This window comes from Hylobates moloch, unplaced genomic scaffold (assembly GCF_009828535.3).
Source record: "Hylobates moloch isolate HMO894 unplaced genomic scaffold, HMol_V3 SCAFFOLD_21, whole genome shotgun sequence".
NCBI classification, from domain to species: Eukaryota; Metazoa; Chordata; class Mammalia; order Primates; family Hylobatidae; genus Hylobates; species Hylobates moloch.
In genome coordinates, this window is record NW_026652296.1 from 48,888,403 (window position 1) to 48,960,491 (window position 72,089).

Genomic DNA, 72,089 nt, shown 5'->3' on the forward strand with positions numbered 1-72,089 from the left:
TGTATGTTTTACGATGCTGCATTAGGAAAATCACCACAAACTTTGCACCTCAAACACCGCAGTTTATTATCTCCTAGTTTCTGTGGTTCGGGAGTCAGGACACAGCTTACTTAGCTGGGTCTCTACTCAGGGTCTCACAAGGCTGAAATAAATATATTAGCTGAGTCAGGGTTCTCATCTGGAGCTTAGGGTCCGCTTTCAAGTTTGTTCAGGATGTCTGCAGAATTTAGTTCCTTGTGACTGCAGTAGAACTGAGACTATAAGCCCCTAGAGGCTGCACACAAAATCTCTCTACATGAGGCCAGAGGAGCTGGCTTCTTTCTAACTTCTTCTATTTTTGGCCTCTAAATCCTCTTATAAGAGCTCAGCTTATTAGATCAGCCCTCTCAACATAATTTTTTATTATTAACTAACATCAGCTGATTAGGCCCTTAATTGCCTCTGTGAAATGTCTTTACGCTTGCCATACAACAGAATCAACAGTCTAATCATGAGAGAGATACCCCACCTGAGTCACTGTCTCTGAAGTGGTGGGGATTATGCAAGGCGTGTGCGCCAGGAGTGGACACCTTGGGAGACGTCTTAGCATTCTGCCTCCTGTATCAACTCTCTTATTAGAGGTGAGGACACAGAAGCCCAGAAGTGTTCATATCAGGGCTGGAGGCAGAGTAGGCTCTGCCCCAGGCCTCCCTTGCCAGTTTACCTTCATCCTAACAAAGGTTCTAATTCTAAACCAGCTCTAGAGAAATGACTGTTCTCCCCTGATACCTGATGACAGATTCCCCCTAGATGTCAGCGTCTGGTATTCAGCCTCTGGTGATGCATTTGCTTATGTTGTTTCAGGCATTCTTTCAACAAATGTAAATTGAGCTTCCCTGAGGAAGTGATACTAGAGCTACAATGTGCAGCAAATGTTGCAGTTACCTAGAAGATGGAGAGAAGGTGCTGGATTTGCAGAGGCTTGAGGCAGAAGTGAGCAAATTTACTAAGTGAGAGTAGGTGGTAGAGGCAGAGAAAGCCAGGGAAGGGTGGCTGGAATAAAGCTGGAGTTCTGCTACCCCAAGACAAATCAACCACCTCCATGAGATGGGATCTGGCCTTCATTTTGAAAAGAATATTTAGGAAACAACATGAGAGGGGATAGAGAAGAGAGGGCAAAAGACTAGTTGTCTGGTGAGCTGTGAGGAAACCATCACAGTACTTGCACAGCACTGTGCAATAGAACATTCTGGGATGATGACAACATTCTACACCTGTATTTTTCAATATAGGAGACAATAATCATATGTAGCCAGGGACCTTATGCTAGTATTAATGAACAATTGAATTTTACATTGTATTTAACTATATATATATATATATATTTTTTTTTGAGATGGAGTCTCCCTCTCTTGCCCAGGCTGGAGTGCAGTGGCATGATCTTAGCTCACTGCCACCTCTGCCTCCCGGGTTCAAGCGATTCTCCTGCCTCAGCCTCCTGAGTTTCTGGGATTACAGGTGTGTGTCACCATGCCTGGCTAATTTTTTGTATTGTTAGTAGAGATGGGGTTTCATCATGTTGGTCAGGCTGGTCAGGAACTCCTGACCTCAGGTGATCTGCTTTCCTCGGCCTCCCGAAGTGCTGAGACTACAGGCGTGAGCCACTGTGCCCAGCCAACTGTAATTTATTTAAATGAAAATAGCGACATGTGGCTAGGTACTACATCTTGGACAATGCTGAGCTAGAAGCAATGCAGTGGCAGCTTGGGTGAGTTAGGAGGTGTTAGGAAGGAGATGGTGGGGCTTTGAAGAAAGTTTAGTGGGTGAAGTGGGCAGGGCTTGGTCTGTGAGAGGTGATGGGAGTGAGGGAGGGGAGGCTGGCCAGGAGAGCGCCAAGGTTTTACCTAGCAGCTCAACTTAAGAATTTAACTCATTATGACACATGCTTTTTATTAGCTGGTATCAGCTGACAGATATCCCCTCTGAAGGGCACACTGACTTTAAGCTCATTGTGAACAGCCATATCAGTCACTGGGGAGGGTTGCAGCAGCCTGCAGACACAGAATGCTGGAGGAAGAGGGAGGCTGAAGGTTTAGAGACCTTCACAAGCAGAGTGGGATTTATACCTGCAGAGGCTGCCTATTTAACGGTTGAGGCTTTTACTTGGCTCTGGTCTGACTCCCAAAATATGCTGGGTAAATATTCAAGGGCGCCGAGGGTGATTTTCAGTGGATTTGGTTTCTTGGCACTATGATGACTCAGCAACTGAGACAGCTGGTTTCAGACAACAGCGGCAGAGCCGCAGAACTGGATAAGGATCTGACAGCTGGTGGGCTTGAGTGTGGTGACAGTATCCACACTCTCACAGCAGGGAAACCTCCCTTCCTCCAAACTACTTGGGCATCCCCGAAAATAGTTTCAATGTTTCCTCCTCAGCAAATCTTCGACTAAAATTTGACTGTCATTGCTGCAGTAAAAACAAAACAAAACAGAAACAAACCAAAAAAAACAAAACCAAAACCAAAATACACCTCAATTCAGACTGGAAAAACTAACAGTACGATAACATTGAATATCCACTAATGAACTGAGTCAGTGCATCCAACACTCCCATGTGTTAAATATTCTCTTGAAGTAGGGCAAGCCTCCTCCAAACTCTGCAACGTGCCCGATTCTCCCCAGCCTCAGCATTGCACCGGCAAGAACCAAACATGGTAAGTTGAGAATGATACCAATTTCTCTTTCATCGGTGGATGACACATCATTTAAAGCAGCTTCTGTCCTGATGGAATTGGAAAGGTGGTTCTAAATTTAGAATCTTTCCAAAAGATTTCAGATTTATAAGAGCCCAAATCGAGGACTGCCTTTTTTAGCAGCCTTCGTGGTGTGATCAGATTGATTACCCATATTTTTAAAAGCTCACGCTCATTCTAAAATATAATGACTCTTTTTCAGAGCATCAAGCCATGGCTAAGCTCCCTGCTCATTAGAAATAGTTTGCTGAGTTTCAGCTATCCTGGGGCATATGGGGAAAGGAGCCGTTCAGCAGATAACTGACATCCTTAGCAGGGTCCCACTGAGGAGAAAGAGATGAGAAGACTTGAGCAGTGGTTAAACAAGAGATGAAAAAAAAAGTTCTGTATTGACAAGTATTAGGTGAATTTCAAGTTCTCAGCCTTTCCTGTCCCTTGGGCCCTAATGGCCGTTTGACAAGATGATAGATACTCCCTCAGGCTAATGTCTTTAAATTCACAAAGGGAAATGCACAGAAGTACAAAGTAGAAACTAAATTATAGTGAAATTTACTAATCCAAATACCAAAAACATAAATTTATGATGCAGTAATGTTTCTGCTTCTTTATTAATACAATAAATAATAAGAATTAGTGGAAAGTCTAATAATAACATTTTAAAGACAGGTTTAGGGGAAGGACATTTTAAAATATTTGAAACAATTGTAATGTGTTATTAAAATAATTGTGATTTCGATGATGTCAAAGACCTAGATACGGCCCATACTATTGCAGTTGTTTGCCTACATACATTATCAAAGGGAATGCTAAATTCCAATAAAATGAAGGTATTGTAACATTTTTTCTTACAAGTTCATGGTTCCTCCTGTCAACTACCCTATTTAAGTATCTGGACATTAGGTCCAGAACAATGAAAATTATCTGGTCACTGTCGATTCAATAATTCTAGTCAAGATAACCCATTCTTCAGTTACGTTGACTATATTAAACTGACAATGGCCCAACACCATTATCTTTTCCATAATTTCAAAGACTTTGAGAACAATGAAGGAGAACGGAATTTTCTGTAGAATTTTAAGGCCATACTAGTGAAAGTGTAGAGAACTCTAATTTTAATTCTGCCTCTATGGAGTCAAGAATATGCAGAAAATGCAAATATATTCAACTAGCTTTTGAATTAGCATATTGACCCAGGAGCATTGGCACTGGAAACATAATAAAAATAAAAGCATAGCTTTTAAGCATCAGGAGTAAAGAGAATGTTGGCTTGCTGCCTAGAGCTCACAGTACACCTTCTACAATTTTGTCTATGACACAAGAACAGATTTGTTCCCCCTGACCCACTGTTGCCTGCCAAGCAAAGTCTCTTTTCTCCAAAGAGAAATCTGTAGCCAACTGCCTTATAAAGGTTTAGTTTATAGTTACCTCTTAGTGATTAAGTCCATTTCATCTTGTTATACTTAAGAAACTCCCCAAATTCAAAAACACAAATTGATAATTGCATTGAAAACAGAGCTTATCGTCCTCATTGAAGAAGATACTTTGCTTTGGGAAATAATTTTCTGCAGCATTTTTAATTCCGTCAACTCAATTAGTGGCCACCTTGTGCCATGTACTCTACCAGGTGGTGCAGATGTAAGCATGAATATGAAAGATGTCTTGTCCTAGAGGGGCTGACTGACTCTTTACTGGAGACTCCTTGAAACGAGTTCACCTGTGTTCATTATTTTTTTAAAGTGCTTCAAGCTTGGTAGAGAGGCTGCACTTGTGGGAAAAACAAAAACAAAAAAACTTGAAGCTTTAGATGCCATTGTTAACTGAAGAAAGTGATCAGACATGAAGATAGAGCCCAGAAAGGAAAGCAAGGCTATTTTCTTCTAAGGCAGCAGCAGTGATAGCAGACAGCAAAACCATGCCTCTAAGGTCATCTTTTGGGGACTGGGGTTTAGGAAAGGGACACAAAGGCTGCAAGGAAACGCTAAACAAAAAAGTGGAACAAGAATGAAGTTAAGAGGATGCTGGGCCTGCCTGCCTTCCTCATGGGACGGTGAGAGTCTACACTCTCAATGCATTTTGTCTGATTGGATTTCTTTTAGAATCTGGAGAAAGAATCACATTTTGCATCCAAACAAGGAAGGGCCAAACTGGCTTGCATAAAAAAAAATCACAGAACGAAATACACAGGGGATCGTGCCAGTGTGAGAAATGCACAGAACCATGGCATGGGGCTTTAGAACTCATTTTCTAACTTTGTGGAGGGCAGAGAGGTTTCAGAGAATGCCACAGTCTTAAGAAAGGCCAACGCATAAGCACTTTTTCAGGAACACCACTCTTGTGTAACGTGAAGTGCACCTTGAAAGAAGATATTAAATATGTGATCCCGGAGATAGACTCTGAACAAAAGTACTGAAACCATAGGATTAACAGTTGTGCAACAAGCCATGAAAGACTGAAAATAATGTGTGAATGTGTATCTTCTATCATCACACTGTCAGGGTGTTTGGCTCATCATGGGTTGGGAGTTCGCAACTTTCAGTAACACAAATTACCACCCTCTCAAGTTCTAGCCACAGTGAAATGGCTTGGTTAGGAGCACCTTCCAAGGGAAAAACCACCTGTGGGTTTCGTGCCCACAGCAATCTGGGGTAGAAGCTAGGCTCTCGGTCTGTGGTAAGAGTCCCAGGTCTCTAGAACCTTAAAGAATATTGCAGTGATTGAGAAAAGGTGCTCATGGACTCAGAGAATCTCAAAATCATAGACAGGGGCACATTGGCCACCAACGTACCTGAATAACTCATAAGGTGGAAGGCGCTGGGGACTGTGGCTGGAGGGAGACAGGAAGCCTGACCATATTGCAGGTTTTGTCTGCCAGATGCTCTGAGTTCCAAGTGCCAAAAAGACAAGGGATCTTCTATATAATGTTACGATGCACATACACTCACACACATAAACACATACGTACACACGCATACACACTAGCTTCTGACTTTTCTTTAAATATAGGAAATTCCAGTTAGACAGAGGAAACTGAAAACGTGTGAGAGAAGAAAATGATGAAGTGTTACGTGCCTTGCAAAGAAGAGAAAAAAGCCATTTTAAGACCTTGAATTAGCATAAACAGAAGGCAAAGCAGGAGGGAATGTAAGAGCAGCAGCAGAGAAGAGAGTTGTGGAGAGCTGCTTCCCATCCCCTGCTGATCTCCCCTCTAGACCTCTCCCATTCTTGTGGGGTATGTCTGAATGGAAGGAGACTAGGTAGCAGTGGCCTGGAAATGGGGCTGTAGAATTTGCTTGAAATTGTATGTTCCTAGCACAAACATCTTATTTAGATTTTATGTCTCAGATTGTCTTCATTCACATCTTCAAGAAACAGAGTCAGGGAGGTGGGCTCAGAGAGTCTTCTGGTGACTGCAATTGAGATATATACCTGCAAAAGAGTGAGAAAGGTGGGACTGGGCAGACAGCAAAGCTGACCCCCCACTGGACTAACAGCAAAGGCCTCAGACAACCCTGCCAGGAGCTCTGAGTCTACATTGGCTTTCTCAGTTGTCTGTTTGAGGCAAGGAGGCCAGGCCCTTGTGTTCTTGCATTAGTCAGCATTGCCCAGCTGCCCTAGAAGGAGACATAACTATGATGAGAGAGTCCCTTGAGGCCAAGGGTAATTTCAGGGTAGAGTCCCTGATATGAGCAATCGACAACTGAAATTCCTGACAGTAGAGGGTAGAGGTATTTTCCTGAAGAGGGGATCTTGGGCAGTGCCCCATCATATCCATTATGGAGATGAATAAAAATGGCAACATGCTGGTGGAGATTATAGAGGCCTAAATGCCCCTGTCTTTGTCAGTTTAGGCTGCTATAACAGTATACCCTAGGCTGGGTGGCTTAAACAACAGAGATTTATTCCTCACAATTCTGGAGTCTGGGGAGTTTGAGATCAGGGTACTAGCATGGTCAGGTTTCAGAAGAGCCCTCTTCCAGGTTTACAAATTGTGCCTTCTTGCTGTATCCTCACATGGCAGAGAGAGGTAGAGAGAGAGGTGAAAACCTCCCTTCTCCCTCTCTCTCTTTTTTTTTTTTTTTAAATATCAAACCTCACATGGTGGAAGGGGCAAGGCAGCTCCCTGGGGCCTCTCTTATAAGGGCACTAATCACATTCATGGGGGTGTCCACCCTCTGACCTAATCACCTCCCAAGGTCCCATTTCCAAACACCATCACATTGAGGGTTTGGATTTCAACATATGAATTTTGAGAATAAATAAATAAGCCCCATTCCCACCCTCCCCTCCTCAGGTTCTTAGACAGGGTCCTTAGGTGAGCCAGGCTGAAAACATCAGTGCCTGGTTTACCCTGAGCACATCTGTAAATGATCCACCACTTGGTCCACCACCACTGCTCCCTTTGGAGACCATCACTGATTGCTTCTCTCCACTCTTAGACCCCCCAGCTCTTAACAGAATGGCTAGGTTCTTTCCCTTGTTCCAACTGAGCCTCTTTATCTTTTGGAATCAGAGAATGTCCATATCAGAAGGGCCTCAGAGATCTGCAACATAACCCAAGTTTTTACAGACAGCTGAAGGGAATCAGCAAATATTAATGTGCAGCTTCACACCACTGTGGAAAATGAATACAGAAGAGAAAGCAGGAAGGAGCATCAGGTGGGGAGGAAAACATGGACTCTTCAGAGGCTCTGAATATTTTGAAGGGTTGGGGAAGGATGCAGTTATGACTCATGAAGTTTCCAAATTCTATATTCTGTTTCTCTTCCCCTTTAACACAGCTTTGTGACATGTTCCCTAGCAAGGAAACATTTAAAATATTTTTATTATCCACGTGGTGTGAATCAGCCATTTCTTGACTGCCTATGAGTCAGCTATAGCTGGGATGACTCCACATCCTGTTTACCTGGAACAGTCCCATTTTACCTCTGGGTACTTGCTTAATTATTAAAATTCCACCCTTTTGCTCTGAAAAACAGGCTTTGTTTAGTCAACATAGTTGCCTGAGCAGTGGGCAAGGGGTGTTCTTCTGCAAAGGAGTTTTTTAATTACTGCAGCTTCACAGCTCTGCTTCCTCACACCATATCTTTTATATGTAGACCCTGAGGCCTCCCCTAGGGTCTTCTCCCCTGATTGAGCACACAGCTACACAACATATACCAGTCTCCCTTGCACATATGTCTGAATTCTGCTTAATGGAATGCAGGTGGAAGTAAGGTTGCCACTTCCAGGACTTCCCTCTAAATTTGGCCCTAGTGCAAGCCTCACTGTCTTTCCCCTGAGGAGAGAGGATGCTAGAGAAGCTAGAGCCACAAGATGGAAGGAGCCTGGGTCTTTGAATGACTGACTTCCTGGTGCCTACAAAGGTACATTGAACTATAGTAAGCAAGAAATAATCTTTTAGTGTTTTAAGCCACTGACATTTGGAGTCCATTGCTACTGTAATTAGACTCTACATTTAATATATTATCCTTCATATCCAAACCTGTAGTCCTGGGCTGAGTTTCCCAGAAGAAAAGCCTGAGTAGAGTGTCAGGTGTACATGGTTCATTGAGGAAGGGCTATAAGAAAAGGAATGAGAGAAACAAGATGGCAGGAGGAGTTGAGCAAGGATATGGTCTCCACTGGAGTCTAGCCTTGGCCTGATCCCTGAGGGCTCTGACACAGTATTGATTTGTTCTCTCTGAGGCATAGGAGTGGCCTTTCCACCCTCATATGAACTAGTTATTGGCTATGAGTTGCCTCCATGGGGGCTGGTAGAAAAGGGAGGCATAAGTGGCTCTGAGTACCAAGGTTAATTCTTTAGTTGAGGGTTCAACTGGCTCTCAGACTTCCTTTGATCAATAGAATGTGACAGAAGTAATAGCATGCCTGTTCTGAGTCTTGGTTTTAAAGGGATTTGCATGCTTCTGCTCTTTCTTAGAACCCTGCTTTGTCTAATCTAACTGGATGGTAAGAGGCATTTGGAGCAAAAAATAGCAATCTTAATGGAGGTAATTTTGAAATAGCCAGCCCTCAGCCAACCTGGCACCCAACCCCAGACAAATAAGTGATCCTAGTCAAGACTAGAAGAACCACCCAGCTGAGCCCAGTCCAGATTGCTAACCTACCTGCAGAATCATGGACTCACAAAACAGTTGTTGTTTTAAAACACTGAGTAAAAGGGTGCTTTGTGAACCACAAAATCTAACTGCTAAAGAGTGAATTTAGCTCTTGGCAGATGGGCTGGACAGAAAACGAAGGTATGCAAAGCCTGACTGTCACACTTACATGTGTCATCCCAGAGACTTCCTCCCCTGCTTAATATTCCTTATATACCAAGGCTGTGGGGAAGCATGTCAGCCTCAGCCATTTGGCAAGCATTAATTATTTGACCATGTATCATTACCATTTCCAGGAGAACTTGATAATACCTAACGGCTGCTCACTTCTAATCTCCAGAGAGAAAGAGAAAAAAGAAAAAAAAAGCCTCAACACATTTGTCGTACTCACTAGCTACATAATTAAAATAGAAATCTGTCATCTACAGCCAGAGGTGAGGAAGGTAAAATTAAACATAAACTGCTATAAAAATAATTTTAAAACAGACTTTTAAATTAAAAAATATCTTTTCATAATTAGTTAACATATGCTATTGTTTTAAACAGGCTTGCTGTTAACCTTTGGCACTTTGCATATGCATTCCTTTCTTAGCCAAAATTTAATTATGTCTGGGGAAAGTGAAAAAGTTACCTATTCATTAATTTTTTCAATGCCTATTCTATATATGATAGGCCTTCAAGAGATGCCAAAAATAAGAGGACAGTCCCTGCTCTCAAAGATAAGATGATACAGAAGGGGTGAACGTGCTCCAAAATATCATTTGATTGTTGATTTTAAATTAATTAGCATAAGGAAAAGCCTCTCTCAAAAAGTTGGCAAAGGTATGCAAAACCTGAGTATCTCAATTACTTGAAGGTGAGTGTATCTTAATACCAAGAGGGGAAGAGGTTCGATATAGAATACATGAAGGCCATGCAAGGCAGCTGATGAGGATCTCTCAAAGCATATCCTCAACAATGGATTGGGTTCTGCGACTCTCCGGAAGCGGATTGTCAACACCTTGGCTTGTGAAGCAACCCCTGTTCTCCCCAGAAAGATCCAACAGTGTTTCCTCAAGCAAACAAACTTTCCTTTTAGAGTCACAGACTTGAGCATCAGAGGAACGCAAATCTAAACACCAACTGACTCTAATACAAAAGACCTTCTGCAGGAAGACCAAGTATTTTTGTGCTTTTTCACAATCCCACTTGTTCCAAGTCACAAAAGCATCTGCAGTTTGTTGCTATAAATGTCTTTGCTGTGGGTGTGTTTGATTACTTCTGTAGGCCCTTATTTTCTCCCTATGTTGAGTATTTCAAATACATTGTGTTTGTTTGGCATGGCAGCACCAGTCTGGCTTTAAGAAGGTACTTGACTGGGGCTACGTCAGTTGAAAGTAAGACACCTAACTTTGGACAGTGGACAAATGTTTCCTTCCTCAGTGGGAGAATAGAAGTTCCAGAAGAGACTTGCACTAATGTCTACCAGCACATCTCACCTACCTGCCTTCCTTCTTGATAGTATGGGTAAACCAAAAATAAAATGCTAAGCACCCCCAACCAACTGATGCACCCTCCTCTCAGCCAAGGGCATTCCAAAGTTAACCTGAAAAATTAGTTCAGACCATAATGGGAAATGGGGGTCAGACACGCTCCCTTATACACTCCTCCCTTTGGAATTCAGGCATAGTTGACCAGCATTAACATTGAAGCAGAGATATTAAGACTAATCAAATAAAATTTCCTTAGCAATAAGACACCAAATTCCAGCCTGATTCTGGTATAGCATCACATGACAGATAGCAGGCCCTGAAAGAAATAGAAGAAGATTTTACCCCCAAAATACATTTCTTTGACATACTTTGAAATGGCCCTGCAAAGCTATTTTTTGTGTGGAAAATCTACATTCTGTAGAAAATCCCCATTGCTTTTCTGGTCTTTTCCTTGATCCAAGAGAGAATTAACTAAGGGTCTGGAACCTTTTCAGATCTGATAAGAGCTCTGGAGCCTGCAGTAGCTTGCTACCTGGAGGCTTCACCTGCATGATAAAATCTTGGTCTCAACAACTTTTTATCTTAACCCAGACATTCCTTTCTATTGATTCTAGGTCTTCAGATAACAACTCTTTCAACCAATTGACAATCAGAAAATCTTTGAAACCACCTATGGCCTGGAAGCCCCTGCTTCCAGTTGTCCTTTCTTTCCAGGTGAAACTGATGTACATGTTACATATATTGATTAATGTCTGATGTCTCCCTAAGAAGTATAGAACCAAGGTGTAGCCCAACCACTTTGGGCACATGTTCTCAGGATCTCCTGGGGCTGTGGCACAGGACATTGGTCACTAATATGTGGCTCAGAATAAATCTATTCAAATATTTTACAGAGTTTGACTCTTTTCATCAAGATATGGATGAAAGATCTGTGTTTATAGACAAAGCACACCCCTCTCCTCTTGCACAGAAACTTCTCACCTCAAGGCCATCCGTCCAATAACTTTTTCCTCTCAGCTGTATCACTGTTTTTTCTTGCTCTAGTGGGTCTTATGATGATATTTTTCCCAATTATAAAGAAAATTATTCTCCCTTAATACCCCGTCAGTCTCCAGAAAACAAAAAACTTTTACACTCCCCTTTTATAAAACTCCTTGAAAGAGTGATCTTTTTTCACTGTCATCAATTTCTCTTATCTCATTCTCCCATTCTGACAAACCTTTTGCTCATCATTTCAATTGATCTGTTCTCACAAAATCATCAATGATTTCCACATTGCTCAACCTAACAGTTATGTGTTCTTATCTTACTTGACACGTCAGCAGCTTTGGGCGTAGTTGAAACCTTCCTCCTCCTCTAGAAAGTTTTTTCACTTGATTTCTATCACATTACACTCTCATCATTTCTCTTTTATACTCTAGCCATCTATTCTAAATCTCTGTTGCTGGTTCTTAGATATGGAAATTAGAAGTGCCCCATGGTTCAGGACCTGGCTTTCATCACTATTTCATCTAAACTCACTTTCTTGGTGATCTCATCTACTTTCATGACCTTGTACAGCTTCAGACGTACATGCAGGCATACAAATATGTGAAGGCTTCTAAACTGATCTCCCCAGCCTGAACCTATCCTCTACTCATCTCACTTATTTGACAACCTACTTAACCTTTCCACTTGAGCAACTAACAGGCACCTTAAGCATTACGTTTCCCAAACCAAATTCCAGATCTTCCCTTTTCATGTGCTCCTCACAAAGCTTTCCCCCTCTTAGGGAATGACAAGCCTGTTGCCAGGCTGGAGTGCAGTGGCGCAATCCCGGCTCACTGCAACCTCTGACTCCCTGGTTCAAGTGATTCTCCTGCCTCAGCCTCCCAAGTAGCTAGGATTATAGGCATACGCCACCACGTCCAGCTAATTTTTGTATTTTTAGTAAAGCCAGGGTTTCACCACGTTGGCCAGGATGGTCTCAATCTCCTGACCTCGTGATCCACCCGCCTCAGCCTCCCAAAGTGCTGGGATTACAGGCGTGAGCCACAGCGCCCAGCCAGCAATGCTTTTTTTATGCAGTTGATCAGACCAAAATCCTCGCCATTATTCCTAACACCATATTGCAAATATGATCTGTCAGCAAACCTGATTGTCTCAACTTCAAAGCATTTCCAGAATTCAACCGATTCAATGCTTTATCACCACATCCACTGCTATGATACTTCCCTAAGCCACCATTATCTTTCCCCTATAATATTGTGGCAATCTTTTAGCTAGTCTCTATTTCTTCCCCACCAATATTCCATTCCCCAGAGGCTAGCCAGATTGGTCTAATAAAAGGTATAAGTAGAAGGTATCATTCTTTTTCTAGAAATATCCCAGTGGACTTTCACCTCATTCAGAGTTACAAGACAAAATGTTTTACTGATCCTAAACAATATGAGCTTATCCCTCATTTGCTGTTCCTCACTCACTTTGACTCACCCTCTTTCTGCTCTTCAAGCATGCCATATAGACCCCCAACATCGATCAGCCTTTGCAGTTGCTTCTTCCTACTTTTCCTCAGATATCTACATTATGCCTCTTTCACTTCCATTAAAATGTACTGGATTGTCATTTTATTTTACAAGTTCTTCTTTCCTGGTCTAAAATTTCAACCACTATTTCCATGATTGTTCTTCTTAACCTCCTTCCTTGCTTAATTTTTTTTTTAATTTTTATTTATTGGCCGGGTGTGGTGACTCACGCCTGTAATCCCAGCACTTTGGGAGGCTGAGGCAGGCAGATCACAAGGTCAGGAGATCGAGACCATCCTGGCTAACACAGTGAAACCCCGTGTCTACTAAAAAAAATACAAAAAATTAGCTCGGTGTGGTGGCAGGCACCTGTAGTCCCAGCTACTCGGGAGGCTGAGGCAGGAGAATGACATGAACCCAGGAGGCGGAGCTTGCAGTGAGCTGAGATCACGCCACTGCACTCCAGCCTGGGCAACAGAGCAAGACTCCATCTCAAAAAAAAGAAAATTATTTCTTTTTAAGACAGGGTCTCCCTATGTTGACCAGACTGATTTTGAACTCCTGAACTCAAGGGATTCTCTTGCCTCAGCCTCCCAAAGTGTCAGGATTACAGGTGGGAGCTGCCACACCCAGTCCCTTGCTTTATTTTCTTTTCTTTAACAGTCATATTCACCTAAAATTTTACATATTTTCCTTATCGATAATTTTTGTACAGAATATAAGCTACACAAAGTTAAGAATTTCAGTCTGATTTATGCTTGTATTGATTGAAATATTGCCCTGTTTTGATTCTCTGTATTTTGTCACAGTCTTTGCAGTTTGTCCCGAGAGAGATGGATTACACTTCTCTGCCCACCCTTGCTGTTGGGCGTGGCCATAGGCTTGCTTTGATCAATGGAATGTAGACAGGTGTGACAGCATGGAAGCTCCAAGCCTTAGGTTTAAGGGAGCATTACATGTCTGCACTACGCTTCTTATACTGCTGCTATTGCCATGAGAATCACATGCCTCATGCAACCACTGGTATGAGGAGAATATGGGCTGTACGTCATAGAACCATACAATCTAAACAGTTTATAGCTTGCAGTCTTGCTTAGCTGAGCACAAGCTAGATCAGACAGACCCAAGGCACTGAACACCTGAACAGAAGAAAAATAATGCTTATTGTTGTATGTCAGTGAGATTCTGTGATAATTATGCATCAATAGTGGACAAATATACTATTATATTCACATGACAAGTGCCCAGTAAATAATTGGTGGATAAATGACAGGATAAAAGAAGTCTAAATCCTGGCATCTGTGGGAGTCATTAGTTTCTGCCAAACACTCTGTCTTTGCATCTTCCAGCAGAAACAATAGGGCTTTATGACTAGTTCTAATCAATAAGTTATGAGCTGAAGCAGCACTGTGTCACTTCCAGGCTGGAGAATTTAATTGGAAGACATTCTAAAGCTTTATATTTCCCTTTGGTATGATGAGAGGCAATGTTTGCAATGGTGACTGCTCCATGTGTAGCAGCAATGAGCAGAACCTCCCATTGACCTGCAGTAGACATAAAACATGCATTAGAAGCAAATTATTGGTGCTTTAAACCGCTGACATTTGAGGTTTGTTTGTTACTGTAACATAACCCAACATATACATTTTCTCTGCAAATCTATACACAAATTAGACATATGTTTAGCATCACATTCAGTAATTTCAAGCGTTAGGGCAGTGCTGTTCTTATACCTTTGTTTATGAGACGGGATGTTTCTAACATGTTCTGGGGCTAAAGAAACTTGGGTCAAGGTCTAGATATAGCCACAGATTAGATGTGTAACATTAGATAAATCATGAAATCATTCTGACCCTCTTTTCTTATTTGAAAAGAAATAAGAAAGCAACACTCTGGGCCAGAGAAAATAGTAAATGGAATCTTACTTTCCAGGCAAACTTTGCTTTTAATATTTAGCTCACTAGACCATCAAGCTGCTGCTTTTCTCCTTTCTGCAAAGGTTTCTACTTCTTGTTCAGAAGCATTTGATCCTTTAAATATGAGCTTGCTGTCTTGGTTATCCCCATGGCCCTAGCAAAGTTAACTTTTGGTGACTTTCACATTCTTAAAGAATCTTTTCAGATCATTGTAACTCCTTGCAACTCTCCTTCATTGAGGTCACTGCAATCTCTAGATATTAATTCTGTGATTATTTACATATTAATCACTTCACTAAATAAACTACATGTCCCATGAGGAAAAAGTCTATATAATATACTCAGTAGTATAGCACAGTGTGTAACACATAGAAAGAGTTCAGTGAACAACGGGCAAATTAATGAATGAATGAGTGACAGGCCTCCTTTCTTTACTGTGTCACTCCACCAAGACCAACACTAAAAGTTAGGTTCAAAAATGTTTGTTGAATCTGAATGCTTAGAAAGGAAAATGATCTAAATAAAGTGATTTTACCTCAAGCATACCTGAAACTTTCCTATTTAGAGGTGTTTACATCTTAAAAAGGGATCTATAGGCTAGATGTAGCAGTTCATGCCTGTAATCTCAACACTTTGGGAGGCTGAAGTGGGAGAATGGCTTGAGGCCAGGAGTTAAAGACCAGTCTGGGAAACATAGTGAGACCTCATCTCTACCCAGGCCCTCCCCACCTCACACACAAAAAAAAATTACTGGGCATGGTGGTGCATGCTTGTAACCCTGGCTACTCAGGAAGCTTAGGCAGGAGAATCACTTGAGCCCAAGAGTTCCAGAATACAGTGAGCTATGATTGCGCCACTATGTTTCAGCCTGGGTGAACAGAGCAAGACCCTCTGTCTCTAAGAAGAAATAGGGTTTATGTAGAAAAGGCTATCTAAACCAAATAAAAGACAATCTAATAGTAGAAATTCATGACTAAAGAGGTATTTAACAGAAAAAGGACAGGAATGCATTGTGAAGCTCTTTCATATGCATTATGATGTTGCTCTTCAAATTGTACCATCTGCGTAATTGTTTACTCATAAGGCCAATGAGGATTAAGAGATGAGAGAGGCAAAGAAGTGTTTGAAAAAAACACACATTTTTTTTCTAAATCAGTATAATTTTTATTCATTTCACCCTCATTAAAACTGAGTAACTAATTGAATTAGTTATTAGTGTGTCCTAGAAATTATAATAACCATCCTTTGAAATGTAAATGTTTAGATGTATGAAGAACAATTAAAGAAGCAGCCCAAAAGAAGATTATTTAACGCATTGTGAAGTAGCCAAAACATTTTAGGTTGTGCTTTTCACATCAATTTATTTGGCAATGCTTCACCATAATGTGAAATACCAAAATAACTTAGGCACTTAGGCAAGAATATGTTTTTTTTTTTTTCTTTAGCAAGAATGAACTGTAAAACATTCTGTGCTTGGATATAAAACTGGAATCATAGGACTCAAGAAGTAATTCCTCATCATAAATGCTAACTCTATAAAGAGTAAAAGAGTAACAAGTCTGTAAAGAGTGTGGGTTTCCATCTGAATGTAGGGATGCTGAACCAAATTATATAAATACTTGGTTTGGATTGGAAACCAACTCATTTAGCACTGTGTCAATAGCCCTAAAAACTGCATGTTTCCTATTTTATACATATCATCTGCTCAATTTGCCTTTAATTTACTGTATAAGTAGTGTGACCTCATTTCACGGAAATGAAGAAAACCTCAGATTCATTCAGAAGCAATAATTATGGATTGCAGAAGGATAACATAATGAGAAGATCCCGTTTGCATAAAATTGCTATTTGAGTGTTGGATGCCAGTGTTGGCTTTATCAGGGTTTGACACATCTGCCAGACTCAGCTATAGCTCCAATGGGAAGCAAAAATTTAATGTGAGTGCTGAAAATGTTAAAGCCTATAAGATTTATAGGAATGGGTGTCTCAGCTGATGTAACAAGTTATCTTTCTATGTAATATCATTATCATGTGCCTGCCAACTTCCTAAGCCTTTATGAGGATTATTTTATTTCAGACTTAAATTGACCCTCTGAGGCCAGCATTATCATTATCATTCCCATTTGACAGATGAAGAAAGGAACTTGCTGAAAGCCATGCAGTTAGATGGTGACAGAACCCAAACCACCAGATCTGAATATAGAGCCCAGACTCATGATCTTCTTATTACACTACCTCTTCTCTCTCTCTAATTATCTTGTATCCGTATATCCACCCATCTATCCATTACTGTCATTTCTTTCACTCATCATCTCTCTGTCTGTCCATCCAATCATATTCTTTCTTTGCCTTTCTCTGTATCTCCATGTGTCTCTCTGTCTTCCTGTTTGCTCTTTCTATCTCTGTGTCTTTCTCTCACTCTGTCTCAGACCCTGTGGATTACTATCTGTCTCCATGTTTTTCCCTGTGTCTTAGTCTTTCATTCTCTTTCTCTCACTCATTCAATCTCTCTATTCACATAATCAATCTATCTATCATGCATTTATATACCCATCCATGGATACATTAATCTTTATTTTTCCATCTGCCCATCCGTCCATCCACCCACCCAAGCTTTCTATATCTCCATCTCCTCTTCTGAATATGTCATATACTTTCTCTCTGAGTCTCTCTCCTTATTTCTTTATTTTCCCACCCCACCATCCTACTATCCTCCTCTCTCTCTCTCTCCATTCAAAATTGCTGCAAATGCAAGTATTTAGGCCTGTCCTTTCATCCTCTGTCCCTCCAAAGTCAGGAAATGTGCCATGCGTCACCAAGGCAGTAAAAAAATCTATGTACTGGTCAACCAGGGTCGATTCTGTTGCTACTAGACTACAAATAAAGTATTAAAGGAAATTATTTATGGGTCTTTTGCATTTCTGCACATCTTGTGAGTGAGGCATAATCTGCTTTTTGTTCCAGGTTATCTTTTCAATGATATTTATATACTTAGCAGCCTTGGAAGACAAAGATAGTGTCTCCCTCTGATGTCAAGGGGAGGTTTGCTTATATCCTTGGAAGATAGGTATAGTATCTCCTTCTAGAGGAAAAGGCAGGCATTTTTACTACCCAGGATAATAAAATAATGTCTCCCTCCGAGCAAAGGGAGAGCTTGCCTGCCAATATACTAGCTTCAGATTCCTTAAGCTCAAGGTCTCTCCTCCCTTCTCTAATGCAACCTGCTACATGTATAGGCATCCATTTGGGCCCATCTGCATCGCCCCTGTTTGACTTGAGGGTAAGCAGAACCGACAAAAATAAGTGAATGTTCGTGCTTCTTGGTGTGCCCTGAGTGAGAAAGTCCTTTGTCTCTGACACAGGAGTCTCCTATATTCTGCCTGCCTCCATGAAACTGTGGCAGGTCCCCTCATTTGTTTGCAAGTGGAGTGAAATCTCAGCCCCTTCTGAGTTACTGAATCAAAGCTATACCTTTGTTTGCTCAGTCTCATGGCAACATGATACTGAACATCAAGTTATTTACATCTTGAATAGGAGAATATTTTAACCAAATTCTTCTAGCCTCCTATTTCCCATTGGAAAACAGCACCTATTTCAACAACGAACTCAGGATCTCATTGGTCTATCTGCTATTTTCAATAATGAAGAAAATCCTTGGAGACTTAATTTGTGGGGTGAGGGTGGTTTGTCACTTGGATGTCAATGCGGCAGAAGGCTTCACATGGCTTCACGTGGTCAGTGTGGCCTGAAAGAGCTGAATCTGGGGGAGTGTGACTGTATCAGAGGACCTTGGTGCCCCAGCTCACAGTCTCAGCCTCACTGCAATCCCAGCTGCGGGTGCAGCAGGCAGGTCCTTATAGGCGTAGACTTCCTCTGTGCCCGCTGTGTCTTGTCTCAGTTGTTTCCTGTGAGTCTTTCTCTTTCTATTATGGGGCTTCCTTCATGCTTCAGAAGCAACACGGACCATTCATCAGGTATGAATGGACTTCCTGGAAGTGCAGAGCTTCTAGGACCTCCAGAGACAGCCCTCAAATATGGGGGAATAATAATTTCTCCCTGTTGGTTCTCAAATGGAAGACTCAGACATCTGTAAACTGTTTAGAAAGTTCTACAAAGGATTGAATCCAAGTTTTCCATGGCAGTGACCCCAAGAAAATGCTTCTCATATTGGCTCTTCCTCCCTTCCTCACTCTCTCGTTCCTCTGTCCTAATCTCTAGGATCACTTCACGAATAAACTGCCTGTACACATGTCCTGGCCTCATGGGGAAAATACAAGCTAATCCAACGGTAGAGCAGAAAGACCAGGGTCTCTGGAATCAGACAGACTTGGGTCTGTGTATCAGCTCTACCAATTTTTACCTGGGAGACCTTGAACAAATTGCTTAACCTCTCTGAGCTTTAGATTCTTCATTTGTAACATGGGAAAAAATAATACTTTGTAGAGTTATATATGAACTATTGATAATGGATAAAGAGCACTCAGTCCTTAGCACAAGATCTTTCACAACATCAGTGCTCAACAAATAGCTGCAATTATTGTTATTACAGCCTGAGTAAATCCCAGGGGCACCCCAGGCACTACAGGTGCAGAATTGTGATGTTCTGACTTTAATGGCTGTCCCAGGATGCTAAGCTGTAGAGCTTAATCACTTTAAGGACCCCAAACCACATCAATTATTTATAAATTACTGTTTATAGAAATGGCTGCATCATAAATAGCTTCTAGATTCTATAAATGTATTTATGCATATGTGGATAATACAAAGGTAATATATTTGAAGCATTAAGCCATTTTTAGTTGATTCCTTGTGCCTTCCTCTGTCCAGTCAGGTTAGGAATTGTATATTTGAGACAACAGGGAAGAGATGATACAGAAAAAACATAAATTTTTTAAAAATTAATTCTTACTCTTTTTAATTTTTCCAAAAACCTGGAGCAGAGGTCGTAACTTTAGGAGAAAGTCTTCTCTTCTCTCTAAATGGGAAAAACTTCCCAGAGTATAAGATAAATTATAGACAGTAGAGGTTTAGAAGGAGACCATGGTGAAACAACATGGGAAGTATGAAGGCAGGATTTGGAGAGGTGCATCCACTCAGGTGAGCTCTATCTCATGCCCCCTGGAGTTGTGTGGGATATGAATCAGGTCCCACAAACAGTCCAGTGCATTTCAGCAAGTACTGTGTTTCCTCTGGTGGAGATGTTAGTTGTTCTGCCTGTTGTCATCTATTAAAGAACAACTTTCAACAGTAGCTAGATTTCCAAATGGCCTCTGAAACTGCTAGGTCAGTAACCAACTTACTCCATGTGGAAAATTCTCTTTACTGCATTTCAAGACACCTAGAAGACCCTAAATGAAAAGTAGTCCTAAGGATAAAGGTAGGAGAGGATTACATCTTTGGAACAACTAGCAGGACAGACTTCCACCCACAGGCCAAGACAGTGGTAAATCAAACCCCATGAGACATGCATTAGTTATCAAAATATGCCACCTTGCCTACATGTTTATCTGGTTTATGCTAGTCACATTTCACAATCTCCAGGAATCCTGAAGTGCAAAAGGCACACATTCTTATGGGTTCCAGCCCAAGAGGAGGCCATCCCTCTAAGATGTGAACTGTGATCTGAACTTCAAGTGAACTCTCCCACTTAACCCCAATGTGTCATTTCCAGAAAATTCTTACATTACAGTCACTAATGAACTAGACAAATGGGTATCTGTGAACACCCCAGCTAAGAGGCACATCTGGGTAGAAGCAGTTCCTGCTGGTGGCTGAGTAGTGAGATGTCTTAAACATGGATGGCAGCCTCAGGGCTTCTGAGATTATCACACTCAGCAGGCACAGGGCACTGACAATTTTAAATGGGGTAAAAGCTGACAGCTGCAACCCTTTCCTTCACAAGTTCAGTGGGAGCCAATGCTCTTGAACTATATAAATGTCCTTTCACCAGGAAAAACCTGGTGCATTTTGCAGGAGAGGGCATGAACTTTTGAAAGACCCTGAAAAAAATGTCTTTTCTCTGACCCAGCTACCTGGTCCCCAACCCCAGGAAAACGCCTTTGTAAGATATCTCTGTTTCAGCTTGTTAGTGGACAATGAGTATATTATTATAGTTATCTAGTGATGAGTAACAAATTACCCAAAACCTAGCAGCTTAAAACAACAAACATTGTCTCATGGTTTCCGTGGTTCAGGAACCTGGGCAGGTTAGTTAGCCATGTGACCCTGGCTCGAAGTCTCTCACGAGGTTGCAGTCAAGCCACCGGTGGGTCTATAGCCCCATGTGAGGGCTGGAGTCCTTCACCACACATGGCTCCATAGGGCTGCCTCATGACATGACAGCTGGCTTCCTTGGAAGGTAAGTGACAAAAGGGTGAGAATGGGAGCACCCAAGACAGAAGTCATGATCTTTTATGACCTAACATTAGAAGTAACATCCCATCCCTTGCTCGGTATTCTGTTCGTTAGATGCATCAGTAAGTCCAGCCCACACGTAAGAGTTGGAGATTACACAAGGGCGTGGATACCAGGCAGGCAGTGGATATCACTGGGGTTCATCTTAGGGGCTTCCCACTGCAGAAAGGTTCCATGCCTCTCCCACCCTCGCTAAGGTGGACAATGAACAGAGCCTTGGCTCAATTCTTCTCCTTCACTGCTCAGGTACATTTACCCTCCTCAACACCTTTTTCTCAAAACAATTTTTGTGGTTGCCGTATTATATATTCCAGCTTATTTTTTCGTGTTTCTCACCATTCCTTCTTGATTTTATTCATTTACATTTTCTCTCACCTCTAAAATAAGATCTTTGTATTAGTTTCCTAGAACTGCCATAACCAAGTACCACAAACAGGGTGGCTGAAAACAACGGACATTTATCTCTCTCAGTTGCGGAGGCCAGAAGTCTGAAATCACGGTGTCAGCAGAGCCACGCTCCCTCTGACACTCTGTGGAGAATCCTTCCTTGCCTCTTCCTGGCTTCCGCTGGTAGGCTCGATCCTCGGTGTTCCTTGACTGTATGCTGCATTGCTTCCATCTCTGCCTCTGTTGCTACTTAATATTATCTTTTCGTGGGTCTGTGCTATGTCCACATTTCCTCTTCTTATAATGACACCAGTTCCATTGGATAAAGGGCCCATTTCACTCCAGAATGACCACATCTTAACTAATTACATCTTCAATGATCTTACTTCCAAATGAGATTGTATTCTGAGGTACTGGAGGTTAGGACTTTGACATATTTTGAGGGAAACACAATTCAACTCACAATAGTCTTGTCTGAGATTCTGTGCTATATTTTCTACTCTATTTCCTGAATCACATCTGTATCCACTGCCTCTAGGTAATGGTGCACAAATTATGTCATTTTCCCAAAATTTTGTACTTCGCACCAATGTTCTCTTGAACTAAAACCAGTGGTTTCAAATGCCTAAAACACCTCCCCACTTGGATGTCTCATGAGCACAGTAATGTAAACATTCCAGAAGGCCAGTGGCCAATGTGAGATGACATACACCCATAAATGTCCAAACCACCATCCTTATTTACCGGGACTCCTGCAGCAGCCTCCAATCTAATATCCACTTTCACTCTGCCTCTGCTACCGTTTCTCATGGTGTCCAATATAGAAACCACAGCCTTTTATTCCACAAAACCCCATGGCTTCCCACTGACTTGGGATATGGGGGCGGGGATCAAGCTCCTTCAAAACTGTTAATATTCCACAACTGTTATACCATGAACATCAACTTAGGCAAAAAGAGTTCTGCAATTTCCTGGCCCTCCAAATCTTTTGTCTCCATGGACATGTGAGTCCAACCTGAAATTCTCTCCCCTGACTGCAACCCAAACCTCTCTCTCACCAAATTTGCCCTTTTTCTCAAGCGCTCATCTCTAAAAACAGAACCACCATCATCTCAGCCATTGATGAGGAACAGCAGCCTCATCTGTACATCTTCCTTTCTTTTGGCCTAATACATTCATTTGGTGGCCAGAACACAATGATTCAAGTCCTGCTCTGTTTTTTTCCCCTTCTCTTTTCTTTCTGGCTCTATAGATACACTCCTAGCTCAGGCCCACATTTTCTCCCAACCAAGGCATTGCAGTTGCTTCTAAATCACCCTTCCTGCTTTCAGCTTCTCTCATTCCCCAACCCACTGTACATAGTGAATGCATTAAAATATTTTTAAGTTTTTTTTTTTTCATTGAGATAGGGTCTCACAATATTGTGCAGGCTGGTCTCAAACTCCTGCCTCGAGCAATTCTCTCACCTCTGCTTCCGAAGTTGCTGGGATTACAGGAGTGAGTCATTGTGTCTGGCTCCATAAAAATGTTTCTAAAGTGGAGTTCTGATCATTATCCCACACCTTCTTCAAAACCCTTGGGGCTTCCACAGGGATACACTGTAAAAGCCTGTGGTTCTTGAATGCTCATCAAGCCCTCAACAGCAGACAGTGATAGTGCCTTTCCAACAGGTCTTGGCCTCCCCACTGCGGGCATGGTGGGGAGTGCCAGATTCAACACCCACAGGAAGAGCTCTAAACAATGAGGGGCAGGAGTTCATGGATACGAGCCTAAGTTTCCTACCTTCTCAGTAGGACAATTCTCAGAGGATCCCCGGCATTTTAAGTCCACAGTGGTAACCAGTGCCGTGTATGCCGTATCGAAGCCTGAGGCAAAAGGAAATATGTATGCTTCTGTGTACTTGTTTTTTATGTATTTTTAAATGGCTAATGGTTTTAATAAAAGTATTATTAGTGTTTGCTTCCATAGAAACCAATAAAAGTATAGTTAAATGTTTTTGATATAAATACAATGTTTAAATTTAAAATAATGATGTGAGTTTTAATACTTCTACTTTAAAATTTTACAGTTTCTTTTTCAGGTACTTAAGTGTTCTGGGAAAAAACTCCCCATTTTAAAAATACAAAGAAAGGTATTCTTGCGTTTTGTTGTCTTTTTCCTCAGGCTCCTACATGGCCCCACGCGGTATTGTTAGATCCTGTCGTTATTTAAAATTTTAATAATGTGTGTAGCATGGATTTTTGTGTTAATTTTGATGGTTTAAAATATTATAGTATAATATTGTCTATATTGACTACTGTTTGGCACTCCCATAAATTCAGCAACCTGGGTGAGCTTCCCTCTCCTCACACTTGTCCTAGCCCTAGGAGTCATCTGCTAATTCAGGTTTCTTTGGTTGCTTTTCCTCCCTTCCCTGCCTCACTCCCCAGTTCCCTCACCCTACTTCCTGGGATTATTTCCCAAATAGACTACTTAAAATCTTTATCTTGAGATCTGCTCTTGAGAGAATCCAAATTAGCATATCATCTGTGGTGTAGCAACAACGAACTGTCCCAGAAACAGTTCCACCTTTGTCCCTCAAACCTAAGCTCCTCCAATTCAGCATGTTTCTATTCCTAACTTAACTGTGATAACATATGTGAAAGCCCTTTATCAAGAAGCACCGTAACATTATAAGTGTGACATCATAAGAAATATATTTAGTCCTTGCCCCTTGTTTTTGGCACAGAACTCTTAAAACCCTGGGAATTTTCTGAATGATAGGAATGTTTATTATTATTCATAAGGAGCTCCTTTTGATCACACCTGAGTTTATGCTAATGAGGTGACTTATGGCAGGTACCCTAGACAGTCTCAGGATGGGGCTGGCTACAAGAAAGACCAAGTGATTAGAAGACTGTAACTTTTATCCCCACCTGCCCACCTCTGGGAAGGATGGGGGAGCTGGAGATTAAGTTCTATGAAAACTGTTGAAAAATAAGATTTGATGAGCTTCTGGATTCATGTGCTGGGAAGGTGGTGCACCCCCACTCAACATGGACAGAACTTTCTGCATTGAGGGACCCTTCCCCACCCTATGAACCTTGTCATCTGCCAACCCGTTTTAATATCCTTTATAATAAACTGGCAAACATAGGCGTTGCCCTGAGTTCTGTGAGCTGTTGTAGCAAATTATAAAGCCTGAGGAGGGGGTTGTGGGAACCCACAACGTGTAGCCAAGTTAGAAGTGTGAGTAACCTAAGGATCCACTACTTACAATTGGTCAGAAGCAGGAGGGCAGTCTTGTGGGACTGAGCCCTTAACATGTGGGATCTGTACTAACTCCAGGTAATTAGGGTCAGAATTAAATAGAAGTGTAGGAAACAGTTGGTATCTGCAAGATAATTGCTTGGTGTGGAAAACCCACACATTTGGTGTCAGAAGTGTTGTGAGTAAAAAATAGATCTTAGGAATGAGCAATTGTTATTAGCTTCCTGTTTGTTCATGAAACTCACTGTCCCTAGCATTTCTTTATTCTGTGTTTACAAGTTGAAAAATTATCCATGCCACTACTCTGATGAAGGCATTGTTTCACATCTCCTCACTCAGATTTATCTCTTTTTTTCCTCTGTTCTCGTATCTTAGTGGTAATTCTTATGATAGCCTCCATCCCATGTACCTTCTACTCGGGGCATTTTAATACCTCTTATCGCCTCTATTAGACTGCCAGTCTCAAAAATGTGAGCAGTGTCTGCTCAACTTTCTAAACAACCACAGAAGCCTACCTTGCAGTGGACACTTGCACATTAAATGTCTGGTGAATCAAATTAAATGAAGAATTTAATAAATTCAGAACCAATGCATTCAGCCACAGAACCTTCACTTGGGTGAACAGAGCAGGTGGAGATGTACACAAATCCATTCAAAGCACAGCCATCAGGGAACACAATGTACCAGATAGCTGTGCTGCCTGGGCGGTAGGTTCAGGAACATGCTGGCCCAGGAATCTGGAGGTGGATTTGGCAAACAAGGCTTCACAGAAACTTTTTGTCTCACCCACCAACACAAGGCTCTACCTTTGCTGTTACCGAACTCTTTGTGACCATGTTGCTTGACTCAATGTGCATCAAATGAAAAATATTCCTAACAGGTGTTCCCAATCAGGTCCAGAATTAGGGTATGAAAAAAATAGCTGGCATTTGTTCTGATTCTGATGATAGGGTTGATTTAAACTTTGGAAAGCTCTTTTCGAAACCACCTGGCAGAACATTGCAACACACCCACATACACCATTCAGTTGGTATTTAGAGGACTTCGATAAATCACCAGGTTCTCCAAGCTGCTCTGTGGACAGCTGAATTTTTCTTGGCCATGATTAAACTGTTCAAGCCATCTTCTCCCCTACTTTGTCAACAATTCAAGAGGTTCAAGGCTCAAACATTTTATATTTCCACTTCACAGCCTTTCTATGCTATTTAAGTTGTATCAAGTTGCTCACCACAGTATTATTTATAATAGTAAATTGGGAAGAAACCTAAGTCGCAGAAGAGTCATAGGTTAAGCAAATTACCTGTATTCAATTTTCACAGGATCGCTTATAGGAAAAATTATACAGATAGTAATATACTACTACTAATATTACTAATAGTAATAATTTGGATTATGTAAATATGGATGATTATTTTCTCTTCCATTTATAATTCATTTTAATGCATTATGAATGTGTAATCCTTTATAATTATAAAATATAAATATATAATTATAAAAATAGTACATTTTACACACTTAAAAAAATTAATTGTGTAGACATCCTAGATTGGGGAATAAATCATAAAAGATGGACATTCGGGAGAGGGAAGTTCTAGTCCCATTCTTTGCCTTGATGAAAAGACACTTACAAATTCTGAATGTGTGTGTTGGTTGTGAGATACCCAGTTGTAATATTTGTAAATTGTTAACAACTGACTACAGTAAGGATCCTGATTTGTAACATTTGCTAATTCCAAGATGTAAATATGCCCACTGTAATCAATTCCAAGCCACAGACATGAAGTCACTGAATATGGGGTTGAGTAGAAGTGCATGATTGACCTTGCACGGCTGTAGGAGCTGAGTCAGCCCCAACATACCACTGACTTCATTTTCTCATTGAGCACCTCTCTGAGCCAGTGGCTAACCATCTAAAAATGGCTCTTACAAAACAATTATCCATGGTTAGTTTGAAACTCCTCTCCCAAGAGCACAGCTTTCTAACAAGACAAACTCACTCACCAAGATACCAGCTAGAAAGAGCACACTCACATTATCTTGGCCCATCATTCTACTCTCCTGGAGCCCTTTTTTGTATCCTGGACCACAAGACTTGTATTCAGTTCTGAGGCCCTAATATCAAACAGGAAACTACATACTGGACTTTTAGCAAGGGAATAGTCCAGGTATGAAAAATGTTAAATATGAAAAACAACATATGTGAAGAAGAGCAGTCAGCATATTTTGAAATTTTTAAATAAACATTAGAACACTAAAACATCATTGAAAAACTGATCAAAGAACTTCAGGGCTGGTAGGACCTTAGTGAATACCGAAACCAATATTTTGAAGAAAAAAACATTGAGTCCCAGAGAACCCTGACTGGTTCAAAGTCAGGTTTCAATTCAATGTATTCTGTTGCCAAATTCACTGCTTTTTTTATTAATATGGTACCATATAGAAATTCATGTTAGCTTAAATTTTAGTAGGATTATTATAATACGACAAAAACGCTAAGAATGTTTTCTATTTTATCCTGTGAGGAAGAAGTAAAGTTGTTTTTTTAAATATCTTCAAAAGATTCATATTCTATGAAGAAACTTTTTTGACACTTAACAGGAGGCATTGATGTTCACTGTAAATAAAATTCTCTCCTCTACTTTTCTGTTTTCTTGTGTGAAATAGAAGCACAGCTGCCCTGTTCACCTCTTTCTATTTCATCAACGTGAGAGTGGCCGAAGCATACGCTGCAAGGAAGCCACATCTTTGACTTTGCTGCTGGTTTAGTCTTTGGGGAATGAAACCTGAAAATGAATTCCTCAGAAGGAGAGCTGGGCAGTTTGTTCTGGCTGTTACTGCCAGAAAGCTGCATCCTGTCACAAGTGACTACGTTTCTGAGTGAAAACCTGAACGCTCTGAAACCTCATAAAAACTAACCAGTTAAACATAAAATAGCAGAAAGCCAAATTTATATTCATACTTATATTCTAACCATCACGTTTATTAATGTTATAAGCATGTCTTGGGGTGTACAAACCAACCCACACACATCAGACAAACTACAAAGCCTTTTTGATTTGTCTACATTAATTCTGGTTAGGATTTCAATGGAGAGTTTCTCATCAGTAGCATGCAAATATACATTAATAGTCTGTGTAACTAGCTGAAATGTAGATTCAGTGTTAGGATGAAAATTAGTAATTTATGCTACAATACAAATAGTTTAAAAGAAAATTACTAGGTTGACAATTTAAAAAATTGTTAGTAACAAAACCAATTGTTTATGTACCATACATTTAAGAAAAACTTAAAAAGCATAATTCTCTGGCTGATAGACAAAATGAGAAACCTTCATTACAGGTTTCTTCTGGATAATTTTAAAGTGAGATTAGGAGGTATCCAATAAGCAAAGAACAATAATTTGGAAAAATAACCAGGAGGCCCATTTCTCCGACAGATCTTACTTCTGTGGTTGACACTTTTTCCTGCAGTGGGTGTGAAATTGTAAAGAATCCACTTAGGTACCATTCCACATTCACATGCTAATTTATAAAATTTGGACTTCAGTATCTTTCCTAATAGAGCTCATCAGAATAGTTTAAGAGTGTTATTTATTTACTTACTTAGTTATCTACTTACTTCTAGATCTGGAAGGTAGCATGAGAAGAATTATCCAATGAGGACACTACTCAGAGTGTGCTCCTCTGACTCGCAGCATCTGAATCACATAAAAGATGTTTCAAGTGCAGGATCTCAGACTTCACCCACAGACCTACTTTAGAGTTTACATTTTAACCACATCCCAGAAAATTCAAATGCACATTAAAGTTCAAACAGCACTGGTCTAAGTCCATTTTACACATTAAGCCATTGAGAAATTGTTCCAAATACTCATAGCTGGTTAATTGATGATCAAAACTCAAGCCCAGATTTCTTGAATTCCAGAACTCTATCTTCTTCCTGCTTTGCTTTCTTCCCTTTGGCACCTTCTTAGTTAATATAAGTAACTCCTTCCATACAACCACTTAAAATTAATCCAATCACTATCAGTGTCCATCATTAATGCCAATGCCAGCTTTGGCTGGATCTGTCTCCCTCAATGACTTAAATTTTGTCAACTTTTTTTTGTTAATATGGTCCCAAATTAGACATTGACACAATGGCTGGCAAAGTTAAAATAAGTGTAGTTGTATCCTTTGGCAAAGGCAAATCTACTTAGGAAGACTGAAAATGGGTCTTTGGAGTATTTTTCAGTTCACCAGCAAATCAGAGAAGCTGTCCCTGCCCCTCCTCCCCTCCCATTCCAATCAGGAAGAAGCAAAAATGGGCCTTAAAATAGCTTGCATTTTCCTAGAACCAATAAAGGAAATGGAACCTCATTTCGAAAGGGTGGCTAAGTATAAACCAACTGAGGGAGAAATCTTCAACTGATAACTTTGTGTCAAGAGGAGATTCACAGCCGGTGAGAGTGATTTGAAAGCAGATCATAGGAAAAATCGTGTCTTCTATCACTTTAAGAGGAATGAATTGAAGAATAGTTTACTTTTTCCAGTCTCTTAAATCATATCAATGAAAAAGGACAGCCATCATACAGCAGGAAAGAAAGGAGGAGGGGGCACCACCAAAATCGTCATTGCAGAGGCAACAATTCACTCCGTGTTTCAGTTGAAAGTTTGCAACCAAACACAACAGATTTGCAATGGATTGCAGTCATAAAGAATTCTTCAGGGCCGGGCGCGGTGGCTCACGCCTGTAATCCCAGCACTTTGGGAGGCCGAGGCGGGCAGATCACGAGGTCACGAGATTGAGACCATTCTGGCTAACACGGTGAAACCCCGTCTCTACCAAAAATACAAAAAAATTAGCCGGGCGTGGTGGCGGGTGCTTGTAGTTCTGGCTACTCAAGAGGCTGAGGCAGGAGAATGGTGTGAACCCGGGAGGCGGAGCTTGCAGTGAGCCGAGATCAGGCCACTGCACTCCAGCCTGGGCAACAGAACGAGACTCCGTCTCAAAAAAACAATAATAATAATAATAATAATAATAATAATTCTTCAGATTCCCATGTCCTACCACGATTCTTTTATGTTAAAGTCGAAAGGGATCCTGAGACATCATTGCCATTTGACACATGTGAAAATGAGGCACAGATGAGTTGAACAACCTTCTCAAGGTCACATAGTAAGGTACAAGACCAGGACAAGGATCCTGTGTTTCTGACTCTCCATCCAGTGCTCTGACTCTCCATCCAGTGCTCTGACTTGGCAAAATACCTACATTTCCTGCCTAAAACTTTTGCTGGATTTCCAAACAGGAATCTAGCTTAGTTTTTGTTTTGTTTTGTTGGGATTTTTTTGTTGTTATTGTTTAATACATTCCTGTAAGAGACTTTAATAAAAACAGAAAAAATTTCAAGATCTCGGGGAAATAACAAAAATATGTGGGTTCATTTTCGAGGAATCTAGTATCTGGGACTTAAAATGTTGACATCTTTTTATGGTAATAATATTTAGACTTAGAGATCTGGGTCAAGTGTGGGGAAGGTCAAGAGAAATCTGTTTGCGTCCGTTGGCAAAAAATAGTGCATTTAGGAAGACCAGACAGGGGTCCTTGAAGTCTTTGGGGCTTAATTAATATCTCAGTAGTATGTGTGGCTTTTTGGTACTGCTCCGACTTCTGTTTTCTAACTTTGGGGAATGAGAATTTGGCCTCAAAGCTACAGACAGCTGTGAAATTCAATGCTCTATTGGAGCATTTTAAACAGCACATTTGGCCCTTTGGAGGTAGCTAAATGGGTTTCACTTCTACAGATTTATAGAACTTGCTCTTTTGCCCAAATTTCTACCTCTTCCGGCTGACTCACTCCCAGCTCTTTCCAACTGAGCCCTTCATTACTCACAGTCTATACAATATGTAAGATAAGCTGGGATCAAATTCATGCAAGCCTGGCAAAGATTATTTCCTTTCAGATGCTAGAATTTTACCCATCTCTTTTTCTACCATAGCGACATACTGGAAAGTACAAATTGCAGATCATGTAGTCTTGCAGTCCAGGAATGAAGGGATGGTCTACAAGTGGTTTTCAACCTTGGCTGCCCATTACAGTGATCTTGGGAGCTTCACATAATCCGCACGTCAGGCTGCTTCCCACTCCAATTTCATCAGAATCAGCCGGGTGAGACCCAGGCATTGGCATTCTTTAAGCAACTGCTCATGTGGGTCCAGCGTTTAGTTAAGTCTGAGAACCAGTGGTTTAAAACAGCTCTTCTCAAACTTTAGTGAGAATTGGTTATCACCTGGATGCTTTTTAAAACAGACCCCTGGGCCCAACTACTGGTCAGCAGATGAGTGCCTCAGTGCTCCTCAAACTGTGGCTCGCAATCAGCACAATGGCATCGCCCAAGAGCTTGTTAAAATGCAAATTCCCAGATTTTGCTCAAGACCAAATCACTGGAAGTGGAGCTCTTGAATCTTCAGGATTACTAGCTGTCCAAGCGATGATGGTGTACACTAAAGTTTGAATACCATTGGTCTAAAGAAGCTAGTAAGAACTGTACAACAATGATAACATCTGAAAATAATATTGATAGTGCTAATACTTCAGTCACCCATAAATTGCTCATTCTGTTGTTTGATACCACATGCCCCTGATAACTGCAGAAGGCCTGGGTTAACTCCACTTGTGAGTGGATTTCTCACCCTGTCTCATTCATCTGAGTGAACCTTGACGATCCTGTCAGTCAGTACTCATCAATGCTGAGGTGTCCTCAGAAGATGAGGCCCCTCCTTGCTAGGCTACATCTCCAAAAAACATTAATAGCAATATATCTGTCAAGGGCCCAGATTCTCACTTTTGATCAAGGCTAAGAGAGGGCAATTTAATTTGAAAGAAAAGTCCAGGGCGTATCGTTGGGGAAAAGTATCCAGGATAAAAATACATGTGGGAGGCCCAGCATATTGCTCTGGCTTCAGTCAGGAATGATGTTCTCACTCAAGCCTCTAGCCTGCCTCATGGGGTCCAAGCAGGCTCTGGACATATAAAGGAGAAAAACTTCTACCTGGACGCAAACTTCAATCCCATTTTTCAGCCCCTCTTTCTCCAATACAATTCCCTGGATAAAACATCTGGTCTCCCTCTCTTAACTACTGTCATCTGCCAGGTCCCCCTGAGGTAACTGAGCCCCAGCATTTATTTTATTTTTTTCTGTAGCCATTGTCTCTGTGGGGTAAAAACTTTTCTAGAGCTGAAACAGTGCATCAAAGTCACTAACAATTTCAGGGTTAACTTTCAGTATTTTCTCTTTTTTTTAATGGAGTCTTGCTCTTGTCACCTAGACTGGAGTGCAGTAGTGCTGTCTTGGCTTACTGCAACCTCCACCTCCCAGGTTCAAGCAATTCTCCTGCCTCAGCCTCCAGGCACCTGCCACCATGCCCAGCTAATGTTTGTATTTTTAGTAAAGATGGCATTTCACCATGTTGGTCAGGCTGGTCTCAAACTCCTGACATCAAGTGATCCACCCGCCTCACCCTCCCAAAGTGCTGGAATTACAGGCATGAGTCACCATGCCCAGCCACTTTCTGTATTATCTTTAGCTGTGAGCAGTATTATAAGCTCCTTCAAGCTCGTTTTGTTTTTCTTTTTTTGTTTTTTTTTGAGACACAGTCTCTCTCTGTCGCCCAGGCTGGAGTGCAATACCGTGATCTCGGCTCACTGCAACCTCCACCTCCTGGGTTCAAGTGATTCTCCTGCCTCAGCCACCTCCCGAGTAGCTGGGATTACAGGCACCCGCCACCACGCCCAGCTAATTTTTGTAACTTCAGTAGAGATGGGGTTTCACCATGTTGGTCAGGCTGGTCTTGAACTCCTGACTCAAGTGTTCCACCTGCCCCGACCTCCCAAAGTGTTGGGATACAGTCGTGAGCCATCGCACCCAGCCAGAACTAGCTTTTTTTAATCAGTGGAACTCCAAAACTGTGAGGAAGTTTAGCCACCCCAAAATCTACGGCTTTGGTATGCTGATTATTTCAATATCCCAACGGGCATTTGAGGAACAGCAACATATCAAGTGCATTTGGGGAACAGCAAATGCAAAAGAAGGGCTTTACTGAACTTCCTTTATCTGCCTAAGGAAGACATTCTTCAAAGGAGACTCAATTGTCACGAATCCCTTCCCCTGTAATCTTATCAACCAGGGAAGATGAACTGAAATTACAAGAGAGGAGACTGGAGGTTGACTCATGCCCAGATAGACTATTAACAATTATCTGAGGGCTGCTCCCAGACAACTTTTTTTTTTTGACTCCTGATTTTATTATTTGATTTCTTGTTTTCATTTAAAGTCTTCTGTGGTTGGGAAGCCTCACCTCCCAAGACCAGAGTCAGTTGGAGGTGGTTGTTGTTGGAAGGGAGTGGGTTGGGGAACTGGGATGGGGGAGAAAGGGAGACCCCTGCTCTGCTGCAGGTCCTAGGTGGAGAAGAAGAACTGTACTTCACAAAGTCTGGGGTATGGTGGGAAGGGGATGAGGCAGAAGTAGCAAGCTGGGGAAATGGGACCCACCTCAGTCCCCAGCTTCACTTTCTTCTAATGTTTCCCCATTGGTGGCATTCTCCGCACTCTTGGAGGCCTTCTTCTTTTTTTTTTTTTTTTTTCTTTTCTTTTTCTGGGTTTCTCGACTTGCAGAACTCTGGAGGAGGGCCTTTAGCTCTGCATCCTGGACCTCCATCTCAGACCTGTAGAGGTCAGGCTCAAAGGGACCACTGGTTATCTGCATGGGGCCATTGGGCATGAGCAGAATTGTAAATTTAAACTGGGCAACAAATTCACCCTCCTTCTCATAGAGAACATTAAACGGTTGCAGCAGTCCATGCTTGGTGCACTCCACCACATCCATCGGGGCCTTCTTCTCATCTTCAAATGCTGTTAAAGTAAACGGCATGGCATCAAGATGCCTTTCCACCTCACTGAAGAAGGCACATGAAGTTTTCCTCTTCAGTCCATACTGTTTAGAGGAGTCTCGTTTGTAAATAGTGGTTCTCTGTCCTGCATCCTTGGCCTTGCCCTCTCCTGAGCTGAGGAGAACATCCACAACATATACTTCATGTACCTCAAATTCAGCTTTTTCATGGTCCTTCTTCTGCTGGTCTGTAGGATTCTGGATAATGTTTTTTTCACCATCAATGACATGCTGCTTCAACTGGTGTGACAGCATACCTTCTATTGGCGTGCAGTTAAATGAGTGGGCAACTTTGTTCCAGGCTTCTCTCACTTATGTGTTCTGATTTCCAGGTTTGACCAGGCATAGGGCAGCTTCAACACAAAGGTGAGCTGCCTTAATAACATCTGCTTTCCTCGCTGTTACGTGGGTCCCCTGAGCTACATCAACCACAAAAATATGAGCTACATTAGCGATGAAGCCATCCACGTGGACCTCAGGTTCGATTTTTACCAAGTCACCTTCCTTGAGAATATAATCCTGGCCTCTCTTCAAAGGGGAGAAGTGACATACACAGTTATTTACTGAAATGCTGATGGGAAAAGCAATACCTTTCTCCATTTCCTTTTCTTTCTTGAAGATTTTCCCTGTTTCTTCCATAATCGTGGCATCTCCTTTCTCACACAGGCTCAGTACCGACACACCTGAGCTAGATGCTTCCACCAAGGACCAAAGTACCCGGTTGGCGATGTGGTCCCCGCACCCATCTTATACTTGGTCACGACCAGGTCCGTGGTGATAGTTTGCTCCTGCTGCTCGTCCTTGTCTGACATCTTCCTACTACCACCACTGCAGCCTCGTTTCCCCTGAGCTGCCTCCTCTCCCAGACAACTTTTATTACCTCAGAAATATTATCTGCGTAACAAGACCACCTCTACTCATCATACATTTTTTCTTGTCATCCTCTCTTAACTTGTGTTGGCATCACCCCCAAGAAGCCCTAAGCCCTAATTTTTTTCTATAGCTCAGGAAACTATATAAGCTTCAATCATCTGACCAATCTTTGGGTCTCATATTTTTGGGGACTCCAGTGCCCATATACGTAATTTTTTTTTTCTTCTGTGAATCTGCCTTATGTCAATTTAATTTGTAGCCCAACGAAAGAACCTAGAAGGGTAGGGGGAAGACAGTTTTTACTTCTCTACAAAGGTCTCAGATGATCTGATCATTGATGCACAAATCATGACTTCCTGGCCTCAATCTCTGAGCTCCGTCACAAAAGCTTTGAGCTTTTGAGCACAAGTCAGTTTTTTTCTTCCCTAATTAAAATGCTACCTCACTTCACTGTACGAGGTAAAAACAATCACTAATGTTTCAGACACTTGATTGACATCAAGGAAATGCATTCGAAAATCAGACCAAATATTTTCCCTTTGAAAATTTGAGTGGCAGGACCAGGAATCTGCCTTCTTCAAAGAAAGAAAGAAAAATAATTCTTAGGTGAAGCTGACCTGAGTTAAAACTTCCCACAGAGAAACAGCAAGCTTCCTATGTGGGGTGTGGGCTGTGCATAATATTTTATTATTTCCCACGCATCTTAGCTTACAAACGTGCAAAAGGAGCAGAATGCCCAGAATCAGGAAAGACACATAGATTAAATAATTGTAAAAGAGCCTTAAACAATTGCTAGTTTCCAGTTTGGGTTGTTCTTTGTTATGAGTTTTTATACACCAGCTTTCCCCCTTAAAATTATATTTAATAAGAAATTAGGTTCACTTTGCACATTGAGATACCTCCTCCTTTAGGAAGGTGCTCTGTAACCAAGAAGCTGAATGCTAATGCAGGGGTTGCTATGGTAAGCAATCTTTTCTAGTGAGTGGGAGAATAAATAGTTGCATGAATTCCTAAATCAATAGTGGAGACTGAACGGGATATTACCAGGTATTTTAGCCTCTAAATATAGTTATGGAGCTAAGAGACAATATTCTCTCTGTAAAATCCTAATATAATTATAGATTCTTCAGTAAATTTTGTGTTCACCTTTTGAAGGTGATTGTTGGTATTTTTTCAGAGTTTTTATATAACCCTCTACCATTTGTTGAAAAAAAGAACCCATTATTTTAGTCAGATAAAAACAGCTGAGAAAAAAAAAAAAAAAAAAAAAGCCTGCTGATTTTTATAGCTGGGAAAAGGAGTACACAGAATTAGATCCTAATTAATGAATGCCTAATGAGCCAGAAGTGCTTAATGAACATTAAATAATAACAGTAAAATAGGTATGCTTTTTAAAAAAACATGATCTACGTGAAGAACTTTGTTTCATTTCTTGAGAAATGGGACTATTCATAGGATGGATCTCCTCTTGCCAATCTCTCTGTTTTTCACCTGAAGTCAAGGAAGATCTTCATTGGCCGAATCAGTGGGCCCCACGCCTCCTGGCTCTCAGGTGGATCCAACCAATGGGAGATTGGAGGGCAGGAGGAAAGTGCAATTTGGCTCCCCCTGTGCCAGGTTACTGCAAGTTGGCTGAGATTCTTTACCTCCAGCCACAGCTCCTGGGTGCTGGTTTTTATTTCCTCCCCTAGCCCATTCCATCCTAGGAGTGATAAAGAGCCGCTCACTATCGCTAGCTCCAGAGGCTTCACATTCCTCGTTTGTTTCTCTTAATCATGCCCGCAACCTTGTAAACATGTTCCTTTAACTGTCCTCAATTTCCTGACCTGAGTGTGCAACTAATTCCTTCTGGAGCCCTGACCACTACTCCTAGAGAGTCCGTTTTCCATACATAATAAAATAGCTGTATTAAACGGTGCACTTAAGTGTTTATTTAAACACATGTTTTTAAACATATACTTTAAGATATAGCTATGCCTTTGGGCTATTTCGATGCCAAATTTTCTACCTCTCTGTTGAAATAATTTGTAAGGTCAAAAACACTTGCTTTCTTATATTCTTATGAATCACTCTGCTTCATAATTTATATTGTATTTACATCCTGTTTCCTGCATATTGTCTATATCTTCTCTACCATAGTGGACGCTCTGTGAAGGAAGCTCTCTAAATGGCTTTTGTACTCACATAGAAACAGAAACAGACGGCAAGAAAAGAGCATAAAAACTCAACCTGATATAAGGTGCTGTGATGACGTTTTCCTCTGTGTGTCTTGTCTTTTATTTCCGTTGGTAACCTTCATCTGACAGATAATACCCTTTGAAGGGTGACCCCCAACTCAATATTTGTTCTCTCTCTATTCTAGATTCTCTTGGATAAATCTATAATTTGTAACTGATGAGAGACATTGAGAAAAAAAAAAATTTGACTGTCAGCGTTGGCATGTACTTTATCTTGGAGCCATAGGGAATGGTGAAATAGGGGTTTTCGATAGAAGTAGTGTGTCTTTCTCTTTATCTAACTCCTTCCTCCAAAGGCTGTGTTTTCCTCCATATCCTAATGCCTAAGACTATCTCCCTTGACAAAGAGGAGTATGCAAACATTAGGAAGGAGGCAGTACCTCTCCTCCCCTGGCAGAGCCTCATCTCATTAGCATAGCCCTTGAACAAGGCTTGGCCCTCTCTGCAGCATCACTGGGACCCTAAAAGAATAGCAATTTTCCAGACACATGATCAATTCTTAGAGGAATACTGGGTGATTGTGTGTTAGGAACTTTCTCTGTGCATGATAATGTTGGTGGCAAGGACCTTCATCTCTTACCAATCTGTGAATAATACACTGGATAGAGCCCCAGGGAGCTGAAGAAGTTACAGCAGCTTTCAAAACTGCCTAATTTGCAACTAAAGAATAGCTAAGGCCCAGAGATGAAAAGACTTTTTAAGTTTAAAGTGGAAAATCACAAAGTTATAAGCAAAGTGCGGCCACATGTACCTATGACTAAGTCTACATCACCCTCTTATTAAACTTAAAAATAGACTCTTAAAACAAGCTGGAAGAATCTACTAACGCCCAAATCCTACACCCAGCAATTCTGCATAAGTGTATACCCAGAGGAAATGTGTCCATAATTTCAACAAAAAATGTAGTAGAATATTCATAGCAGCACTTGTCCTAGTGGCTAAAAACTAGTAGAAGTTTCCAAATTGTCCATATTTATATAAAATATATAGGTAAATGAATGCTATATGGAATGAGAAGTAATGGTCTACAACTATATGCAAAAATGTAGATGAATTTCACAAACATGTTAAGTGAAAGAAGTAAGACAAGAGCACATAGCTCGTGACTCCTTTTACCTAAAGCACAGAAAAAGGCAAAACCAATCTGTGTTAACCAGAGTAAAGATAGTGATACCCTTTTTGGAGCATAGTGACAGGAAGAGAGACTTAGGGGAGGGCTTTCATTATTCTGGTAATATTCAGTTTCTTGACTGGGGATAGTTTATAGTTCAATACATTTTCTAAAAGTTAACACACCTCATAGAAAAAAGGGTGGCTAGGAGTCCAACTGATTTAATGCACAATCATTAATCTATTGGGCAAGAGCCTTTAACCTTCCCTTAGAATAGGAACAGAGCTGGATTAATGGGTGGTCCATCCAGGCAGCTGTCTGAGGTGCCACTTTATGCTAAGGCCTGTCTGGGGATAGTAGATACAGAAAATTGTACTTGTCAGAATTTCTTCCAGAGATGGCATTGTACATGTTTAAAAAATGATCCTTTGATAAACAGTTAAATTTGGTAGAATACCCACAAAACAGTTGCAAAGACCTTTAGTATGCATTAAGAAAGCTGGTTAAAGAAAATGGCCACGATTCATTAATAACCTCTGTGACAGTTTGTTTTTAGCATTTAGCAACTATTCTCTACTTTCTTTTTTTCTGTCGGCAAAGAATGTATCCAGGCATTGATGCTGGGCTTGGCTGGGTGACCTGCTTTGGCTAATAAAATGTTAGTAGACCTGAATTGTAATCTGCATTTGTAAAGAGAACATAAATTTCTTGTCCAGTGATACAATGAAAAGTGGAAGCACTAATGTATAAAGAAGCTGTTATTATTTCTGTTTTATAGGTTGAGACTCCAGATTCTTCATTTTTAACAAGCTCCCAGGTGGTACTAATGATGCCAGTCAATATACCACACATTGAATACATGGTTTTATATCACAATGTTTTCATCTATAAAATGGGGACCATAATACCTACTTATAAAGTTGTTTGGGGGCCAATTCAAATGCTGTGTCTAAGTTTCTTAACACTGTGAACAACGAATGGTCATTTCTCTTATTACCTTCTACTCCATCTCAGACTATAAAAGAGGAGAGCAAATACATGTGGCAGGTTTTGTATAAAGAGTATAAGATATGGGCGGGCACGGTGGCTCACCCCTGTAATCCCAGCACTTTGGGAGGCCGAGGCAAGTGGATAATTTAAGGTCAGGAGTTCAAGACCAGCCTGGCCGACACAGTGAAACCCAGTCTCTAGTAACTCAAAAATCAGCCGGGTGTCATGGTGGGCACCTGTAATCCCAGCTACTCAGGAGACTGAGGCAGGAGAATCGCTTGGACCCGGGAGGCGGAGGCTGCAGTGAGCTGAGATCACACCACTGCACTCCAGCCTGGGCGACACAGAGTGACTCCATCTAAAAATATATGCTATATAATGAGGACGTGAGTTCAATACTATCTGTGTCACTCACTAGCTGTGCAAACTTGGGTAAGTCCTTCAGCTTCTGTGCATCTCAGTGTTCTCATCTGCAAAAGGAGATCATAACGTCAACTTCTAAAGATGATGAGGATCAAATAAGTTCTGTCCCTGACACATGGTAGGCTCTGGAAATGTGTTGGTTGATCCAAAAGTGACTCAGAATTCAATGTATTTAGGGTCTCTGTGACAGTCAAAAGTACTGAATAGTGGCACCAAGGGTCATTGTTCTTTGACTTTCCACTGAGCAGCTACTGTATATGCCACGGAGAAACTTTGCAGGATGTTGGTACATGTCCCAAACTGCCAGAAGCAGTTAGAGAATGGGATTCCTTTAAAATTACAAGTCTGTTCATGCCCCCTTCCTGCTCAAAACCTTTCAAAATCATCCCAACACACAATAAAATGCCAACTTCTCAACAGGCCCTGCCTGGTCTGGCAACTGGCTGTTGTTCCAAATGCACCCCATATTCTCTGGCTATTCCCCACTTTGCTCACTCCATTCCAGCCCCCTTGCTTTTTTCTCAAAACACCAAGCACCTTTCTTCTCCAGGGCCTTTTCACATGCTGTTAGAGTGTTTCATCGTGGAACATGCTTAACCCAGACCTATGTGTAACTCGCTCCCTCCTTTCATTTTTGTCTTAGCTGATCTCACCTCATCAGAGGGGCCTACCTGGCTGCCCAGTTTCAAATATCACTGTCATTCCCACAACATCGTTCTATGACATCCTCAGGGCTCTTGTCACTAACCAATATCCTATTATATACAGTTTTTGCTTGCATATTTTCTGACTCCACTGTGAGAATCTTAGATTCATGGGGAAGAGATTTTGTCCCTTTAATTCACTGGTATATCTTCACCAGATGCATAAGATGCTTAATAAATATTGAGTGAAAAAAATGGAAAAACGCCTCACCAGAAAATTCCAATCTGACCTGTAAAAAAGTATGCACAGATATGTTGGTTGTCAACACTGAGGTTTTGTGTGAAGAGGTTGTTTTTGCATTTGCATTCATTCATGCATTCAGTATTTCTTAGGCAGCTATGTCCTGCCCGATACTCTTGTAGGCATTCGGGAAATAGACCGGAATAAATGTTAGAGGAGCAGGAAGTTTAGAGGTCATGTTGTTAGGATTGACACCTGTGGAAGGAAGGGAACTAAGACTGAGAAGAGAGAAGCGGGTCCACGGAGCAGTTGCAGCAGAGGCCTTAGCTCACCTACCACAGAGCCATGGAACTTGGATGCCCTTCAGAGTTGTCCTGAATTGAGGTAACAAATTTGAGCCTTTGTACCTTTGAATCCACAAGTCAGTGGACATAGAATATTTCTGGGGAAGAGTATGACATTGGGAAAGACGAAGCTCTTATGCAGACAGCAGATCCAAGAGAGAGAATCTTTTGAGCTCTCAGCTTCCATCATTCCCAGGAGCTGGGGAATGAGTGTTATAGTCATAAAGATATAGGGGGAGGCAATGGGGGTGTCAGAGCAGCACATACTGGTATGCACTACAAGGAATAACATGAACAGGGAGCTTGTCTTTTAGGAGCTTACATGCTAGTGTAGGAGAAATAAGCAAAATAAATAATCTATACAGCATATTAGAAAGTAAGGAAAGCTAGGGAAGGTGCACAGTAGAGCCTGATGAAGAGTAATTAAATGCCAGAGGGAAGCAGAGAGGCAGAATTCAGTAGAAAAACAGTAGGCTTCATTGAGCAAATAAAAATTGAGCACAGGCTTGAAGGGGGTAAGAAAATTAACTCTGTAGAAACGAGCCTGAAGGGAAGAGCATTTCAGTCAGAAGGAACAGCTGTTCCAAACACCACGAGGTAGGAGCAGGCTTGGTGTGTCCGTGATACACTACTCCTAAGACCCTTGACAAATAAAAGCAAGTGAGACTTAGTCAATAGTAAAAAAAAAAAAAAAAAAAAAAAAAAAAAAAGAATCTGTGAGCTTTAGATGACAAAAAATGGAAATGCATCTTTTTGCCCCTTGTTTTAAAAGAAACGTTTCTAATCCAAGCTATAGCTGCATTTGGGCTGCTCTGGAGGAAGCAGAATGTAGCTGATTTGTTTTTTGTCTTCCTCATTTGAATGAAGAGAAAGTACACCTTGTTGACAATGGTCCATCTTTAACTCAACCTTTTCCCTTTATGAATTCTTTCAGGGGCACTACTCTGAAAGTGAATGTCATTTTACTTGAGAGAAGGAGTACTTGCAAATGAGAAAAAGAGAATTTTACTGTGGTGAGCACAGCCAATTCATATCATTATATTCAGTCTTTGTTCAGGGGACAGCCAAGGTAGGCATAGTTCTTCTTGGCTTTACTCTTGCAACTTGTGAAGTGCTGCCATGCTGGAATTTGTGGCTAGAGCTGAGGATCACTGTGAAGTGTCTGGCAAAAGAGCCAAACTCTTCCCATATTCTGGAATGAACCATAGGCAAGACAAATAATCTCCTCCCATATTCTACAATGAACCATAGACAGCCTTTTGTGCCAGGATACTTCTTGTGTAACTAGGAGCATTGCAAGGGCCCTCATTGAACAGGTGCATTGTTCTCTGTGGAGAACAGCTGGGGACGTGTGAGGAAGGAAGGCACAAGTCGCTTCCTGTAGTTGCTGTTGACACAAGGAGAAGAGGTGCCTGAACTGAGCTCTGCCCATACTGTTTACTTGGAATCTGGGTGTAAGTTTTGTTTCACTATTTTAAAGGAAAATCATCTGAAATTGTTCAATTATTTACATGGACGATGTGAAGACTTGGGGTGTGAATTTTGGAGGAGAGGCAAGAGAGAAATCGGGGATTTATGAGCACCAGAGCAAAGAGAATCATCCCATGTTTTGTCAGAGCCCTGTACTAAAGGAAACACCTGCTGGGGGCTGGTTTTAAGCCTATACTATTCCCTAGGTCAGTTCTAATTAGCTGTAATTGAAGCGTGCAGTGAGGTGCAGTATGGTACAGTAGAATGAGGCTAGAAATGAGCATTTAGACATCTATGCATTTTAATCTCATCCCCACTATTTACCACAGTTACAATGCAGAAAAAGACCATTAAGCTTTCTGAGCCTTGACTTCATTTGCCATATCTATATAACCTCTCCTCCTGTGTCAACAGCAGCTACGGGAAGCAATCTCTCCCTTCATCCCTCACACATCCCCAGCTGTGCTCCTCAGAAAACAATGCACCTGTTCAGTGAGTGCCCCTGCAAAGCTCCTAGTTACACAAAGGAAAGCAAAGAAGTCTAGGGATACATATGTGTACAGGAACTTGAAACAGCATAGCTAGAAGCAGAGCCTGAAATGAGGATTCATGCACACATAATTTATTGAGATGGTGCTTTCAGAAGTAATTAGTAAGAAAGCGAGAGAAGCAGGTAGAACAGGGCCTTTAGTGCAAAGAGATGAAAGTGCTTCCCATGCATTAAGCTTGGTTGCATTCTCAGCCTATGTTCCCTCATCTTCCCAGCCCCTAGGTGCCTTGCCAACTACAAAGCAGGCACTCCCTATATGCTTGTTTTACTGACTTAAGTTAGAAATGAAGGGAATCAGCAGTTTTAAGTTGTATATTTAAACTTAACATAGTAATTAATATAATCCCCAAAGGTATATTAAAGTTTATATAAGATATAAGTTAAAGTCTGAAGGTAGTTTGTACAAAGTTCCTATGGCCCAATTTGGTCTTAGTTCAATTCAGTGCAGGAAGTTTATGAGGTCTTACCCTTAATTCGGTTATGGCACTCATAAGTGAGGGAGAAATACAAAATTGGAACATGCCACTGATCTCAACACCAACTAATTTATAATCTTATTTTGAAATCAGACTCCATCCAGTCCCTCTCCCCTGCCCTGACAACCTCTGTCTGCTTTCTGTAATTATGGGTTTGCTTATCCCAGGTGTTTCATTTAAAAGAAATTGGACAATATGTTACATTTTGTGTCTGGCTTTAAACTTTCACTAGGCATAATGTTTTTGAAGTTTCAACAAGTTGTAGCATGTGTAAGTACTTAATTTATTTTTATGGCTGAATAATATTTCTTTTGTGTATATACCATAATTTGTTAATCCATTCATGCATTAATGGACAGTTGGGTTGTTTGTAAATTTGGCTATTATGAATAATGCTGCTATACTCACTCATATTAATGTTCTAATTTCTGTGTGGGCATGTGTTTCATTTCTCTTGGGTATAGAGTTAGGAGGAAATTTCTGGAATATATGGCAGTTCTATGCTTAAATTTTTGAGAAATCACCAAATTTTCTACAACAATTGTACCATTAGACATTCCTACCAGTAATGTACAATGGTTTTCATTTATCCACATTCCTGCCAACACTTGTTATTTTCCATTATTTTTATTATTGATTACTAGTGGGTGTGAAGTGGTATTTCATGATTTTCATTTTCATTTTCTTAACGACTAGGTTAAATATCTTTTCACATACTTGTGGGTAATTTCCTTATTTTCTTTTTTTTTTCTTTTATCGGTGACTGCCCGTTTATTATAAATAGGCTGCAGAGGACAAAAGTGTAGCAGGTCCTATCACCTTGTGGGTTAGAAATACTCCATATTTTTCCCTAGATTAGCTTTCATTCCCATGGCTTTGGTTGTTATTTCTGTACCCTATCTTTGCAACTGCCTGACTCTTCTCTCAGACTGTCTAGATTACTTTTTTTATTATTATTATTATACTTTAGGTTTTAGGGTACATGTGCGCAATGTGCAGGTTTGTTACATATGTATCCATGTGCCATGTTGTTTTGCTGCACCCATTAACTCGTCATTTAGCATTAGGTATATCTCCTAACGCTGTCCCTCCCCCCTCCCCCCACCCCACAACAGTCCCCAGAGTGTGATGTTCCCCTTCCTGTGTCCATGAGTTCTCATTGTTCAATTCCCACCTATGAGTGAGAACATGCAGTGCTTGGTTTTTTGTCCTTGCGATAGTTTACTGAGAATGATGTTTTCCAGTTTCATCCATGTCCCTACAAAGGACATGAACTCATCATTTTTTATGGCTGCATAGTATTCCATGGTGTATATGTGCCACATTTTCTTAATCCAGTCTATCGTTGTTGGACATTTGGGTTGGTTCCAACTCTTTGCTATTGTGAATAGTGCTGCAGTAAACATACATGTGCATGTGTCTTTATAGCAGCATGATTTATAGTCCTTTGGGTATATACCCAGTAATGGGATGGCAGGGTCAAATGGTATTTCTAGTTCTAGATCCCTGAGGAATCGCCACACTGACTTCCACAATGGTTGAACTAGTTTACAGTCCCACCAACAGTGTAAAAGTATTCCTATTTCTCCACATCCCCTCCAGCACCTGTTGTTTCCTGACTTTTTAATGATGGCCATTCTAACTGGTGTGAGATGGTATCTCACTGTGGTTTTGATTTGCATTTCTCTGATGGCCAGTGATGATGAGCATTTTTGCATGTGTTTTTTGGCTGCATAAATGTCTTCTTTTGAGAAGCGTCTGCTGTTCATGTCCTTCGCCCACTTTTTGATGGGGTTGTTTGTTTTTTTCTTGTAAATTTGTTTGAGTTCATTGTAGATTCTGGATATTAGCCCTTTGTCAGATGAGTAGGTTGCAAAAATTTTCTCCCATTCTGTAGGTTGCCTGTTCACTCTGATGGTAGTTTCTTTTGCTGTGCAGAAGCTCTTTAGTTTAATGAGATCCGATTTGTCAATTATGGCTTTTGTTGCCATTGCTTTTGGTGTTTTAGACATGACGTCCTTGCCCACGCCTATGTCCTGAATGGTATTGTCTAGGTTTTCTTGTAGGATTTTAATGGTTTTAGGTCTAATATTTAAGTCTTTAATCCATCTTGAATTAATTTTTGTATAAGGGGTAAGGAAGGGATCCAGTTTCAGCTTTCTACATATGGCTAGCCAGTTTTCCCAGCACCATTTATTAAATAGGGAATCCTTTCCCCATTTCTTGTTTTTGTCAGGTTTGTCAAAGATCAGATAGTTGTAGATATGCAGCATCATTTCTGAGGGCTCTGTTCTGTTCCATTGATCTATGTCTCTGTTGTGGTACCAGTACCATGCTGTTTTGGTTACTGTAGCCTTGTAGTATAGTTTGAAGTCAGGTAGCGTGATGCCTCCAGCTTTGTCGTTTTGGCTTAGGATTGACTTGGCGATGCGGGCTCTTTTTTGGTTCCATATGAACTTTAAAGTAGTTTTTTCCAATTCTGTGAAGAAAGTCATTGGTAGCTTGATGGGGATGGCATTGAATCTATAAATTACCTTGGGCAGTATGGCCATTTTCACGATATTGATTCTTCCAACCCATGAGCATGGAATGTTCTTCCATTTGTTTGTATCCTCTTTTATTTCATTGAGCAGTGGTTTGTAGTTCCCCATGAAGAGGTCCTTCACATCCCTTGTAAGTTGGATTCCTAGGTATTTTATTCTCTTTGAAGCAATTGTGAATGGGAGTTCACTCATGATTTGGCTCTCTGTTTGTCTGTGATTGGTGTACAAGAATGCTTGTGATTTTTGTACATTTTTTGTATCCTGAGACTTCGCTGAAGTTGCTAATCAGCTTAAGGAGATTTTGGGTTGAGACGATGGGGTATTCTAGATATACAATGATGTCATCTGCAAACAGGGACAATTTGACTTCCTCTTTTCCTAATTGAATACCCTTTATTTCCTTCTGTTGCCTGATTGCTCTGGCCAGAATTTCCAGCACTATGTTGAATAGGAGTGGTGAGAGAGGGCATCCCTGTCTTGTGCCAGTTTTCAAAGGGAATGCTTTCAGTTTTTGCCCATTCAGTATGATATTGGCTGTGGGTTTGTCATAGATAGCTCTTATTATTTTGAGATAAGTCCCATCAATACCTGATTTATTGAGAGTTCTTAGCATGAAGGGTTGTTGAATTTTGTCAAAGGCCTTTTCTGCATCTATTGAGATAATCATGTGGTTTTTGTCTTTGGTTCTGTTTATGTGCTGGATTCCATTTATTGATTTAAGTATCTTGAACCAGCCTTGCATCCAGGGATGAAGCCCACTTGATCATGGTGTATAAGCTTTTTGATGTGCTGCTGGATTCGGTTTGCCAGTATTTTATTGAGGATTTTTGCATCAATGTTCATCAAGGATATTGGTCTGAAATTCTCTTTTTTGGTTATGTCTCTGCCAGGCTTTGGTATCAGGACGATGCAGGCCTCATAAAATGTGTTAGGGAGGATTCCCTCTTTTTCTATCGATTGGAATAGTTTCAGGAGGAATGGTACCAGTTCCTCCTTGTACCTCTGGTAGAATTCGGCTGTGAATCCATCAGGTCCTGGACTCTTTTTGGTTGGTAAGCTATTGATTATTGCCGCAATTTCAGAGCCTGTTATTGGTCTATTCAGAGATTCAACTTCTTCCTGGTTTAGTCTTGGGAGGGTGTATTTGTCAAGGAATTTATCCATTTCTTCTAGATTTTCTAGTTTATTTACATAGAGGTGTTTGTAGTATTCTCTGATGGTAGATTGTATTTCTGTGGGATCGGTGGTGATATCCCCTTTATCATTTTTTATTGCATCTATTTAATTCTTTTCTCTTTTCTTCTTTATTAGTCTTGCTAGCAGTCTATCAATTTTGTTGATCTTTTCAAAAAACCAGCTCCTGGATTCATTAATTTTTTGAAGGGTTTTTTGTGTCTCTATTTCCTTCAGTTCTGCTCTGATTTTAGTTATTTCTAGCCTTCTGCTAGCTTTTGAATGTGTTTGCTCTTGCTTTTCTAGTTCTTTTAATTGTGATGTTAGGGTGTCAATTTTGGATCTTTCCTGCTTTCTCTTGTGGGCATTTAGTGCTATAAATTTCCCTCTACACACTGCTTTGAATGTGTCCCAGAGATTCTGGTATGTTGTGTCTTTGTTCTCGTTGGTTTCAAAGAACATCTTTATTTCTGCCTTCATTTCATTATGTACCCAATAGTCATTCAGGAGCAGGTTGTTCAGTTTCCATGTAGTTGAGTGGTTTTGAGTGAGTTTCTTAATCCTGAGTTCTGGTTTGATTGCACTGTGGTCTGAGAGACAGTTTGTTATAATTTCTGTTCTTCTACATTTGCTGAGGAGAGCTTTACTTCCAACTATGTGGTCAATTTTGGAATAGGTGTGGTGTGGTGCTGAAAAAAATGTATATTCTGTTGATTTGGGGTAGAGAGCTCTGTAGATATCTATTAGGTCCATTTTTTGCAGAGCTGAGTTGAATTCCTGGATATCCTTGTTTACTTTCTGTCTTGTTGATCTGTCTAATGTTGACAGTGGAGTGTTAAAATCTCCCATTATTATTGTGTGGGAGTTTAAGTCCCTTTGTAGGTCACTCAGGACTTGCTTTATGAATCTGGGTGCTCCTGTGTTGGGTGCATATATATGTAGGATAGTTAGCTCTTCTTGTTGAATTGATCCCTTTACCATTATGTAATAGCCTTCTTTGTCTCTTTTGATCTTTGTTGGTTTAAAGACTATTTTATCAGAGACTAGGATTGCAACCCCTGCCTTTTTTTGTTTTCCATTTGCTTGATAGATCTTCCTCCATCCCTTTATTTTGAGTCTATGTGCGTCTCTGCACATGAGATGGGTTTCCTGAATACAGCAGACTGATGGGTCCTGACTCCTTATCCAGTTTGCCAGTCTGTGTCTTTTAATTGGAGCATTTAGCCCATTTACATTTAAAGTTAATATTGTTATGTGTGAATCTGATCCTGTCATTATAATGTTAGTTGGTTATTTTGCTCGTTAGTTGATGCAGTTTCTTCCTAGCCTCGATGGTCTTTACAATGTGGCATGTTTTTGCAGGGGCTGGTACCGGTTTTTCCTTTCCATGTTTAGAGCTTCCTTGAGGAGCTCTTTTAGGGCTGGCCTGGTGGTGACAAAATCACTCAGCATTTGCTTGTCTGTAAAGTATTTTATTTCTCCTTCACTTATGAAGCTTAGTTTGGCTGGATATGAAATTGTGGCTTGGAAATTCTTTTCTTTAAGAATGTTGAATATCGGCCCCCACTCTCTTCTGGCTTGTAGAGTTTCTGCCCAGAGATCAGCTGTTAGTCTGATGGGCTTCCCTTTGTGGGTAACCTGACCTTTCTCTCTGGCTGCCCTTAACATTTTATCCTTCATTTCAACTTTGGTGAATCTGACAATTATGTGTCTTGGAGTTGCTCTTCTCGAGGAGTATCTTTGTGGCATTCTCTGTATTTCCTGAATCTGAATGTTGGCCTGCCTTGCTAGATTGGGGAAGTTCTCCTGGATAATATCTTGCAGAGTGTTTTCCAACTTGGTTCCATTCTCCCCGTCGTTTTCAGGTATACCAATGAGATGTAGGTTTGGTCTTTTCACATAGTCCCAAATTTCTTGGAGGCTTTGTTCCTTTCTTTTTATTCTTTTTTCTCTAAACTTCCCTTCTCACTTCATTTCATTCATTTCATCTTCCATCACTGATACCCTTTCTTCCAGTTGATCTCATCTGCTATTGAGGCTTCTGCAATCTTCGCATAGTTCTCGATACTTGGCTTTCAGCTCCATCAGGTCCTTTAAGCCCTTCTCTCCATTGGTTATTCTAGTTATCCATTCATCTAATGTTTTTTCAAAGTTTTTAACTTCTTTGCTATTGTTTTGAATTTCCTCCTGTAGCTCAGAGTAGTTTGATCATCTGAAGCCTTCTTCTCTCAACTCGTCAAAGTCGTCCTCCATCCAGCTTTGTTCCGTTGCTGGTGAGGAACTGCATTCCTTTGGAGGAGGAGAGGTGCTCTGCTTTTTAGAGTTTCCAGTTTTACTGCTCTGTTTTTTCCCCATCTTTGTGGTTTTATCTACTTTTGGTCTTTGATGATGGTGATGTACAGATGGGTTTTTGGTGTGGATGTCCTTTCTGTTTGTTAGTTTTCCTTCTACCAGACAGGACCCTCAGCTGCAGGTCTCTTGGAGTTTACTAGAGGTCCACTACAGACCCTGTTTGGCTGGGTGTCAGCAGCGGTGGCTGCAGAACAGCGGATTTTCGTGAGACCACAAATTCAGCTGTCTGATAGTTCCTCTGGAAGTTTTGTCTCAGAGGAGTATCCAGCGGAGTGAGGTGTCAGTCTGTCCCTACAGGGGGGTGCCTCCCAGTTAGGCTTCTCAGGGGTCAGGGACCCACTTTAGGAGGCAGTCTGTCCATTCTCAGATATCCAGCTGTGTGCTGGGAGAACCAGTACTCTCTTCAAAGCTGTCAGTCAGACAGGGACCTTTAAGTCTGCAGAGGTTCCTGCTGAGTTTTTGTTTTTCTGTGCCCTGCCCCCAGAGGTGGAGCCTACAGAGGCAGGCAGGCCTCCTTCAGCTGTGGTGGGCTCCACCCATTCGAGCTTCCTGGCTGCTTTGTTTACCTAAGCAAGCCTGGGCAATGGCGGTCGCCCCTCCCCCATCCTTGCTGCTGCCTTGCAGTTTGATCTCAGACTACTGTGCTAGCAATCAGCGAGACTCCGTGGGCATAGGACCCTCCGAGCCAGGTGCAGGACACAATCTCCTAGTGTGCCATTTTCCAGGCCTGTTGGAAAAGCGCAGTATGAGGGTGGGACTGACCCGATTTTCCAGGTGCCGTCTGTTACCCCTTTCTTTGACAGGAAAGGGAACTCCCTGACCCCTTGCGCTTCCCGAGTGAGGCAATGCCTCGCCCTGCTTCGGCTGGCACACAGTGCACTTCACCAACTGTCCTGCACCCACTCTTTGGCACTCCATAGTGAGATGAAACTGGTACCTCAAACAGAAATGCAGAAATCACACGTCTTCTGTGTCACGCAGGCTGGGAGCTATAGACCAGAGCTGTTCTTATTCGGCCATCTTGGCTCACTTCTCCAGAATAATTATAAATAATAGTGATTATTGCAAATGTCCTTTCTTTGTTTCTCATTTAAATGAGAAAGTGCCTCATGTTTTAATATTAATCATGATGCTAGTTACCAGTGTGTGGTATATATACATATACATAGCATGTATTCCTCATATATAATTTTAATAAACATTATCATAATACTGTTAAAACTATTTTATGCCATAGGTGTATTTTTCAATTGTATTATATACCTTTATGGAATATATTGAGATAATTGTAACTTTCTAGATTTTTTTATTTGACATATTAATCAAATTAGTAAATCTCTTAGTAGATTTCTGGAAATTTTGATTTTTTTTTCATTTTTAATATTACCTTCATTCAGTCACTGTAATTGACATTTTCTGACTTCATTTCACATTTTGTTAAGTATAAATTGTATAGTCATTTATGTCTCCATTTTGCTACTTTATCATGATTTGGTTTCAGTCATAACTGCATTATTTTTAGTTAACTAGAAAATTTTGTTCTCATTTTTCATCTTAAAATTATATAAAATGCAGAAATTTGTGGGTTTTTTGAAATATTAATAATGACCCATGTATTATTTTCCATTTCAGCAGGAATATGTTTAATTACTACATTTTCCACATGATTATTGTATTATTTAGATTTTACGTTTAATAGTTTAAATTTTCTTAAGAAATCATTTATTGGGCCAGGCAAGCTGGCTCATGCCTGTAATCCTAGCATTTTGGGAGGCTAAGGTGGGCAGATCATGAGGTCAGGAGTTCGAGACCAGCCTGACCAACATGATGAAATGCTGTCTCTACTAAAAATACAAAAATTAGCTGGGCGTGGTGGCACATGCCTGTAATCCCAGCTACTCAGGAGGCTGAGGCAGGAGAATCACTTGAACCTGGGAGGCAGAGATTTCAGTGAGCCGAGATCGCGCCACTGCACTCCAGCCTGGACAACAAAGCAAGACTCCATCTCAAAACAAACAAACAACATTTATTGCCCTCAAGTTTCTAAATTTATTATTATAAAGCTAGGCATATAGTCTGACAATTGTCTAAATTTCAGTGGGTATTGAGTATTTTCCTTTGCTTATGATTTATTTAGCAAATTTATTTTGTGGCTCTGTATACACAGGGATGTATATTTATATGTATACATGATCATTATATGTATTTATATAGTATACAAATATACATTCATATATGTTCATTCTTCTCTCAAAAAACTTTTATTTATAATTTTTGTTTTAAAATGTATTTCTCAGTAGTTTTAATCTATTTTAAGAATTAGATAATGAGTTATCATACATGTCACCAAAAGCATGATCTATTAAAAATATTACTAAGTTAAACTTCATCAAAATTTAAATACTTTGCTTTGCAAACACCCCTGTTAAAATGACAAAAAGACAAGGCATAATTTAGATAAATTATTTTCAAATTACATATTTGACAAAAGACTTGAATCCAGAATATATAAATAATTTTTTAACTCAACAGTAAGGAAAAAAAAAAAAACAGTTTGACTACAAAAAGGGCAAAAGTTTGAACATTTTTCCACACAGGATATACGAATGACAGACATGCCATGAAAAGATGTTGAACATCACTAGCCTCTAGTGAAACTTAAGGCTATAATAAGACACCAAAACACACTTATTAGAATGACTAATTATTTCAAAAACATACTGCTAATGCCAAGTGCTGGCAAAAGTGTAGAACTACTGGATTTCTCATATGATGCTAGTAACAATACATTGCTAGTAAAATGGTAGAGTACAATGTACCATAAAATGTACAGCCATTCTGGAAAATAGTTTGGCTGTTTCTGATAAAGTTAAATACAGTTACCATTCTGACTGATGTAAGATGGTATCATATTGTGGTTTTAATTTGCACTTCTCTGATGTTAGTAATGTTGAGCATTTTTTCATATGTTTGTTGGCCACTTGTATGTCTTCTTTTGAGAAATGTCTCTTCATGTCCTTTGCCCACCTGTTGATGGAGTTGTTTGTTTTCTTCTTGTTGATTCACTTAAGTTCCTTATAGATTCTGGATATTAGTCTTTGGTTGGCTGCATAGTTCTCTCATTCTGTAGGTTGTCTGCTTGCTCTTTTGGAGAGTTTCTTTGGCTGTGCAGAAACTCTTTGGTTAATTTAAGTCCCATTTGCCTATTATTTAAAAAAAAAAAATTGTTGCATTTGCTTTTGGAGTCTTCATCCTAAATTCTTTGCCTATGCCAATACCTAGAATAATTACCCAGGATTTCTACTAGAGTTTTTATAATTTGGCATCTGACATTTGAGTGTTTAATACATTTTGAGTTAATGTTGAGTTTTTATAATTATTACAATTTGACACCTGACATTTGAGTGTTTAATACATTTTAAGTTAATTTCAAGCTAAATTTTGTATTGGTGAGAAGTAACAGTCCAGTTTCATTCTTCCGCATATTGGTTAGCCAATTTTCCCAGCACCATTTATTGAATATTGTGTCCTTTCCCTGTGGTTTTGTTGTTGTTGTTGTTGTTAACTTTATTGAAGATTGGTTGTGGATGTGTGGCTTTCTTTCAAGGGTCTCTATTCTCTTCCACTGGTCTATGTGTCTATTTTTGTGCCAGTACCATGCTGTTTTGGTTACTGTAGCCTTGCGATACAGTGTGAAGCAATAATGTGATTTCTCTAGGTCTGTTCTTTTTGCTCTACATTGCCTTGGCTATTCAGGATCTTTTTCTGATACTATATGAAGTTTAGAATAGTATTTTCTAATTATGTGCAATATGAAGTTGGTAGTTTGACAGAAATAGAGGTGAATTTGTAGATTGCTTTGAACATTGCTTTGGACAATATTGATTCTTCCAATCCATGAGCATGGATGCTTTTCTATTTGTTTATGTCATGTATAATTTTTTTAACAGTTTTTGTAATTCTCCTCATAGAGATCTTTTACCTCCATGATTAGGTGTATTCCTAGGTATTTTATTTTTTATCTGGAAATTATAAATGGGATTGCACTCTTCATTTGATCCTCAGCTTGAATGCTATTGGTGTATAGAATTCTGCTGACTTTTGCATGTTTATTTCATATCCTGAGACTTTGCTGAAATTGTTTATCAGGTCTAGGAGTCTTTTGGTGGAATATTTAGGATTCTCGAGGCATAGAATCCTGTCAGCAGCAAAGAGAGATAATTTGACTTCCTCTTTTCCTATTTGGATGACTTTTATTTCTTTCTGTTGCCTGATGGCTCTGGCTTGGGCTTCCAATACTATGTTAAACAGGAGTGGTGAGAGTGGACATTGTTCCCTTGTTTCAGTTCTTAAAGTAGTGCTTCCAGCTTTTGCCCATTCCGTCTGATGTTGATGATGGATTTCTCATAGTTGGCTCTTATTATTTTGAGGTTTGTCCCTTTGACGTCTAGTTTCTTGAAGGTTTTTATCATGAAGAGATGTTGGATTTTATCAAATGCTGTATCTATTAAAATGATCATACAGTTTTTGCTTTTAATTATATTTATGTGGTGAATCATGTTTATTAATTTGCATATGTTGAACCATCGTTGCATTCCAGGAATGAAGCCCACTTGATTGTGGTGAATTAACTTTTTGTTGTGCTGTTGGGTTCAGTTTGCTGGTATTTTGTTGAGGAGTTTTGCAACTATATCAGGGATATAGACCTATAGTTGTCTTTTTTTTTGTGCATTTGCCACATTTTGGTATCAGGATGATACTGGTTTCATATAATGAGTTAAGGATTTGTTTAAGGTTATTGTTGATATATGAGGTTATTTTTCTGTCATAGTGTTATTAGTGAGTTGCTTTGCTGTCTTAATTGTGTAGTTGCTTTATAGAGTCTGTGGGCTATGTGCGTATGTGAGCTTTTGTAGTAGAAAGTATCATTCTTTCATTTCCATGTTTAGAACTCCCTTAATCATCTTTTGTAGGGCCATTCTGGTGGTGACAAATTTCCTTAGGAATTGCTTGTCTGGGCAATACTTTATTTCTCCTTTGTTTAAGGAGCTTGCCTTGGTAAGATATATAAATCTTGGCTGACATTTCTTCTATTTTAGAATGCTAAAAATGGCTCCCCAGGCTGGACACGGTGGCTCGCGCCTGTAATCCCAGCACTTTGGGGGGCCAAGGCGGGCAGATCACCTGAGGTTGGGAGTTCGAGACCACCCTGACCAACATAGAGAAACCCTGTCTACTAAAAATACAAAATTAGGCATGGTGGCATATGGGGGTCCTGCCCCGATAATCACGTAGGTTCTTTTCTATTTTCCTAAGCGTCAGCTGGCTTGAGAAATAAAAGGACAGAGTACAAAAGAGCGAAATTTTAAAGCTGGGCATCTGGGGGAGACATCACACATTGGTAGGATCCGTGATGCCCCACAAGCCACAAAAACCAGCAAGTTTTTATTAGGGAGTTTCAAAAGGGGAGGGAGTATACGAATAGGTGTGGGTGACAGACATCAAGTACTTAACAGGGTAATAGAATATCACAAGGCAAGTGGAGGCAGGGCGAGATCACAGGACCAAGGCGAAATTAAAATTGCTAATGAAGTTTTGGGCACCACTGTCATTGATAACATCTTATCAGGAGACAGGGTTTTGAGATCAACCAGTCTGACCAAAGTTTATTAGGTGGGAATTTCCTCTTCCTAATCAGCCTGGGAGCGCAGTGGGAGACTGGAGTTTATTTCACCCCTGCAGTCTCCACCATAAGAGACAGTACGCCCTGGGGGGGCCGGTTCAGAGACCTACCCCTAGGTGCGCATTCTCTTTCTCAGGGATATCCCATGCTGAGAAAAAGAATTCAGCGGTATTTCTCCCATTTGCTTTTGAAAGAAGAGATATATGGCTCTGTTCTGCCCGGCTCACCTGCGGTCAGAATTTAAGGTTATCTCTCTTATTCCCTGAACAATTGCTGTTATCCTGTTCTTTTTTCAGGGTGCCCATATTTCATATTGCTCAAACACACATGCTGTACAATTTGTGTAGTTAATGCAATTATCTCAGGGTCCTGGAACAATATACATCCTCCTCAGCTGACAGGATTAAGAGATTAAAGTAAAGACAAGCGTAGGAAACCACAAGGGTATTGATTGGGGAAGTGATAAGTGTCCATGAAATCTTTACAATTTATGTTTAGAGATTGCAGTAAAGACAGGCGTAAGAAATTACAAAAGTATTAATTTAGGGAACTAATAAATGTCCATAAAATCTTCACAATCCACGTTCTTCTGCCATGGCTTCAGCTGGTCCCTCAGTTTGGGGTCCCTGACTTCCCGCAACAGTGGCACATGCCTGTAATCCCAGCTACTCGGGAGGCTGGGGCAGGAGAAATGCTTGAACCCAGGTGGTGTAGGTTGTGGTGAGCCAAGATGGCACCATTGCACTCTAGCCTGAGCAACAAGAGCAAAACGCCATCTCAAAAAAAAAAAAAAAAAATGGTTCCCCAATCTTTTCTGACTTGTAAGGTTTCTGCTGAGAAGTCTGTTACTTTGATGGGTTTCCCTTTGTAGGTAATATGGCCCTTTTCTGTAGCTGCCTTTAAAATTTTTTTCTTTTGCACTGGCCTTGGGTAGTCTGACGACTGTGTGCCTTGGTAATGGTTGTCTTATAGAGTATCTTGAAGGAGGTCTCTGGATTTCTAATATGTAAACCTCTCTGGCAAGACTGGGGATATTTTTCTTTTCTTTTTTATTATTATGCTTTAGGTTTTAGGGTACATGTGCACAATGTGCAGGTTTGTTACATATGTATCCATGTGCCATGTTGTTTTGCTGCACCCATTAACTCATCATTTAGCATTAGGTATATCTCCTAATGCTGTCCCTCCCCTCTCCCCCAACCCCACAACAGTCCCCGGAGTGTGATGTTCCCCTTCCTGTGTCTATGAGTTCTCATTGTTCAATTCCCACCTATGAGTGAGAACATGTGGTGTTTGGTTTTTTGTCCTTGCGATAGTTTACTGAGAATGATGGTTTCCAGTTTCATCCATGTCCCTACAAAGGACATGAAATCATTTTTTATGGCTGCATAGTATTCCATGGTGCATATGTGCCACATTTTCTTAATCCAGTCTATCGTTGTTGGACATTTGGGTTGGTTCCAACTCTTTGCTATTGTGAATAGTGCTGCAGTAAACATACGTGTGCATGTGTCTTTATAGCAGCATGATTTATAGTCCTTTGGGTATATACCCAGTAATGGGATGGCAGGGTCAAATGGTATTTCTAGTTCTAGATCCCTGAGGAATCGCCACACTGACTACCACAATGGTTGAACTAGTTTACAGTCCCACCAACAGTGTAAAAGTGTTCCTATTTCTCCACATCCTCTCCAGCACCTGTTGTTTCCTGACTTTTTAATGATGGCCATTCTAACTGGTGTGAGATGGTATCTCACTGTGGTTTCGATTTGCATTTCTCTGATGGCCAGTGATGATGAGCATTTTTTCATGTGTTTTTTGGCTGCATAAATGTCTTCTTTTGAGAAGTGTCTGTTCATGTCCTTCGCCCACTTTTTGATGGGGTTGTTTGTTTTTTTCTTGTAAATTTGTTTGAGTTCATTGTAGATTCTGGATATTAGCCCTTTGTCAGATGAGTAGGTTGCAAAAATTTTCTCCCATTCTGTAGGTTGCCTGTTCACTCTGATGGTTCACTCTGTGAACGCTTTGTTTTTTTTTACGTTATTTTTTTCTTTATTTCTTTTGACTTGGTTAATTTGAAGGACCAGTCTTCGAGCTCTGAAATTCTTTCTTCTACTTGGTCTAATCTGTTGTTAAGGCTTCCGACTGTATTTTGAAATTCTTGTAGCTAATTTTTTAATTCCAGAAGTTATGTCTGGTTTTTTATTAATAACTCTATTGTCTTTCAGTACTTGTATCATTTTTCTGTTTTCTTTATGTTGGATTTGAACTTCCTCTTTAATGTCATTGAGTTTCTTTGCCATTCAAATTCTGAATTCTGTATCTGTCACTTCAGACATTTCATTCTGGTTAGGTTCCATTTCTTGGAAGCTAATGGGATCTTTTGGTGTTAATGAAACACTCTGGCTTTTTTAATTGCCAGAGTTCTTGCACTGATTCCTTCTCACCTGAGAGAGCTCATGTTTCCTTATTTTTTGAATTTGCTTTTGTTTGGATGGGGCTTCTTGATATTTTATTCTTTCTCGCCTTGTAGATATAACTGTGGTATATATTAAACGTGATTAATTGGCTTGGTTTCTGGGTGCTTTCAGGGTGCCAGCACTCTGTATGGGCTCCTTGGCTGCAGGCAGTTTCATGCAGTGGCTTTCTCAGATGTTGCTTGTAGTAGCAATGTAATTTTGTTTGGTGGTGCAGTTCCAGCTGCAGTCCAGTAGTTGGCCTTTAAGAGTAAGAGCTGGCAGGTAGGTGCAGAAGCAGAGGCAATAAAGAAGTATGAAAAGCATTTTCCCCAAGTATACATTTACCTTCAGTGGAGGTGGAACCACTATAGAATGCTTAGAATTGATCTCTTTCAGCCCATGCTTCTGAGCCCTGACAGGAAGAGCTACTACTGAGTCTTCAACAGTGCACTGAGGAGGGCGGAATGGGGGATGACATGATCTCCTCTCTGTGTCTGTTCCTGAGCTATGATGGTGCTGCCTTCAGTGACTGGTGCCATGCCCACATTACCTTTAACCCAAGGTGGGCTTTGGTGGGCTGCTCTTCCCCATCCCTTACGGGTGAACTGTGCTGAGGGTTAGAGCTCTGGTCTGGGTATTTTCAGTGTCAAAGTGTTTGTATAAATTCCTTGGCTATAGGTAGCTTTTTTATGATGGTTTATCCAAATGCTGGTTACAGTAGTGATGTACTGGGCATGTGAGCAGGCTCACTGCCTCCTGTGGGGCCAGAGTGGCAGTGGTCAGGAAGTTTAACTCTTTCCCCAGTGCTATGCACTTGTGTCGGCAGATATCCTGAAGTGCTGTGCCATTAATTCTCCAAGCCAGTAGGTAGTTCTTGTGGGTAAGAGCTGGCTACAGCCAATGTGGATGGGTATATACTTGATCCTTGCTTCCTGGTTAAAACTCTCTGGGAGCTCAGACCACTGTGGAATGCACAGCCCTGGAGAGTCGGAGCAAGATGGGTGGGGCCAGATCAAGCAGGCACACCTACAGGTCCCACAATATCAGGCACAAGCACTAGCTCCAAGGACAAGCTCAGCGGGCAGCCACCAAGTGCCTAGAGGTGTGCCTAGACATGAAGCTGAGAAACCTCCTTTTCCCCAGTTTCCCAGCATGAAGAAGGGTGAGTGGCCTAACTCTCCAATCCAGGAGAATGAATGCTCCAACTGCCTAGAGATCTGCCTGGGTATGGAACAGAAAGAGCCCCACTGTACCACAATCTCTTCACAAGAAGGGTGGGGTGGCTCCAGCAGCTGATCCAGTTGAACAAACAGAATGCCTGGAAATCTGCCTGGACATGGAGCAGAGAGCGCCCCACTACACCACAATCTCTGGGGAGCAGGCTGGGGCACCCCATAATGACACATGCAGACTGGCTCTAGGTTGCCAAGCTGGCCTTGTCTGAAGATCTTATTGCCCAAAAGAACCCACAGCTACAGCAACTCTCTTCCCACTCCAGACCTGCAATGGGGGAAAGCACAATTCTAGCACCTACTGCTGGGGTGCTTTCCAGCCCTGCTGCTCAATTCTAGCTGTGGAAGCTGTATACTACTCTAGAGCAAGTGCTCAATCTCTGGCCTGACACTAAAATGACTATGAGGCCGTGTTGCCAAATTGCCAAAGAATGACTGACTTTGTATGAGCCTGGATTAAAAATGGCATCCTTGTCTCCATCCTGGGTCTGGGAAAATGATTGCAGCTTTTCCCGATGTCTTTCCCTCTCAGTGTCTCCAAGCCTCCATCCAAGTTAGCTCCAGGGACTTGGAAGAAATAATGTGCTCTCCCTTGGCCTGGGTTGCATGGATCTGCAGTAGAAAGGTGAGTCCCCTAGGGAGGCTATCTGCCTCTCTCACGTAGTAAGGTTTCACTTACTTTTATCAGCCAGATGCCTCATGGTGGCTGTTTGCCCACCTTCTCTTTCCTGAGATCTGGGGTGTTCTTTATTATTCTGGAAGATTCCCATTTTCCTTCTTGAATTAAATCTCACAGAGTTCATCTTTATGTATTATTTTGCTATTTCCAAGTGGCTGAGGAATGCTAAAGGCCTCTAATCCACCTTCTTGAAGTGGGGGGTAGGAAGAAATGTGTTTTCAAAGAGCTTACCATAGACTCAACTTTGCCAAGGAAAGACTCAGTGAGTTTGAAGATATGTCAATAGTAACATTGCAAGCTGAAATATAAAGAGGAAATTAAAAGTTGAAAAAACTTAGAACATCTAAGAGCTATAAAACAATTTCAAAATACGTAAAGATTAATCTGTTTATCTCTTCTGAATGCTTGACATTTAGTAAATTTAATAAACTATATCTCATTATCGGTGATTCTCTATTCATTTTTTTATGAAATAAAACAAGCCCTTGAAAACATTTAAAAGATCCTGGGCTTTTATTCTTCTTCCATCTGTGGAGATTTCTGCTGCTTCTATAGTATCATAGTCTTTGTATCTGTTTTATTTTTATATCATTACACTTATCTCAAATTATTTTAATTTTTATGTCCTTTTCCTCTGCATCTTGGTGATTTTATCAAGCCTATTCTCTAAGTTATTATTTTTAACATATTTTAAGGGTCTCGCTCAGGTTATTTTTCCTTCAATATTTTTTCTTAGTTCTGCTGGCTCTGTTTACTTGTTATTTCATTGTGATCACTAAGTTTTCTTTTGTTTCCTGGGGTAGATTTTTCTTCAGGATCCATTCTTCATCTTTTTGTGTGTTTGCTACATTGTTTCCTTGTGTGAGTATGTGTGTATGTGAGGTGGTGGAATAAACTCAGAGCCATCACTTTTTTTCCTTCTTGGGTCCCATGTTGTTTATTCCTATTAACTTATACCAGAGATTATTCCATGAAGTCTTCTATTTGCTTCCACATACTGAAATAGACTTTCCTTAACTTCTTCCCTTTTTACCTAATTAATATATCTGAATTTGCATTGTTTATTTATTTATTTATTTTTTTTTTTGGTGAGTTTTTAGCTGCCTCAGTTGACTGATATTTAGAGTTGATTTGGGGCAGCTGCTGTAAGAAAATTTTTGGTTTTTTACTCTAATCTTTTTTTTTTAATTCCTATATTGGGTCCATGCCAACAGGATGGAAGTGGCCAGTCTCGTGGGCTTTAAAATTGTGCATCAAAAAAGCCAGTCACTTTGGTGTGAAAAGGTTGCTGTTAAAACTTTTTGATTTTGTGGATCTATGCATTTTTTCTCACTTGCACTAAGATTTCCTGCATCCATTACTAGTATAAGTCATGCTTTTTCATAGACTATTTCTGTCTTCTATTCTGAATGGCCAAAGGAAAATAGAAAAAAATTTAGCAGCTTTTCTGGTTTATTTATATCCAAGATTTAGGTATATGACTCCACATGAGATAGGTATATTTATATTCTTCTAGCGTATCTATATGTCCATTCACAAGGGTGTGTGTGTGTGTGTGTGTGTATGTGTGTGTGTTCTACGACTACTTTTTACTATTTCATGTTGTTTACTCTACCAAGAAAGCAATATTAGTCTAAAATAGAAAATTATTTTTACTCCCCCACTCCCTCAACATACTAGGACTATACAACCACATCCTTTACCACTGGCTGTGCAGAATTTTCTAGCCCAGCATGTAGACTACACTTCTTTGCTCCATTGACTTTTGGCTGGACCATGTGACTTACTTTGGTAATGGTATATGACCACATGTGATGTGAGCGAAAGTTTTAAATGTGCTTATTTGGTGTGGTTTGTTCTTTTTCATTTTGTTTTCATCTGCCAGGATAACTGCATGTCCTATGTAGCCTTTTCCTCTCTTCAGCCTGGGTCCTAGAATAACACACATATGAAACTGACACAAACCTGAGCTTAGCCAAGACACCTGGAGACCCATGAACAAGAAATACATACTTGTTTTTGGATTCAACTGAGATTTGGGGTTTGTTATGCAGCATTTTACAGTAGCAAGCTGACTAATAAGGAAATCATCTTCTTGAAATATCATCCGAATTATTCTGTGTCTTGTTTACAGTATGTGAAGACATTTAAGTTGAAATTACAGAGCTCTAGTCACTGAGCTCTGTAACTCATAGTTAAGTTTCCACTGAGGCCACACCTCCCACAGGCTGTTCTCAGCCAATGAGTGAGCACATTGAGTGGATCATGCTAAGGTGGGTCGGATCTGAGAGACATGGGGCTCCTATGATGACGGACTTTAGCTCAGGAACACTGAATGGCCTTGCAGAAACTTCCTTAGACTGCAAAGCGCTCTAATGTTTTTGTCCCAACTTCCTTTATTCCAGCTTTCTCTTCTGATTAAATACACACTGCAGTCCGACAGCTCTCCCACGTTTTCCCAGTTCCTTCCGCATTTTTTCTCAGCGGAATATCCCACGAAATGCTCCCTTTGTGTTTAATCAGTTTCTTAAAAGACCTGGACTAGGACAATCTCTTATCTCTTCCTTACTCCAGACTTAGAAACAGTGTTCTCTGGTGGGCATTTTAAAATCGTTGATATTCATAGATAGAAATTGTCTGTATTTTTAGCTTTTTTTTTTTCAGGCAAACTGAAAAAAAAGTATGAAACTTTCTCACATGTTCTGTCAGGGTTTGTTATTTAATATCTTGAGTTTTAAGCTGGACTTTTTAGAAAGAAATGGCATATTTTAAAATACAAACTGGCTTCATAATAAAAAGAAAAGGCTGGATTTAAGAAACAGTCTATCTACAAGATTCTGTGGACAGCCACACACTTCATAGATTCTTGAACAGGCAAGATGAGCTTTCATTTTTGAAATTTAATTATAAATCTTAAACACACTGAGGCTTTGTGAACCCATTGTCCCTGAATTAGTTCATGAAATGACTGGGTTAATAGGACACAGTTGGAGCTTTGCAATTATATAGCTATGGCCTTGGTTTTATTTCCTTAAGGCCTGAGGAATTTAAAGTCTAGGAACATATTTTAAATAGATTAAGGGGTAGAGGTAGTATTTCATGTGTATATGTGTAAAGTAGGCCAGTTGTGTATCCTTAACTTTCACAACAGCTTGCATAATGTATGGTTCAACAATTGTCTCCCATGTATTCAGTTGTGAACCTTACACCCTAACTAAAACCCACGTGGGACATGGAACTGTCATTTCCTTGAAGCTATTAAATACTTATGAAAAATGGCTGATGCATTGAAGCCTGTTTTCAATTTGAGACTCACTGGGAGCGTCACATTCTCAGGGACAATTAATATCCTTTTTAGTGTCATATTTCCAAAAATAGCCTTAAAGCTAAACACTTGGGTCAAGATGAAGGTGGGGTAGAAAGGACACATCTCTAAACAAATGAATTACCCAAAACGTCACTTGAGTTCTCTGTGGGCAAATGAATCAAGTTGTTTTGTATGGCACCACTCAGGCACCCACACACTCAAAAAACACCTGGCTGAGAAGCCACCAGTCCTTACTGATTGTTCTCATGAGTGCAATGGATCCACTGAAGACCTATTAAATCAGGCTTCTGGTAGGTGGCTATCAAGACTGCTATGAAGAAAAGAGTCCTTTGGAAAATGATTAAGCCATTGTTTCTGAATAGGAGAAACCTTAGTTGGAAAGGTAGGAGACATTTTAGAAAAGAAGGCCTATAACTTATAAGAAGTGAAAGACATCAAAATGAGTGTTTGCACCAACACCAAAACCTTGCAATAGGTGCTTTTCTCAAAAAAAAGGGGTGTGTCCCTTTAGTCGGAATTGAAATGTGCATTTTCTTGCTTTACAGATGGAAAGAATTCCAATTCTCTATTTATTTTGTAATGCTTGGCATGTAAAGCTCTAGCTGGCTCAAGTAGTTCTGATGAAATGCAGGACAATGACACCTTGAAACGTGGTGACAGTAGATCCACTCAAAAAGTAATTGCTCCTGGCTTCACGCACAGTAACCTCAAGATGGAAAATCCATTTAGAATAGTAAATGCCAAGAATGCATCTAATCCAACTTATCCTTCCTTATCATTTTATGGAAGCAGGTGGGATAAAAATATGAGCCAAAAGTATTATCCATAATATCAAAACTTAGTGCTGGTTAAGTCTTCTATATTCTCTGTCTCTCCTTTCTCTCTGTTCCTGGTTCCTTCCCTCAATCCTCGGAGCAAATATTGTTCTAAATTTTATTTTTATCATTCCCTGATATTTCAAAATTAGTTTGTCTCCTAGTTACACAGAGTTCTAAACAGTGAGTTGTTTAGTTTTGAGTTTGTTAAAAGGGTATTATACTGTACATAGTATTCGTTCTATTGGCTTTCTTTACTCAACACAATTCTTATTTTTTACATTTATTCACTTGTTGCAAGACCCAGACCCCATTCATTTTCAGTACAGTCCAGTATTCCATTTTGTAAATATATTATAATTTATTGTGCTGTCCTTTGATTATTGGACCAGATATGACATAGGTTGCAAATATCTTCTTCCACTTTGTGTCTTTTCCTTTTCCTTATGGTATCTTTGATAACCAAAAGTTCTTAATTTTCACTTAGTCAAAATTATCCATCTGATTTTTTTCTTTTTAGCACATTGTGACATATATAAGACTCTTCCTTCTCCAAAGTTATGAAGATATTGTTCTAAATATTTGTTTGCATTTTACATTAAAGCCTTTAATCTTTCAGAAACATATTTTTATAGAGGCTTTTCATTAGGTGCATGAAAGATTAGAATTTTATTATTTTCCTGTTTTAAGTTTTTCATAACTATACAAAGACCCTTTCCACCCCTGGCCTTGTTGTTTTGTCTTTTTGATTCATTTGAATATATTTATACCAGACTTATTTTAGTTAAAATTTGCCATGTAAAATTTTTCTCATCTTTACATTCACATGTTCCATGCTCTCATATTTTAGGTGTACCTCTTATAAAAAGCATGAGAATGGATTTGTTTTAATACAATCTGACCAATAACTTAAAATCATCAATGAATTTTTAAACTTTCAGCTACAACTTTTTTTAAAATTTAATGTAAGTGAAGGCACAGAGTATGCTAGCTTATAAAATTAATGGATTGGATTCTGTCACACAATTAATTATTACCATAAAGATGAATTAGCCACTTTCAAAGAAGTTTACTTATCTCCACCCTGCTTCTTTTAGAATAACATGTTTGGACACAGTCCTAAAAGTCAAAGAAGTATTTTTTGGGTCATCTCAATTTTTATGAATAAAAATTTTCCAAAGGGAAACAAAAATGGCTCAAATCTTATAATGACAGATTTAACAATATGTCATATCAGGGATTTATCTAAGCAAGATAAATATCTAATTACCGAACCATGTTATTTTATGGCATTTAGCAATTTAGCAAAGAAAGTGCCCAGGTGTAACTAGAAACTTTGAGAGATTCACCCAACACACACGGGCATATATTTTTTCTTATTACGAAAATTGTTCAAGCCAGAGTTATGGTTCCGAAGGACTAGGCCCTTGGAGGAAATTAAAAGATTATCAAAAGAGAACAAAGGCTTCATGCCTGTCGATTGTAAAAGAGGTGACTGATCTTGGTTGGGCTCATCACATGATTGTCATTGGCTATTGGCTGATTTAAGATCATCTTGCTGGGCTGACTCAACTGTACTCTACATGTCTTTCATCGTCTGGCAGGCTGGCCTAGACATCTTCACATAGACATTATAGAGAGAGCAAGGTGAACAACCCCAATATGCAACACTCTTCCAGCCTCTCTTTGCATCATGCTTGCTAATATCCCACAGGCCAAAAGAAATTGCATAATTGGGCTTAAAGCCAGACTAAGCAGGCACTAGAATGCTACAGGGAAGAGGGTGACAATACTAGTAGGGCTCAAGTAATGGGGCCATTAATTAAATCAATCTACCACAGAGACCAGTATCTTTCCCTGACTGAGAAATGTGGGTATGAGCATAACAATAAGCCTCTTAGAGATAGGGTAGACAGGGAACCGTTGTCCCCAAGCAAAGACAAGCTTCAGCTGAAGAGGCATGACCTCTCTCAAGGACAAGCTTGCCCTTTGGCACCAGTCTTTGCTTGCTTTTTGAATAGCTGGAGCTTCTAATTGCTTGGAATCAGTTTTAACAAAGAGAAAGGAGCAACCAAGGAGAAGCAGAGTCCTTTTTCTAACATTGAACTTATGACAGGAAGCCAGCTAAGTGGCAGTACTTATAAAGAAATGGCATACTTCTTCTCAGGGATAGATTATGCTTTTGGGAAGAAGACAGGTCCCTTGTAACTGCTGTTAGGGAAGTGTTGCTCCTTGATTTGCATAAGCTATGGGAATCTCCTTTGAATTTTGTCAAAATTGCAAATTAAGAAGTACGGAAACACGGATAGGGAACAGTTAGATTTCCGAGGCACAATAACAAAGTACTAAAGAGTCTTGATTTGAAATAATAAAATGTATTTGAGATTTCCATATTTTGTATTTGGGGACACTTCTTTTATTATTTCTATTGTGTGTATGTGTGGGTGTGATAGTCGCATGATACATAAATTTCCTATATAACTTTATTTAGGTTGGTTCCATAGTGCTATATTGATGCATGTTTTTGCATTTGCTGTTAGAAAACAGGGCAATAAATATGAGGCAATTCAGACATATTCTGTGTTGCTATAGCAGAATGAAAAGCTAGAATTTCTGCACATATTTTAAGCTGCCTCCTACCTTAATGCATTGTGTCATGTTCTTAGCAGTTTCTCCCATAAAAGATGGGCTTTCAATGTGCATGTCGGCTTGGGGGAAATCATACTCCTATGTATTAACTGCTGACTCCTTTAATCCTGTTAGAATTTAATTTCCCTGGATTGAATATGGAGTTATCACCAGGTGCTGAGTGGTCCTTTCCTATCAGTACATACAAATCCTGTTAGCCCTTCCCAGATTCCGAATGTTCCAGAGCCTTCTGAGGTCAGACTGTTCTGAAGGAGCATTTGCTTTCTGGTTCATGCAACAAAGAGAGTGGAAGTTAAACTTTTGGACACAGATGTTTTATTTGTGTCTAGCTAAGTTGTGGGACTGAGGCTCCATGAAATAACAAATTCGAGGACTTAAAAAAAAGCTTTAAATTAAAATGCCAGATGTTCTTCATTGATTATCAAGGTGCTTACTCATTAAAATCGGTATGATTTTCAATTCTTCCAATATTACAAACAAAGCATGTCTTTTAATATGTGTGACCTGCTTTAACTGCTGTCCCAGGAAACTCTTTCCAGCAATTACTGGGATTTGCAGTGAAATCAATTCTTAGGGATCTAAGGTCTTTGGTTTCTTGTGAGAGATCATTTGTGCCCCCAGCTTCCTCTTTCTGCTCAGCATCTGTTGGCCATTTCCTGCTCATTATCTTCCTTCACTAAACAAAAGAAAGCCAATTCCATTCACAGTCAGATTTGCTACTTGTTAGCACCTCTAATTATTTTTTGAAAGTTTGATTTAAGAAGAAATTATTGGATGAATTGAGGTGTTTATGACATCTGTGGATTTCAGGCATTAATTAAAATAAATCCACTTTCTTACTAACAACCAAGAGATAGGTGTAAATACTGATAATTTTTGAAAGCTTTAATTTAACTATTTCACTGACATCACTTTAGTCACCAAATGTGATCCAAACATTCTGCAGCATGTTGTGATTTAAAGATAATTAAGATAAAGTACTTTCCCTCAAAGCATTAAGAGTTTACTGTCAGATTTTTTCAAGGATCACAATCTGAAAAGCATTCAGAACAACTTTATAAAAAAAAAAAAAAAATGGGTCAGGGCAATGGTGCAGATCCCAGGCCCAATCTATAAAGAAGAAACCAGCATTGTTAAGCACAGCCATTGTTTCTATGTAAGAATGTTATTTTATTGCTGCCAGGATTTCTGAACTTTCAAGAGAAGCTGGCATTTGAGACTTGTATGCAATATTTTCTAATTTATAATTAAATGTTTAAATTTAAAAGACATTTTGAAGTTAGTTAGTGATCAGGTTTAGCCTTTTGTTATACCCTTTTGCAAAGAAGAGTTGTAGATCGAATGATCACTGCAGTTGATGGGGCATTTCTCATTGCCTACTGCAGAAATGATTTTCCTATCTACCATTGTCCATGTATCATACTGAAGATGCGTGTCATTACTTGACCTGAAAGCTAATATTAAACACGTGGCTTAAATGAGACATGCTAAATCAACACAGAGCATAGAAAAAAGGAGATATGAAAAGCCAGAGCCAGCTGATGAGAGAGGGGCATGGAAGCCATGCTAGGCTATTGTAAGCTCAATCCTCATTAAGTTCTTGGTTGCAAAAGAAACTCTGTAGCAAAAGATAAATTATCAAGAGAAAAGCGAATAGATGCTTATTAACATGTATATTAACATGTATAGGCATATAAGAGATATCCAGAGAATAAGTAATTCTCGAAGAGGTGGCTTTGACTTCCAGCTGATATACCATCTTTGACAAACAACAATACATTTTTAGAGAGGTGACAAGAAAAAGGAAAAGGACCTTGAGTCTCTAAGGGCAACAACTTATGGGAAGGCAAATAATGGCAGGTAAATGCTGGTCAGTAAGGTTTATTTATATAGATGCTTTTGGTGCCAACTCCACACGCATAAGGGTCTACAGTTGTCTTAAGCAGTTAACTTTTGCTCTCCCTCGTAGAAAAGGGAGGTGGGGTATCTTTTTTCATTTTAAGTTTATGTCCTGATATGCAAATAGAGGGTAGATAGAGAAATTTCCTACAAGTGCTTCTTATTTGCTTTCAGATTGGCAATCCTCACAGTAAAGGGTATATTTTGGGGTGGCACATTCAGGTCTCCCACACTCCAAACAGGACAAAAAAGTTGAAAGAAGGAATTACAGAAATAGTGGGCAAAACAAAGCAGAGATGAAGAAATAGGAGCCCCAGCAGGGAAGACTGTCAATCCCAGCAGTTTTCTAGTTCTTGGAATATTTTCCACTGAAGCTAGGGTATATTTCCTGCACTGAGGTTTTATTATTTCCATGCCCTTTAGTAATGTTCCACTTCAATACAACAAAAGATATATAAGATGTGGGAAAAAGAAAGATATAAGGCAAATATTAAACAAAATAAATCAAATAATTAGACTAAAATGAGTCAAAAAGACAGCAATCAAGGTTAAAGTTAGAGAGGTTCTTTGTATAATGATAACAATTTTTTAAACAAGAAAATATAAAATTCTAAATACTAATTCCTCAATTAAAATACTGATTGAAGCTGAGCTTTGTTTTGGTCCAGATCTTGGTGCAGAAGGGTGGATCAGATGTTCATTTAGCTCATGAGGAAAAAGTGGGAGACTGAGGTTCAGCTAGGCTGACTTTGGTTTCTCTATTTTGTTGTAAACATTCATTACAATGTGACATGTTGCAGTTTCTGGTTGCACTGATTTATGAATTATATTCTCTGAAAAAGTCAAAGCATCATATTCACAAAACTTCGTAATGAATGAGAGGTAACATGGTATCTAGTAATACAGCTTCAAAATGTATAAAACTCAATATAATAGAAGTAAATGAAAAAATAGACTAATACACACTACTTGCAGAAGATTTTATTACAATTCTGTAGTATATAATTAAATAAGTGGACAAACTTAGGAAGTCTATAGCAAAAGTCAATGATACGAATAATAAATTTGACCTAATTGGCATTTTTACAATACTGTATCTAACACCACCTTAATTAATATTATTTTAAAATGTACAAAAAACATTTACCAAAGTTGATGATATGCTTGACAAGTCTAAACAAATTTAATTCACAGGATTGAAATTTTACATTGTTTTTTAGTCAGAGTAGAATTCAGCTCAAAATCAATAACTAAAAAAAAAAGAAAAAAGAAAATTGTGTGTGTGAAAATTTCTATACTTTTAAATTACCCATGGGTAAATGAAAACAGGAAGTAGTTTGAAATGAATAATAATGAAAATGAGAAAAATCAAAATGTATGGAATATAACTCAGTCGATGATTACAGAGAACTTCATAGCCACATGTCCACAGAAGAGAAGAAAAAACTGAAAATTAATGATCAGGTATTCATCTCCATAAGTTAGAAAATAACAGCAAATTAAGTCAAAAAAATGGAAGATGATAATAAAGATTGGGGACAAAATTAATGAAATGAAAAGTAAATATAAGATCGAGAAGATGAACACAGCCAAAAGTTGCTTTTTTTGGAAAAGCTGATGAAATTGCTTAAACCTCTGGCAAGACACATCAAGAAACAAAGAGGCATAAAGCACCAACATGGAGGATGAAAACCATGGTCAGTAAATGCGAATGAATATTAGGAGAATATTATGAAAAACTTTCTGGCAAAAAAAAAAAAGAAACAATTGATAAACTCCTGAAAAAATAAATCTTAACAAATCTGATACAACAAAAAAATAGAAAATTTAATGATTATGATAGTTATCTAAAAGTTATCCATGAAAGAATCTTTTCACATACACACACACACAAATCAAAAAACAAAAAACTTTAGACTTCAAATTGCTTCACTTGTGATTTCTACCGAATATTTAAGAAAAAAATAAAACTGATCTTACAAAAGTTATTCGACATAACAGAAAAAGAGAAAACTCACTGGGCCTCTTTTTATACAGCCAGTATAATCTTGATACTAACACCTAATGAGGACGTTAAAAGAGAAGAAAATTATAGGTCAATTTTTCTCAGGAACATTGATACAAACCAAAGCAAAATAATAATCAAAGCCCCGCAATTACAGTAGTAGAATAAAGGGACAGCCTGACAAAATAGAGGTGGCTCTAAGAATGCATGAATGGTATAAATTCAAAGCTCAATGTGATTCGCCACAAAGAATAAAGACTAGATCATCTCTAAAGATGCTGATACAGCATTTAATAAAACTCAATATTCACAATAAAAACTCATAGCTGCTAGGCACAGTGGCTCATGCCTGTAATCTCAGCACTTTGAGAGACTGAGGAGGGAGGATCACTTGAGGCCAGGAGTTCAAGATCAGTGTGGGCAACACAGCAAGACCCCATCACTATAAAACATAAAAAAAAAAAAAAAAATAGCCAGGCATGGTGGCACATGCCTATAGTCCCAGCCACATGGGATGCTGAGGTAAGAGGAACATTTGAGCACTGAAGTTTGAGCTTGCAGTGAGATATTATAGTGCTACCGCACTACAGCTTGGGTAGTAGAGAAAGACTGTCTCCAAAATCAACAGCAAAGCAACAAAACTCATAACCAACTAGGACTAGAAGGGAACCTTCCTTAATTGGATAAAGAGTTTCTAAACAACCATTCTCTGTGATATGTAGAATGAAACCAAGATAGCAGCTATAGTAATTTCCAATCATCATTGCACTGGAGATCTAGTCAGTACAGTAAGAAAGAATAAAACAGTGGTTGGGTGTGGTGGCTCACACCTATAATCCCAGCACGTTGGGAGGCCGAGGTGGGTGGATCACGAGGTCAGGAGTTAGAGACCAGCCTGACCAACATGGTGAAATCCCTTCCTTACTAAAAATACAAAAATTAGCCAGGCATGGTGGCACGCACCTGTAATCTCAGCTACTCAGGAGGCTGAGGCAGGAGAGTCACTCAAACCTGGGAGGCAGAGGTTGCAGTGAGCTGAGATGGTGCCACTGCACTCCAGCACTCCAGCCTGGGCAGCAGAACGAGACTCGGGAAAAAATAAAAAATAAAAAGGTGAAATAATTGGAAAGAATAAATAACATTGTCATTTGCAGATGAAAGCGTTGTGTACATAGAAAATCCAAAGTAATTTACAGAGAGACTATTTGTATTAAAAAGTGGATATAACAAGGCCACTGAGTGCTAGATCAATTTAGAGGATAATTTCAGTCCTATATTCAATCAAGAAACAATTAGAAAATGATTACTTGTAATTGATAACTTTCACTTAGGCATTGAAGATTCTGCAGAATTCCTGCCAAGTTAGTTTCCTCCCCATGAGGTAAGATATCATACACTTGATGTTGTGAATACCGTTCACACCTTTCGTATGTTTAAGTTTTTATTCCTGTAGCATATTTTTCATTGTTGTTTTTATCCAAAAACACAGGTATTTTACCAAATCCCTCATAAACAGTGTAACTTAAACTGTTAAAATGATATGGGAATTAAGTAGAAATTATTTAGGCATCTTGTGAGGGTAAGAAAGTCCTCAATAAGGTTTTCCTTTTAATGAAAAGCAGCCCCCAAATCCTTTTCTTTTCTAACAAAGAGCAGCCTGTAAAGTCAAGCTGCAGACATAGACAAGCAAGTTGGAAGCTTGCACGGGTGAATGCCGGCAGCTGTGCCAATAGGAAAAGACTATCTGGAGCTAGGCATGCTCAAAATGGCGGCTCTATGTTCCCTTCTCTTCGCCAGACACGTGTACAGTAAAGAGCAGACAACATGGCAGTGGCTAAGTGGAAAACCTATTTGCATAATAAGACTAGAGTGGGGTGGCCAGCCTTCTCCTCATGCTATGTAAATATCACACCTGGTCCAACCAATCTGTGGGCCCTAGGTAAATCAGACATTGCCTCCTCAAACCTGTCTATAAAATCAGGTGCACCAGACAATGATGCTACTTCAAAAAGAATACCAATTATAATAGCACAAAACAAGCACCTATTAAAAACCTAATGAAAGATTTAAAAAATCTCTGCATAGAAAAATCTGAACAGACTAAAATATTATTTAAAAATGGAGAGATCTACTATTTTCTTATATTGAGCTCAACGTTTATTAAGATGTTAATGCTCCTCAAATTTATCTAAAGGTCTAGTGAAGTCCCT

At 39.9% G+C, this 72,089-nt stretch overlaps 1 pseudogene; it reads right to left on the reverse strand.

The window, feature by feature from the left end:
• Positions 1-33,253: 33,253 nt before the first annotated feature.
• LOC116461069 (proliferation-associated protein 2G4-like) lies at positions 33,254-34,515 on the reverse strand (annotated as a pseudogene).
• Between the last annotated feature and the right edge of the window lie 37,574 nt (positions 34,516-72,089).